This window comes from Lactuca sativa, chromosome 7, assembly GCF_002870075.4.
Source record: "Lactuca sativa cultivar Salinas chromosome 7, Lsat_Salinas_v11, whole genome shotgun sequence".
Taxonomy (NCBI): domain Eukaryota; kingdom Viridiplantae; phylum Streptophyta; class Magnoliopsida; order Asterales; family Asteraceae; genus Lactuca; species Lactuca sativa.
In genome coordinates this window covers 153,188,960-153,261,048 of record NC_056629.2, presented here as the reverse complement: position 1 = coordinate 153,261,048, position 72,089 = coordinate 153,188,960, and the positions used below count along the sequence as shown (strand labels likewise).

The following is a 72,089-nucleotide window of genomic DNA, read 5'->3' as shown; positions in this document are numbered from 1 at the left end:
TAATAGGCATGTCATATCTATGGACAATATGATGCGTCATTATTTGACTCCTCTTTCAAATTCATTCACACTTTATCTTCCATTTCTTTTTCTTTCATTAAAATCAACAAAAATATCTCTTCTACTTTAATCCTAAGAGATTTACAAATAGGAAGGGGCCGACCCCGAGATTTTGGAGGCCCTGTGCAATTTAATAAAAATAAGCCTTAAAACTTATAAATTTCAAAATATAAAAAAAAATCATTTAACCTCTAAATATATTTCAAAACCAAATTTTCATTCAAAAAAAGTACATAATGTATATTTGCTCCTTAAAAATATCATCCCTCTAGTATTCTTTGAGACAAACTTTTCAATGAAGTATTTATAAGGAATATACTTACTTCTCTTGATCAACTAAGGCAAAATTTAATAAATCAAAATCAGAATAAGAAAGAAAAAAAAATCTAAAAATCCAAAATTAATGAAATGTAAATCAAAATCTGAAATGTATAAATGACAAATATAAAAATCTAAAAGTTATATTACATTTATAGACTTGGAATAAAAGCAAAGTTTAAGCTTTACATTATATACAAGTAGCTAACCATCTAACTTTTACAATCTTACAACTAATAAATGTAAAAGACAAATGTACCCTTAATGTAGAATTGAAGAATATAACCCTTCAGGTTCAACTTTTTAATTTTTTATTTATTTATCTACCTTTTAAAAATCTCTTGAGCAACAACCTAAAAGAATCTGACGGAATCTCTTGAGTAGCATTGAACTCTCGAGCATCACTGTACTAAGAGTAACACTAGAACCCAAACGTAAAATATAAAATCTCTAATATTGAGCAACAAAATCACGATGAAAAAAAAGAGTAAAAGTAGAAGATAACCTTGGAAAGTTGAAGAATAAATCCGAGTTGATGTTGTCGCTTGAGAAAAATCAAGAAAACTGAAGCTCAAACAGTAGAACACATCTGTTTTTTTGCTGAGATTTCATTAATTGCTTTAACTTGAGTAACTCTGGAGTTGAGGATTTAAGTCGGAAGATTATATGAGGGCCGGAATCGAGAAATCATAATTGTTGCCAATAGAAACCAAACGTCTTCACTCTTTACGATAGAATTCAACTCAAATTCCCGTTCAATATGTTGCCGCTCTATTATTTGTTGCATACACTAGATTAAGATGGAAGGAGTTAATAACCTAAATATTTGGGTCTTAAACAAGGAACATAAAATAGTGAACAAAAATTTAGGCCCTAATTTGAGAGTGGGCCTGTTCAATGAGACTTGTTGAACTCCCATAAGGCGAACCAAACTTTCATTTGCAAGTCAAGAATACAATTAGGACATTTTTTTTTAACAAATTGTCCCCTCAAAATGTTTTGTAATCACTATGGAGTAGACACTCATCAATTGGTTATGACTTATGCTTATGCGTATGGTTAATGAGCATGAGAAAGCGATTTCAGGAAGAGACAAATCAAAATTAAAAGAATATTTACGTTTTTTACACGCCTCATGAGATAACTATGTACTGTTTCATAATATTTATATTTGTATTTTGATATTTTTTTTGGTTACAGTGTATATGTAATGGATTGCGTAGGATAACAAAAATTAAACACATTGTACAAGACTATATTATCCAAAAGAATAGGAAGAATGTCGGCAAACAATGTTTGTGTGCATTTAGTTTTCATTGTTTGTGTGCATTATACTTTTCATTTTATTACTCTTCCGCTTATAGAATGAGGAAAAAAAAGGATAATAATATGGCATAAAATGGGGCATTCCGAGAATCGAACTCGGGACCTCTCGCACCCGAAGCGAGAATCATACCACTAGACCAAATGCCCAATTTTGCTTTAACATCGAAAACATAATTTAATATTAACACTGTAAGTGACTTTTTTAATAAAAATACTTCTACAACTTTTTGATCGAGTTGTACAAAATTGATTGCAACATTTAAAAAGATATTGCTTCTCTTTAATCAAAGGTAGTTAGTCTTTGGGTTTTTTGCCATGAAAATTACTCTGCATGATTTATTATGTAGTTTAATTATATACATTTTTTATAATGATTATTCATTATTATTTTTTTACTACAAAGATTTATATGTCCTCTCATAACTTAATATACATCCTTTTGTGTTTAGTTACTTTTTGAGCTCAAACATAAGTACTATGTTAACCTCTTTTTAGATGTGAATTTTCTTAAACATAGAAACCTCAGATTATTGTATTACTGGTTTGTTCTTATCCATACAACAAGGAGGCAAGAAATAAAGTTGGGAATAAACCACCAAAACCTTGAAAGATGGGGTGGGTATTTTTAAATTTTTTTTATATATAAGAAAATTTGATTAATACTACGATAAAGTCGAATACATATGTTAATGTATGTAAAAAAATTTACACTAATTTGTTATTGATATGTAATTAACAGTTACTAATCTGCCAAAGATCCGTCGTAATACTGATATATGTAAAAAGAAAATATTTGGCCCTAGATTATACGGTTTTTATACTATATGTTATTATAAATTTCTTAATTATACAATACACGGCTTTAAAATATACTAACTAATTATAATTAAGTTTTATAATATTTGTTATTATAATTTTCTCAATTCCACAATATGTTTTCATTTATTAATAATTTGTATGAAATAATCATTAGAATGAGTTCATTTATATTATATTGTCCTAGTTTAAAAGAAAAGAAACATATAGGACGATGCATAACTATTTTTAGTTGGTCACAACAAATAAGTTGCGGTAGTTAAAACTAGTTCTTAATTTTTTTTACCATAATATATTTGCCACAAAAGTTTAATCATTAAAATGAGTTCATTTATATTATATTGTCCTAGTTTAAAAGAAAAAAAAAAACATATAGCACGATGCATAACTATTTTTAGTTGGTCACGACAAATAAGTTTTTTTTAACATAAAATATTTGCCAAAAAAGTATATGAAAAACGGGGCATTCCGAGAATCGAACTCGGGACCTCTCGCACCCAAAGCGAGAATCATACCACTAGACCAAATGCCCGTATATATTTATTCTCAAAAAGCGTAATTTATATATCTTATTACATATGAAAAATATTATATTTGAATGTTTAAAATTTAGCTAGTGATTTCATATATAGTTATGAAAATTTCCCTTTTGCTGTGATGTGGACACTATTTCATTTCCCAACTTATCAAAATCATTATCGGATTATTAGGTTAACATATAACTTACAACAAGAGATCTCAGATTAACCAAGTATATTCTTATTAGAAACGAATTACATGCATAAGTTTTGCACTTACTACTTAACGCAGATGAATGATTAGTTTGTTAAGGTTATTGACCATAGTGACATTTCTTGCCAAAGTTGAATGTTTATGTTTTAATGTGTAAAAATAGGATAAAGGGATTTTGTCCATGGGTATTAACAGGTGAACCCTTTTAGCCAATGGACCAAACCCTAGCCCATGAAAGAGGACAAATGGATTTAAATAGATGAAAGAGGTTGGATCGATTTTCTTGAAGCTTTCTTGCATTATCGTATCTCTCTAACCAACAATCGCCGAAAGCCACCGCCGACCGCTAGATTTTCGCGTCGGAACAAAGAAAGAACAACAGTGGGGCTTTTTGTTGTTTGTAGGAGCTTGTGGATACACCATTTCTTCTCCTTTGAAGTTTTTTTTTTCTCAATTTTCTTCCTTAACCACGATGTACCACCTGATGGAGATTAGTGCCCATAGCCATAACAAGTCCGGTAATAAGACTATAAATAACAATGTCATTATGGGTTACACACAAAAACAAAGTAAAACATAACCAAAAAGATATTTATATGAATGACTTGTTTTGTTAATTAATTAATAGTTTAATTAAATAGTTAGAAAATAATGGAATATGGAATATTACAAAATGATTTGAATTCCATAGATAATTATTATTATAATTGGTAATTATCCTTAAGGTTTCAAATCACTTCCCCTATATAAAGAGGGCTCTAAATCCAGTTTTAACACTTTTGAAAAATACCTTTCAGCTATCAAAGTTTGGTACCCTCAAAACATGTAACACCCATTCCATGTATGAGTCAATTTTTAAATATTAACTTTTATTTTTTGGGGTGGCCATGGAGTGGTGGAGCTTCACCACGACGTGGCGACATTGTTTTGGATCGCGGGTTTAAATTTCCTACCATGGTGTGACATGTGTTTTTAGAAAGAAATCCAAATCTTTGGTCTTTGGGCCCTATTTAAAGAACATTAAGACTAGGGTTTCGTGATCATTCAACCTTCATCACCCTCTCAAGCTCAAAAACCGTAACCTTAGCCTCCATTGCAATTGTGAACTCATTTTGGTCTTTTTGGTGATCTTTAAAGGATAAGGAAGCCTTTGGTGTGGTGTTTTACCTTGCAAGCATCATCTACATCAGTTAGCACATCTTATGGGCCTTGGTGAGTGTCAAAGACCCAACCTTTTTCCTTGCTAGGTTGCTAGATCTTAGATTTTGTCCATTTTCTTCATGTCTTGATGGGTTTGAGTGGTGAGATCATATAAAGTTTGAAAATTTATGAATCTCTTGGCCATTTGGAGTATTAGGTGTTTTGGATCTGGATTAGAAATGAGTTTTTGGTGTCATGCATGGATTTTTTGTCATTAACCCTCAATTTGACGTAATAGAATTTCAAGACATGCATTGGACATGCTTGTATGAAAAACATGGATTTTTATGTTAGTAATGGTGCTAGAAACCTTTCTGGAAATGTTGGATAAGAGGTCTTCAAGATTAAATGCTTATTGATTACGCCGAGTTATGTTTTTGCCATTTTGGACCTAGGAGTTGAGATCTTTATCAACTGGAGAGTCTAAAGGATAAAGTTATCCAACTTTATCCATCTAGACCATAGAATGGACTAGATATGAGCTTTGGATCCCTTAGAAATGAAGAAAGCAACTTAACCCATTAAGCTGTTAAGAACCTAGTGCCGACGACAGGGCCTTAGGCCGCCACGGCGTGGTGACTGTTGGTATGGGCTTGTCCTTATACTGTGACTTTTCAACAAACAAACAAGTAATAGAGGAAAGGAAATGACACGGATTAGGAAAAGGTTTTTCAATGTTATTCACTTCAACAAGGGATATCAATAACGTATACATTTCCTAGAATTTAAAGAAAATATAATTGCAGAAAAATAGGAACTACCAGCTACTTGCTAAAGACCAGGGGCATATCTGTCACATGGCCTTGAATTATTCTTCCTACTCAATTTTAAACATGAAACAAATTAAATAAAACTTATGAATTATTTTTAACACTTTCCCCCTTAATTCAGAAGTTGGTAATTGCCTTCACTCCAATCAGATCTCTCATTTCTTCATGCTTCACTCTTGCTATTGTCTTTGTGAGATTGTCTGAATTCTGCTTGGTTCCACACACATGACTTACCAATATCTCCCCATTTTCAACACATTCCCTAATAAAGTGATACCTTATGTCAATGTGTTTGCTACGTCCATGAAACGCCGGGTTCTTCATCAATTCAAGAGCTGAGCGATTATCAACAAACAGAGCTACAGGTGGCACCGTTTGCCCATTTATTTCAGTGAGAAGTCTCTGAAGCCAAATGCCTTGGTAGGCTGCCATGGTTGCTGCCATAAACTCTGCTTCATAAGATGACAAAGCCACACTTTGCTGCTTTTATGAGGCCCATGTCACTAGATTGCCATTCATGTATAATGTTGTCCCACCTGTGCTCTTTCCATCATTTATATCTTTTCCAAAATCATTGTCAGAGTACCCTGTAAGAGTAACTTTGTTTTCTCCTTTGGTATAAGTCAAACCATAATTGATAGGGCCCTTTATGTATCTAAGTATCCCTTTTATTGCTTGTAGATGTTTGACAGTTGGTTTCTCTATAAACCGGCTAACTACCACTACTGTGAATGAGAGGTCAGGGCATGTGTGTATGAGATACCTGAGTGCACCAACAATGCTTCTATACTTAGTGGGATCAACCAATTCTCCTTCTTCATCCTTAGTCAGCTTTAGCTTATGTTCCATTAGGCATCTTGTGGCATTGCAATCCATCATTCGAGTTTTGTTTAGGATGTTCTTAGCACAGGCTTCTTGTTTGAGTGTTATTCCAGCATCATGTTGATTGACTTCAATTCCAAGATAGTATGTTAACAAACCAAGATCACTCATTTCGAATTTGACTCTCATCTCCTGCTTGAATTCTTTCACATCATCAGGGCAGCTACCAGTGACCAACAAATCATCAACATAAACACCTATTATCAAGATCCTCTCTTGTTTCTTTCTTGTGTATACCGAGTACTCTAGAGAACATCTCATAAATCCCAGTCTCTTTAAGTATTGGTCTAGACATGCATTCCAGGCTCTGGGTGCTTGTCTTAGTCCATATAGAGCCTTTGAGATTTTGTAGACTTTGCCTTCTTCATTTCTTCTTTCAAAGCCTTCAGGTTGCATTACATACACTTCATCTTTTAGACTTCCATTTATGAAGGCCGGTTTCACATCCAAATGATGTACCCTCCATCCACTCGATCCTATAAGGGCTAAGATTACTCGAATCATCTCAATTCTTGCCACTGGAGAAAAAACTTCATCATAATCGACCCCCTGTTTCTGCACATAACCTTTTGCCACAATTCTCGCCTTATACTTCAAAATTTTCCTATTTGGGTCTTTTTTCACCTTGTAGATCCATTTTAACCCAATTGCTTTTCGTCCTTTTGGAAGGTTAACTAGCTTCCAAGTGTTATTCTTTTCGATTGAGGTCAACTCTTCTGTCATTGCATTGACCCATTCAGTCTTCTCTTTTGCTTCTCGGTATGAGCTAGGTTCTTCTTCATCTTGGAGCATCAACAGTTCTTTAGGGCCTTTGAGAATTTGTAGAATTTTCCTTCTTCATTTCTTCTTTCAGAGCCTTCAGGTTGCATTACATACACTTCATCTTTTAGACTTCCATTTATGAAAGCCGATTTCACATCCAAATGATGTACCCTCCATCCACTCGATCCTACAAGGGCTAAGATTACTCGAATCGTCTCAATTCTTGCCATTGGAGCAAAAAATTCATCATAATCGACCCCTTGTTTCTGCACATAACCTTTTGCCACAATTCTCGCCTTATACTTCAAAATTTTCCCATTTGGGTCTTTTTTCACCTTGTACACCCACTTTAACCCAATTGCTTTTCGTCCTTTTGGAAGGTTAACTAGCTTCCAAGTGTTATTCTTTTCGATTGAGGTCAACTCTTCTGTCATTGCATTGACCCATTCAGTCTTCTCTTTTGCTTCTCGGTATGAGCTAGGTTCTTCTTCATCTTGGAGCATCAACAGTTCTTTAGGGAGTTCAATTTCTTCAATTTGATCATACAGGTATGTGAGAAGTCAGTATCTTTTTGGGGCTCCTCCGCCTGTGGAGCTTGATGTCATGCTTGGTGTTCCGACTTGCGCACTCGGTGTAACAGGTGACTCGGGTGAGACGGGTAAATTGGGCGTACCCGACTGATTTATGGGTGTGCTATGTGGGCTACCGTGGGAGTCCAATGGAGGACTGTTGGGCTCACCTCCTACGACCCAATCATTATCACCATATGACGAGTCAGACTCAAATCGTGGAGACCCGATTTCATGTTGGGGAGTATGTGACTCTGAGTCAAGATCATCGCCTTGAAATTTTTCCAAATTAAAACCTTTGACTGTAAAGCTCATACCTGGTATCGGCTTAATCTTGGTTGACTTCTCCCATGCCCACGTTTTATCTTCTTCAAACACTACATCTCTGCTCACATATATCATTCATGTGTCAGGATCTAAAAGACGATGAACTTTTGATCCTTTTTTAGTTCCAAGATACACAACTTGCTTGCTTCTATCATCCAGTTTCTTCAAATGACGCTTGGCTATTTTCATGTGCGCAGTACACCCAAACACCCTTATGTGACCCACATGCGGCTTTCGACCGGTCCACATCTCATAAGGCGTGGTGTCCTTTAGAGCTTTTGTGCTTATTCTGTTTAAGATGTAGACCGCATGATTCACAGCTTCTCCCCACAACACATCTGGGACACTCATCGTCTTCAAGGAGCTTCTAACCATTTCAAGCATTGTTCTGTTTCGTCTCTCCACAACACCATTCTGTTGTGGAGAGTAAGGTGAAGTAAAGTGTCGATCTATTCTAGTTTCTTTACAGTACATGGTGAATTGGTTGGAGAGGAACTCCCATCCTCGGTTTGTTCTAAGCACCTTCATCTTCTCCCCTATTTCTATTTCAGCTTTTGTTCTAAAATTCTTGAACATTTGAAATGCATCTTCTTTTAATTTCAGCAGGTACACCCACATGAACCTGCTGAAGTCATCTACGAGAAGCATAAATTACTTATTGCCTGCAGGTGCTAGTGGTGAAACTGGTCCACACAGATCGCCATGGATAAGCTCTAACCTTCTCTTTGCCCTGAAGCTTGTACTTGCTGGGAATGAATGTCGGGTTTGCTTTCCTATGAGACACCCTTCACATGGATTAGATGGAACCACCATTTTTGGAATTCCTTCTATTAGAGCCTTTTCCGACATCGCTTTTAGTGAGGTAAAGTTCACATGATCTAACCTTGTATGCCACAACCATTTTGGGTCACTGATTTCGACTGCCAAGCACTTTGAGTTGACTTCTTTGAGCTCTATTTTGTAAAGGCGGTTTGGAGACCTCTGGACTTTCATCAATAATCTTCCAGCCTTGTCATTTATCCATAAAAATGGATCTTTTTTTTATTATTATTTCATCTCCACTCTCCGATAGTTGGCCAAGACTTATAATGTTGCTACATAAGTCGGGTATGTAATACACTTCTTGGAGTTTGCGTTGCTTTCCATTTTTGCACTGGAAGATTATTGATCCCTTTCCTTCTATCCTGACTTTGGCATCATTTCCAAATCATACGTATCCCTACACTTCCCTGTTCAGATCACACAATTTCTCTTTATCACCGGTCATGTGATTACTTGCTCCGGTATTAAGGTACCATACTTTTGATCAACTTGTTTCATTGCCTCCTATTTTCAACTTTGGAATTACATTTTCTTCATTCAGAAATGATTCACCCCTTTCTTCTTTGTGATCAAAAGATGACAACAGAAGTGCAGGCTCATTGTCTTCTTTTATCAAATTATTTTCAAGGTTTCTCTCACGTCTTCGATTCGGGCATTCTGCTGCATAGTGACCATTCTCCTGACAATTATAGCATTGGACCTTGCTCTTGTATTGGTTACTAGTCGATCCACGACCTCCATCTTTATGGTAGTGTGATCATCCTCTCCCACGAGTGCCACGACCACCATTACCTCTGCCTCTTCCTCTACATCGTGCTTGTGAGGTTCCAAATCCTCCTCTACTCGACTTAGATTTGGAATCTCCCTCAGTCTTCTTTTTGTTCCTTTTTGACCACTCTTGGTGAGTCAAGAGCAGCTCCTTTTCATCATTCTCCCCATGTCCCTTCATTCTTTCTTCATGGGCCTTTAGTCTCCCAATTACTTCCTCTATTGTCATTGTCTCTAAGTCCCCAAACTTTTCAATTGTAGAAGCAATCTGGAGAAGCTTAAATGGCACAACCCTCAATATCTTCTTCATAATGTAGGATTCTTCTACTGTGTCCCCCATGGTATGCATAGTGCTTACATTATTGATTACCTTTGTAGCAAACTCATCAACACCCTCTATATCTTTCATATCCAGTGCCTTGAATTCTGTTTTCAAGGTCTGAATTCTTGCAGTCTTTACTCTATCTGCTCCCATGAACATTGTTTTTAAAGCCTCCCAGGCCTCTTTGGCTATTTTCTTCTCAGCCAGGGACAATAACAGGTCTTCCGGTATCCCTTGATAGATGGCTGCTAGTGCCATCTTATCCTTCTTCACCTCGACAATTGTGTTTGATGTTCTGGCTTTCACTGCATCCCAAACTCCCTGGGATTGCATGAAGACTCTCATCTTGATGACCCATGCAGAATAATTGCTTCTTGACAACATAGGGTAATGGAGGGTGATCATACTCTCTTTTTCGCCATTTCCATTGTTTCTTGTCATCTCTTCACGAGGTTGATACTTTGGCATGCACCAGGTTGTGCTCTGATACCACAATGTTGGTATTGACGGGTCCTTCTACTATGACTTTTCAACAAACAAACAAGCAACAGAGGAAAGGAAATGACAGGGATTAGGCAAAGGAATATCAATGTTATTCACTTCAACAGGGTATATCAATAACGTACACATTGCCTAGAATTTAAAGAAAAGAAAATTTCAGAAAAATAGGAACTACCAGCTACTTGATAAAGACCAGGGACATATCTGTCACGTTGCCTTGAATTATTCTTCCTACTTAATTTTAAACATGCAACAAATTAAATAAAACTTCTGAATTATTTTTAATGGCGACTAGCTAGGGTTCGTTTGTTTTTTTTGTTTCGATGCCATGGTGTGGCCAAGGATGGCCACGACGTGGCGATTAGTTGATGGTTTGATGGGTTTTAGGCATGACAAAACAAACTTAAAACTCTTAAGTGTGCATGCAACCTAAAACAATATCTATGATTTCACTATTAAACCTGTAACTATGAACATCAAAATAAGAACCCTAGAAACCCTAAGTAATTTTTGAAATTACTAAAGAGAGGGATTAGAGTTACACACCTTTTAGTTTTTATAGAAAACAATTAGAAATCCTCTTGTTGATATTTTGGAAGCAACCACAACAAGTGTAATGCCTCTAATGGTTCACACCCAACACATGCAAGAAGGAGATTAAGGAGAGTGGAGGGAAAAATTTCGGCCTAGCTCTCTAAAGGTATGAGTGGCCAAAATTGCTAGGGGTTAGGTTCATTATATAATGCAACTTGGAAACCATAGATAAGCACAAAATCAATATAATAATATTATCTTGAATTGGTAATTATCTAGCTTCCCAATTATCCTCCAAGGTGTTAGGTCTATTATGTGTTGTGTCAAAATGTATGCTTTATTATTTTGTTTATTCCGAAATGGGCCTGTCCAGGTTCAGAATTGTCTAGTATCGTAGTCTATAAATATAGCATTCATGTAACATTTTAGGGGGACACCTTTTAACTGTAAACGCCGTTTTTGTACGCTCTCACAGAGAAGTTGCATCTTTAAGAACTCTTCTAAAGTTGTTGGAATCTAATCATTCGGCATACTTTTGATCATTGTTTCTTGTCATTAATATAGAATCTATCGATCTCATTATTTTTTACAATTGGTATCAGAGCAGGAGATAGTGTAATCAGTTCGCTATTCTTCTGTCCAATTTTTATTGGGGTTTACGATTTTCTTGCATCTGTTCTTATTGTCTCAATCGTCTCAATCGATTGTAGATTCCAGATCTAAATCTCTAGTTTTTCCTTTGAACTCGATTCACATTTTACACATCTGTTTCTATATTTGTTTTAGTGAATTCTTGACAATATGCCTAACAAAGACCCCCACTCTCTTTCATTCAATCTCTCAAAAAGTATTGGATCCACGACAAGGATTCCAATCCTCTTTCTAGAGGATTATGAAGTCTGGGCACTGCACGTTAAATATTATGTTCTTGGTATCGATGAACATGGTTCCACGATATGGCATGCAATGACGCATGAGACGTACACGCATATGGCTACCATAAAAGAGATCAAGATGCAGGCGGATTACAACGCAATTATTCTTGAACATACCGACATCCCACAGGATGAGAAGAATAAGCTTATAAGCAATATAAAAACAATTATAATTATACAGTTTGCTCTTTCTCCAAAAACTTTTCATCTTGTTAATGCATGTGATACTGCAAAACGTATTTGGGATAGGCTGAAGGAGCTGTATCCAGGAGATGCTGATCTAGAACACTCTTTGCAAATGACTCTCTCATCTGAGTTTGGTTCTTTTGTACAAAAACATGATGAGATGTTAGATCAGACGTTCAATCGCTTCAACCACTTGTTAAGCAAAATGCTCAAATATAATCTTGAGCAATGCGTAATTGAACAAAAAGTCACATTCATGAATGGACTCAGATTCAAATGGAAGGCTATTGTGTCCACTATGAAGGCACATGAACAACTCAAAAGCTACACGTTGTCAAACTTGTGGGAATTATGAGATCTCACAAAGAGGAAGTTACAAAGGAAGTGAAGCTTGTTTCTAGTATTAGATCCTTAGCGTTGGTTGCAAAGGGAAAGAAGTCAACAGAAAGTGATTCCAAATCTGCAAAGCTCTTATGGTATCCAATCCTAAGAAGTTCTTTAAGAAGAATTTCACTCGATTCAAGAACAAATACAGGCAAGGTAATTCCAGTTCGGAAAAACCAAAAGAAGAAAGTTTCAAGAACACTGTAAGGTGTTTGTTTTTTTAGAGGCAAAATGTTTGTAGTCTGCGGACCACATCTGCAGACATCTGTAGTAGAAGAGGTGGACCAAACATCTGCAATCTATAAAAAGAAGACTGTTTTTTTTAATGTCTGCGGACTATATAAAAAATTAATTTTTATAAAACATAAAAGTCTGTTTCATTAATTATAGTTTTACAATACTTAAATTAATACAACCGAACTCTATACTATCGTAACATTGTACCACAAAAAAATTTCTTATTAAAACATTATTGCTATTTTTGGGTTGTATGCATTATGTATTAAAATAAACTAAGGATGTGTACAATAAAACTATTCATCTAACAGGAACTTTTTATGTCGATCCACATACACAAGTATAGAAAGAATAACATCACTTATGGTATATATTTTTATCAAATGAATAATACAACAAAAAACTGAACCAGTTGAAAAGGACTACAATACTTTTTTATGAAGAACATGATGGACAATCACATAAGACCCAAACCTGCAATGATAAAATTAGCATCAAAACCACAAGAATTCTACAAGCTACACAAAGCATTATAATTACTAGCATTCATTTGTTCCAGTTCAAAGAGATGATAATCTGCCATTTCACAATCTCAATATTTACATAAACTATAACCAATTGCAACATACCATTTTCATGCATATAGAATCAAATCAGTAAAAATTACATCCCATTTATACAAACTAGCATTTACATAAACTAGAACCAATTTCCAATATCTTCAATTTCATTGATGTGTGTGGAAACAAAATCAATTGGATCCCAACCATACAGATTTTTTAAACAACAAGATTGAATTTGTTCTTCATTTGTTACCACCATGCATCCACCATACTACCAACATCGACATCAACAATTCCTACATCATTAACAATAGTTTAGCCATCTTTAGAACTCATCAACAAAAAAATCCCTAATTGTCTATGTTAATGACTACAATTTTAAGGGCCAACAACACAAAATCAGAATACTACAATTTAAAGGCAATATAATTAGTAGTTCACAAACGAAACCCATATTTTCAGCAAGCATAATTGATTTTAACACAAAATCAGAATGTGAAGAGAAACTTACTAGCGCACTGACGGAGCTGTCCGGATGTGGGATTCGTTGGTGGAGATTACAGAAGTGCAAACATGTTTTCATTTTAGGGGAAAATCTTGTAGTGATTTCAGCAAACGTGAACAACACTTTTTAATTCAACAATTAAATATGATTTTAACAAATATAGACATATTATTTTAGGTTACAGAAGTGATTTCAAAAAATATAGACATATGATTTCAAGTTACAGAAGGGACTTCAACAAATATAGACATATGATTTCATATTTCATCTTAACAAATAAAACCTAGAAGAGAAAATAGATTTTCAGGGAAATAGATTCAGATGATTTTCAGAAAAAGATATACCGGTAGTAGCAGAGGTCGGCGACGTTGGTGATTGTGTGGTGAGTGACGACGACGGCGAGCAGAACTCCGACGATGGCGAGCGGATATTGATGTCAGCGTCGGCGAACTGTGGTCAGAGTTGAGGACATGAGTCGAAGGATTTACCATGCGATGGTGTGCAGGCTTTGACTAGCGTCGAAGTTGAAGGCTATAGCCGGTGTCATAAGCAGGAAAGGTCGTCTCCGATGTAGAGTTCTCCGATGATCGATAAAGGGTTTTTGGGTGAAGAGGGAAGACGTGAATGTGTTGAGAAGAATCAACATTTTTTTATGTTTACATGACTTTGTGAAGACCCTAGAAGACATTGGTCCATGTCTGTCCAACGAAGACCTCGCACAAATGTTTTTAGGCCTGCACATTTCCAAAAAACAAACGGTATGCGATGGCATATATCTGCGTGACGCGGACAAAAGTGACCGCGCAGATCTGCAGACAAAAAACAAACACCACCTAAATGATGAAAAGAAAATGTAAAAGAAGCTACTGGGTGATTTAGGTTATGACTATAATTATTGTCATGACAAGAATCAGTTTGCGAAGGAATGCTTGTTGAGGAGGCAGGATGAGAAGAAAGAAAAAGAAAAGGATGAAGCTTATTATGTTTAGAAGATAGATGAGCTCAGGAAGAAGAACATATCAAATGTGAAACCAACGTTGATTGTACAGGAGGAAAGTGATGATGGGCGAGTCGAGGTGTGGTCTAAAGACTCAGAGGATGATGAGTTTAGGAAACCTGCCCATGACGGATGCTTTGTGGTGAATTTAGAGAAACATGGATATGAAGGCAAGTGCTTGATGGTTCAGAATGGTGTTTTGGAACCAAGGGGATACACAACTGATGGTGGAAAGGCTTCGAAGAGATGTTTTGCTGCAAATACAGTCTCGGAGAAGGTGAAAGAGTGCGAGAAGGTGGTCGATAAGTTACATTCTATTTTGAAATCTCTAAACATTCCTATTACCCGTTATGATTATGAATTAGATGATTTAAGATATACTATTTCTAATTTTAGTGAAAGTTTAAAAAGAACTCATCTTAGTAATTCTGATATGAATGATCAAATCAACAAGGTAATATTTAAAAGTGAAGAGATAAAATTAAGAATAGAGGCATTAGAAGTAGAGCTCACTAGATCACAAGTTGCCATTATTTATCTTAAAAGAGATAGTATTGCACTTTTAAAACAAAGGAATATTTTTTGTTTTCTAAACACTTATATTTCAATATTACTCAGTTGCATTTAGATTGTGAAATAGGGAAAGGTTTGCATTTAATGATTTTACCCTTTCTTGAATTGAAAGAGGATGAAATCGATGCCGATTGTTATAAATGAGAATTGATTGTTTCTTCAGATGAAGTTTCTGATTCATACAACGTCGGACTTGAGAAAATTAAGGAATACATTCAGTCCAAAGAACACAAAAATATGCTAAAAGAATTGTTAAATGATGAGGATAAAGAAGAAATCAAATTAACTTCTATGCAAAAGTATGACTTATTATGCAAGAAGTTGAATTCGGGAAATTCTCTTGATCCTGAGAATATTTCTGAATTCGATGAAAGCGAGAAAACTTGATTTCAGAAAACTCAATTGAATTTGTTTGAATTGTAGAGAATAAAGGTTCAAATGTTTTAAAAGAAAAAAACAACAGTTTTTTCAAAAGTTCGAACAGTTCCGAATCAAGTTTTTGTAAAAACAGGACCAAACAAAAGGGACACATCAGAATTAACATCCCTGGTTTATGATGATAATGTGAACAGATGTGATGAATTCTTCTGGTCCAAGCCAATAGACAATGCGGATGAAAAAAAAGGTCTTTCAGAAATGACCTCTTGGAAAACAAAAGGGAAATATGTTACGGAACCGTTGAATCGTGTGGACCTTTGTTACGATAAGGCAGGACCATGTGGCACAAAAGATGTCTCAAGTGAAACCTCTTCGGAACAAAATGAAAAGCTAGTCAGAAAGGAGAAACCTAAATCTAACATTCACAAATTTGCCGAAGAATTGATTGCCAAGAAAAGACAGTTGAATGCTAGATATAGGAAAATTTTAAAAGAAAGAAAGCGTTTTTGGAAGAAAATGAATTTCTATCCAAATTTTGTCAACTCAGAACAATCTTCTAATCAAAATACGAATTCATCTCCAGTTCCGAAACCAAAATCAAAGTCGTTTTCAAAACCACAGTTTTCAAAACCAATTGTCAAATCCCAAAATTTTAAAGGCAAGAGCAAAATTGCGTTGGAACCAGAAATTACTCTCAGAGAGTATGAAGCAAAATTGAAAAAGGAGGAAAAAGCATTTTCAAAAAGAATGGGTCCAAAATTCAAAGAAAACATTTAATGAAAAGATAAATTTGTTGAAATTAATCTCTGTGACAAAAACATTGAAGTTTTCAAAATGGAAAAGTGGATTAATTGTACTTTGGAAAGAAAATCCTTTTGGGTGGACAAAACAAAAATCTTTCATGTTCAAAAGAAATCTTCACAAGGACCCAAGAAGGTTTGGGTTCCTAAAACTCTCTAAATTTCGCAGGTTATACGTGACGAACAATATGATTCCAAATGGTACATCGATAGCGGCTGTTCTCGTCACATGGCTGGGAGGAAAGAAGAACTGAGAGAGTTTCGGTCTTTGAAAGATGGTGGAAGAGTGAAGTTTGGAAACAATGCCACTGGAGAGATAAAAGGCTACAAAATGATAATAAATAGAGAATTCTCTATTCGGAAGGTAGCATATGTAGAGGGATTACAACACAATCTGATAAGTGTTTCACAATTGGTTGTAAGTACTGGTCTAAAGGTGTCGTTTGATGAAGAAGGTTCAGAAATAATCAAAAAGAAATCTAAAGCAATACTTCTGAAGTCGAAAAGGAAGGGAGAAATGTATCCTCTGAATCTGAATCTAATCAAAGGGAAACCATCTTTTTCTTTCTTACGAAAGCATCTTCGGATGATATTTGGCTATGGAATAAAAGGCTTTCCCATTTGAATTTCAAGGATGTTAACAAACTCGTCATTGTTGATCTTGTTCGCGGTCTACCTCTTATGAATTTCCAAAAAGAAAACTTATGTGTTATATGTGAGCTCGGAAAACAAAGCTGGAAGAGTCACTCAACTATCATAAATACCAAAATCATTGAGCCACTAGAATTATTGCATATTGATCTTTATGGTCCATCACCAATCGAAAGTATTGGTAATAACAAATATATTTTGGTTATTGTTGATGATTTTTCTAGATTTACCTGGGTGTTCATTCTTAGATAGAAATCCGATGCCACTCAGAAACTGATAGATTTCATCAAGCAGGTTGAGCTTCAATTACGAAAGCATGTTTGGAAAATTCGTAGTGACAACGGTTCAGAATTCAAAAATCATGCATTTGAAGAATTCTTAACTAGCAAAGGGATTTCTCACAACTTCTCTTCGCCTTACACTCCACAGCAAAACGGTGTAGTTGAAAGACGAAATCGATCTCTATGTGAAGCTGCAAGGACAATGCTATCATTTTCGAATCTTCTGTTATACTTCTGGGCTAATGCCATTGCCACCGCTTATTTTACTCAGAACTGTTCCTACATCAACAAAAGATTTCTGATCACTCCTTATGAAATTCTTATCAATCGGAAACCTAATGTTAAATTCTTTCATGTGTTTGGTTCCATGTACTTTATATGTAATTCCAAAGAGCATTGGAACAAATTCCACTTGAATGCTGACACATGAATTTTTCTAGGGTTTTCCTTGACATCAAAGGCCTATAGGGTTCTGAATAAGAAGTCAAAGAGGATTGAGGAAACCTACTACGTCACGTTTGATGACGTTGATGACAATTATATGAAGAAATACCAAAAAGAATATTGTTAATTGGAGGAGATTTTTCCGTCAACAAACTCAAAGACTATTCCTCTTGTGAATTTATATGAGGAGTTTCTTAATTTTTTTTGATGAACCTGATAAATCTATTTCATCAGTATCAAATGCAAAAGACAATTAAGAAGATGAACTGATCAAGATTGTCGAAGAAGCTGCCAAAAATGCAGAGATTCCTCCTAAGCAATCAATTCTGAATGACCCTCAACCAAAAGCTTCTACATTCCAGGGGGAGAGTTCCACTCAGAACATCAGTTCTAATGATCCACTCCAGGGGGAGAATCCAATTCTGAACGACGAGTCACATGCAAATTTCCAAGGGGGGGGGGGGAGGATGAAAATAATGACTCGGATGTAAAATCGGAATTTGAAGAAGTTTATGCTGAAATTGATCCTTCCTATGATCAAAACTATCCTCCAATGTCTAAATGGACCAAAAATCATCCAAGATCTCAAGTGATCGGAAGTGCTTCATCAGGCGTTCTTACACGGGCTCAACAAAAAACGAAACAAACTGCATTATTTTCTAAATTGGATTTTTCCATGTTTAACTCTTTTATTTCTAAAATTGAGCCTAAAACTGTGAAAATTGCTCTTGATCATGCAGATTGGGTTCAAGCTATGCAGGGAATTCAAGCAAAATAAAGTATGGAGGTTGGTCCCCACTCCAAAGGATGCATCTGTGGTCGGAATGAAACGGGTGTTCCGAAATAAGATGGATAAAGAAGGAAATATGATTCGCAACAAGGCATGTATGGTGGTTAAAGGATATTGCCAAAAAGAAGGAATAGACTACGAAGAGACGTTTGCACTGGTTGCTAGATTGGAATCCATTCGGATTTTTCTTGCCTATGTCGCTCATAAAAATTTTGAAGTTTATCAGATAGTTGTGAAGTGTGCGTTTCTGAATGGAAAACTCAAGGAGAATGTCTATGTGGATCAACCACCAGGTTTTGTAAATGAAAAATATCTGAATCATTGATATGTTTCAGATAAGGCAGTGTATGGTCTGAAACAAGCACCTAGTGCATGGTATGAAACTCTGACTCGTTTCCTTACATTGTCTAAATTTAAACAAGTTTAGGTTGGCCCAACCGTCTTTCACAGGAAAGATGGTGACCATTTTGATGATCGTTCAAATTTAAGTTGATGACATTATTTTCAGATCCCTAATACTAAATTAACAGCTGAATTCTGAAAATTAATGGAAACTAAATTTGAAATGAGTTCAATGGGTCCAGTTAACTTTTTCTTTGGTTTAAGCATTAGACAGAGTTCAGAGGGATATTCATCAACCAAGAAGCCTACACAAAAACTTTGCTCTCTAAATTCGGAATGGTGGGTGACTCAAAGGTTAAGGTTCCAATGACATTCGGAACGAAACTTGCTCCATCCTTGGACAAACCAGTAGCTGATATTACATTATATCGCTAGATGATCGGATCTCTAATGTATCGAACATCAAGTCATCCTGATATTATGTTTGTTGTATATTATTGTGCTAGGTTTCAGGAGAATCCCCGTGCACCACATATGGTAGATGTAAAGAATATATTCCAATACCTCAAAAGAACAACATTTCTCGGAATATGGTATCCATCCTGTAACGACCAAAATTTTCAAATAAATTCTTCATTTTTTATTAACCAAAACATTCTCATAAAATATGAAATCTCAATGACAATAATTTTCAAAATCCATAGCATCAACATTTTATTTCATATATCAGAGTGTCCCATCAAAAAAATTGTCGAAGAGTGCATGCCGCACTATCAAGCTCTGCCCTTGCTCTTAGGCTCAGATGTACCTGAAAACAAATCCACAAACTGTAAGTTAATGCTTAGTGAGTTCCCCAAAGCATACCCCACATAGTCCACATAATCACATATACCATATCGTCTATTAAAGCTACATAAACCACATAAGTCATGCATACAACATATAAGGATGCCATGGAAACCCTCCAAAGTCTTACACCTAGTGCCAGTGGAACCCCTACATGGTCTTAACTACCTGCCATTGGAACCCCCACATGGTCTTCCTGTCGTGGGAACCCCCACACGGTCTTTACTACCAAGAAATAAATACAAGCCACACAAGCAAATATACTAGGATGCCACAGAAACCCTCCAAGGTCTTACACATAAGTGCCTCGGGAACCCCCCCGAGGTCTTTCATACGAGTAAGATAAATAACTAGCATACCACATATCCCATAACCAAATAGTCATATCTCATAAAAATAATGGGCCAACCTTGGTTCCTTATGTTGGGATTTACACAAATAAACATCCTATGTGCTGATGCAAACCCTAATGCTTGGAACTAGACTTCTCTATTGTACATGAAATGAATCCAAGACTCTCAAACCCTAGATCTAATAGTATGAACTCGAAATTTAACATAAGAAATCAGATCTGGATGATTAGATTTGTTGATTGATTGATTCCTTCTTGATTCTTCTTATCTTGGAGCTTAGAGTCACAAGTGTAACTCCTCTAATGGCTTACAAACACCAACTAGCAAGAAGGAAATTATGAGAGAGAGGAGGGAATACCTAAATCGGCCTAGGGTTTCTCTTGAGATTAAGTGTAGCCAATTTTCATAGCCCAAGGGTCATCTTTATACTGTAGGCTGGTAGGGTTTCTGACAAAACCTTAATAGACAACTTAATCACCAAGCAACCCATGGAACCTTATGGAATGGGGCCTTGGACGAAAATATGAAGATCCTTCATCATAATTTTGTTCCCCCTTAGTCCATTAGGTTTCCCAGCCCAAAACTTAACTATCAAACATTTGACAGTTTATGTCCCTTTATTTAATTAATCTCTTTTAGTCACCAAATTAATTCCTAATTAATTTATGACCAATATTAATTAAATAATATGATTTCTCTTTTAATATATTATTCTTATAATATATTAATAAATCATAATTTCTTCTCTCCCTCTCTCTCTCTCTCTCTCTCTCTCCATAAATTACCCTGTCAAGTTGCTATGGTGAAGGCAACCCAAAAGGACCAAGCACAACCGGGTCAAATACTTACCAAATATAGTTACGGGCTTAGACACTAATCCAACAGTCTCCCACTTGGATAAGTCTAGTAACTATAATGTAAGCATATACCGATTAGCAATCGTAGCTCTCAAAGACGTTGTTGAACTCTGATCTTATCAGTAACTTGTCCTTTAGATAAGGGATCGTATAGTCCTTTATTCTAGATATCGTGCGGACAATTACATGGAACATAGTCATACATATTGTCCAACAGTTTGTTTCTCGATCTCAAATTCATTTGACATAGAACTTAATTTAACACATCAATTAAGTCCTGACTGGGCCCGACACATAAGTCAAATTAAATCATCGAGGGACCTGATATCGCTTTTACCCTCTTAGGATAAAAGGAACAGATAAACTTCGACTTATATGCATTTATTATTCACTAATCAAATCATACACAACAATGCGTTTTATGACTTCAAGTTACTGATGCATTTTAGCATTATCAATGTATAACCAACCAGCAAACAATAAACCATATATCTTGGTTTTAAGACCATATGATATTATCGTCTTGCAATCACTCGTGATAAATTCCATGAAGTGATTTCTGCAAGCGTGAGTTTATTCCAATTCTCAAAACTTGTTCATAAGCACTCATGAACGTTGTAGTAAACCTTTCCAATGTCTAATACCTTTTAGACAATTTACACACCTATTCATGACAGTCTTCATTCATATCTACTTCCAACATATGAACGACTGCGGAACATTCGAATAATTCGATTATTATAAATAACTCAATTATTCAGGAAGTCAAAACATGAAAAGTGAAACAATAGTTAAACAATCAACATAAGACAGTAACTTTACTTATAAATAATACTCCTTTATTTAATCATCAAATGTCAATTACATTTATCTATTACATGTTTCTAAACTATCTAATCTAAACTAATATCATCCTTCAGCCCAATGCTCCTAGCGTGCTGCAAGTGCTTAACCCTACTCAGTCCCTTCGTAAGCGGATCTGCTAGGTTATCTTCTGACGATACCCTCTTCACTATGAGGAGTCCTTCTACCCGATGTCGAATAAGGTGCTATTTTCTGTCGATATGTCGAGATCTACCATGATCCCTCGGTTCCTTGGTCAAGGCAACCGCTCCTTCATTATCACAAAAAATTTCCATGGGCTCCTTTATGGTAGGCACAACTCCAAGGTCTCCAATGAAGTTCTTCAACCATATCGCCTCCTTCAATGTTTCGCTCGCTGCAATGTACTCTGATTCGCACGTTGAATCAGCTACGGTTTCTTGCTTGGAAATTTTCCAAGTCACTGCTCCTCCATTAAGGGTAAAGACCCAGCCCGACTGTGAACGGTAGTTGTCTCTGTCGGTCTGAAAGTTGACATCACTATACCCTCGCACCTTTAAGTCATCACTCCCACCGAGGACTAGAAATCATTCCTTGGTCCTCCCAAGGTACTTAAGAATGTTCTTGACTACGGTCCAATGCGCTCTACCAGGGTTCCCTTGATATCTACTGACCATGCTCAAAGCGAAGGCCACATCAGGGTGAGTACAAGTCATAGCATACATAATCGAGCCAATTGCGGAAGTGTATGGTACTCGGCTCATTTATGCTATCTCGACTTCGGTACTCGGTCATTGAGTCTTACTCAACTTGGCATTACTTTGGATTGGTAATTCTCCCTTCTTTGAGTTCTCCATACTAAAATGTTTTAGTAATTTGTCCAAGTAAGTATTTTGACAAAGTCCTATTAGTCTCGTACTTCGGTCTCTCACTATTCTTATTCCCAAAATATAGGAAGCCTCTCCGAGGTCCTTCATAGTGAAGCACTTCCCGAGCCAGGACTTAACTTCCTGCAGTGTCGGGATGTCGTTTCCTATGAGTAGTATGTCATCGACATACAATACGAGGAAGCTAACTATACTCCCACTGGCTTTGACATATACACATGATTCATCTTCTCTTCGTATAAACCCAAACTCTTTGACTTTCTCATCGAAGAAAAAATTCCATCTGCGAGACGCATCCTTAAATCCATAAATGAACTTCTCAAGATTACACACTCTATTGGGATGATTTGCATTGACAAAACCCTTTGGCTGAGCCATTTAAACATCCTCAACCAACTTTCCATTAAGGAAAGCGGTTTTGACATCCATTTGCCATATTTCATAATCATGAAATTCAGCAATGGCCAGCATCACCCTAATAGACTTTATCTTAGCAACTGGTGAGAAAGTTTTGTCATAGTCAACTCTGGGAGTTTGAGTGAAACCCTTCGCAACCAATCGCGCCTTATATGTGTGCACATTCCCATCCATGTCGGTCTTCTTCTTGAAGATCCACTTGCACCCGACCGTCTTACGTCCGGGCACATGGTCAACCAAATTCCAAACTTGGTTGTCATACATGGACTGAATCTCACTGTTTATAGCCTCTTTCCATTTTGCAGACTCCGGGCCTGCCATGGCTTCTTTATAGCTGTTAGGTTCGTCCAAATTCATTAGTGTACTATCGCTAATAAACGTATACCCTTCCATAGTAATATGAAAACCATAAAACTGGGGTTGAACCCTAACTCTATCGGAACGTCTAAGAGGTAAGGACTTGTCAATCGGTTCAACATGAGTTTCCTCCTCGAGTTGAGTGCCAGCATTAGAGGTTGCTTCATCGCTCGGCTCTTGAATCTCTTCAAGATCGATTTGCCTCCTACTATCTCCTTAGCTTATGAGTTCTTGCTCTCAGAAAAATCCTCTCCTTGCAATGAAAACAACATTGTCATTTGGTCTATAGAAGAGATATCCAAAGGATTTCTGCGGGTAGCTGATGAAAATACATCTCTCACTATGAAGTTCGAGCTTGTCGTGAGTCTCTCGTCTTACGAAAGCCTCACAACCCCAAACCTTGATATGTGCCAACGAGGGAGCTTTCCCTGTTCACATCTCGTGAGGTGTTTTGACAACCTTCTTCGTAGGGACTAAGTTAAGGATATGGATCTAAAGGGCCCACATACACCGTTGTGTATGTGATCCAATAGACCCTCACCCCTTTCACAAGTGCCAGTAAAGGGTGACTTGGTCATATTTCCAATTAAACAAGACTCTCACACGTCATCGTCCCTAAGGTCGAATGACTCCAACACTCCATCCTTTTGGAGTTGGGCTATGCGTTTCTTGTTGACATTTCCAAGACGACAATGCCACAAGCATGCTTTATCCATACTATTGGAAGAATCCACACACAATACATCATTTCCTAGGTTATCTACAACCATAACTATTTCATACATTCCATTACAAGGCAATGCTTCAAAATAAAAAAAACACCATTTAGATAATCATAAATATAACCTTTCTCATTATTAAACGAATATCTAAATCCTTGTCTAAACAAACCATGAAATGAAATGATGTTTCTTGCCATATCTGGCGAATAGCAAAAATTATTTAAATCTAAACCTAATCCATTACTAAGCGCTATAGAATACATTCCAATCTTGGTGACAGGCGACGATCTTTGGTTCCCCATGATTCAATTTATTCTTCCACGCTCCACATCCTTATCTCTTCTTAGTCCCTGCAAATCAGAACATATGTGAAAACCACATCCTATATCAAGAACCTAAGAAATAGAATGTGATGAATCATTAGACTTAATTATGTAGATACCTGCAAAAGATGGCTTGATCTTCCCATCCTTGATGGCTTGCAGATATTCCGGGCAACTTCTCTTCCAATGCCTTACTTTGTGGCAGTGGTGGCACTCTGCCTCCTTTGGGTTAGAGTTGGGCTTAGCAGAACCAACTTTGGTTCCACTAGAAGAGGTACCATATTGGGATTTTCCCTTGTGGTGGCTTGTTGAAGGAGCCTTCCTCTTCTTGCCTCTCCCTTGCCCAATGGCCAAAATAGGAGCAACGGTTGGAGTGGGAGTTGATGCAACAGACTTGTCCTTGAGATTGCTCTCAACAGTCCTAAGCAATCCTTGAAGTTTGCTCAAGGTGACCTCTTCCTTATTCATGTGATAGGTCATGGGGAACTGGTTGGAGCAAGGAGGCAAAGAGTGAAGGATAATGTCAATTGCCAGCTCTTCATCAAAGTTAACATTCAACTTCAGCAGCCGGTCAACATATCTCTGCATTTTTTGCAGATGAGCGGTAATGGACTCTCCACTGCCTATTTTGGCAGTGATCATCGAAGTGATGATCTCATACCTCTCTTGCCTCGTGCTTTGGTGGTAACGGTCCACCAAGTCTTGATGCATCTCATTGGGATAGTAGTCCTTGTAGGACTTCTGAAGTTCAACAGTCATTGTCGCTAGCATGATGCAATGGACTTTCGTAGCATCACGCTCATGGGCCTCAAATGCAGCGATCTCTTCGGGAGTAGCAGTGTTGATGTTCACCTCCTTCGGCTCCTTTTCGAGTACATACTCTTTGTCCTCGTAACGATTGACCATTCGAATGTTACGGATCCAATCATTGAAATTGGACCCGTCAAAGATCACTCTCCCACACAAATTCATGAGTGAGAACGAGCCGGAGGAGTTCGAGCCGGAAGCATTGTTGTTGTTTGAGTTCGACATCTAAAATAGAAAAGAACAAAGTTGATTAGAAATGAATCCCTAATTAAGCACCCAAAATGAGAAATTAGGGCTGGGATCCAACAACATTATTTACACATTAGAAAAGGGATGTCGTAATCTAACATGCAAATAATTTAAAGGTAAGTAAATGACGATTCACTAATTCTCCGCCATGAAAAACATAAAAGTCTTAAGTTTTAAATGTATTGAAAAATTCATAGATTCCTTTGAGATTCATTGGACTTTTCAATGGCATGTTTAAATCTCGATATGCCCCTCTAGTTTGTGACTGGGATGCCGAGGATCACAAAGCGGGTGTGAATAACCATGTATATGTACATGGTGCCCTCATTGTTATAGTCACCTATTTGATGTGCCAGTTAACCACACACGCTCCAGCAAACTATGAAAAACAATGAGTCACCCTTTGCCACATTTTCTTAGAACCAATTAGTGTGCCGGTTAACCACATACGCTCCACTAACTCCTTAGCAAAGGTACAAAGTGTAATTTCATGGGATTGCATCAATTCAGTTTGCCTAAAGTAACTAAGATTGGGAATTTTGTAAAAACTTTTAGTTACTTTATATAGATTCATTGTACTTATTAATGAGAAATGATTGCCCTATTCTACCCGTTCGGCTAACGACCCTCCACCAATCAAGGAAGCGGTGGGTGAGAGTGGACACCCATTAAATGGCCATTTTATAGGTCATATATAACACCCATAAAATTTACGCCAAATTTAAACTTTTAATACTAACAAAAGAGTCAAATAGTAATTGTTTTTACAAAACATTACGAATTCATTTATCATCAAAGTGTCCCAAAATAAATCATGGGTATGAGGAGCGGTGCGGTCACGCCTTCGCCTTCCCTCGCTCTCCTGAAGTACCTAAAACAATAAACTGAAAACTGTAAGCCCGAGGGCTTAGTGAGCTACCCCCAAAATACCAATACCACAATGGCAGAACCATAGCCATAACGATCAATCAAACAACATACATACTGGGCCATCGGCCGGACTGGTCCGCCCTACTGGGCCTACAATCTATCTGAATCTATCCTGAGCCTTCGGCATGACTGGTCCGCCGCGTGGGCCTATAGTCTCCCCGGACCGCTCAGAGGGTGTGTTGGCCTTTAGCACAAAGCAGGACCGCCTCAACCCAACCAACAAGCAACTAACCATGTACGCATACTATCATATACTGGCATGTACACATAGCAAACATATTTATCTCTTTTACCATCAATCATAGAGTTTCAGTCATAGCTAGAGTATCGACCTAACAGGTCACTAACATACCAATCCTCACGGATCATAAAAGCATAACATACTATCTATCCTGATTCCGACCCTATAGATCAAAATCTTATGCAGCATACCATAACTACCGATCTCTAGTATAACAACCATCCTAAACAGGATAAATTCTAGCAAAGCAATAACATAACACCCATCCTATACCATGATGAAGTCTATCATGGCAATAACAAAGCAACCATCCTAACCCAGGATGTAAATCAAAAAGGGTCGGCCTTGGTGCCCTAGACCCTATCGATATAATGAGGATAACTCACCTCGCAGATGTCGATAGAAATGCAAACTCCAACTATCGGATCACTTAACACCGGCTCCACCACCTATAACCATAGCACAATATACTCATAAGTTCTTACCCTTATGAGACACCCCATAACCTCTTGGAAATTCCTGATCAAGGTCAGAGTCCTCAGTCAAGGTCAACAGTCATTGTTGACCTCTACTCGTCGAGTGCACTCGGCCACTCGCCGAGTTCATGGAGCACATTCCAACTCGCCGAGTCACCGGAGTGACTCGTCGAGTTCCTTCGAATCCTGATCAATCCTTAAGGGCCACCCGTCGAGTTTCCCCCTGCAACTCGACGGGTACACACACAAGTCTATCCAAGGGAAAAGTCATTTGACTCGCCGAGTCGTTCTTCAACTCGTCGAGTTTTATGGCGATCTTCATCGGACTCGCCGAGTTGTTCATCCAACTCGCCGAGCTCAATGACCATCTTCATGGGACTCGCCGAGTCACCCTTGTGACTCGCCGAGTCAATTCAATCCTCTTTCCATCCAAATTTGTTTTGAGCCATGCAGCGGCTCCAAGTCACAGATCCAAGCTTCTAGAGCATACTTATCACGTAAAGTTGCAAACTTTACGTACATGCATGGCTATATGGGCTCCAAAAGTCTATTTTAAGTTCTTAATGGAGCTTTTAGTCCAAGAGGGACTTCATCTACAACCAATACAGCAACTTTATGACTCTAGCACCCAAGGAGGGTCCATATCTGAAGTTACAACTTCAGATCTAGCCTATAGCTCAACATCCCAACTTGAAAATCCATAAAAAGCCCTAGAACTCAACAAGAGGAAAGAAAAGCAAGTAAGAATGGCACTTTGATACCTTCAAAAGATGCTAGCTGAGGCAAAACCTGTTTCCCCCTCCTATCTTGCTTCAATTTCCTTTGCACTCTTAAATCCCTTCTTCTAAAATCCTCTCTTCCAAGCTTCAAAACCACTCTAAGGCACACACACACAAATTAGGGTTAATAAGGGATCTCAAAGACTGCAAGGAAGCCCAAAGGAGGTTAAGGCTCCTTTAAATAGGGCGCAAACCTTGAGATTTAGGGTTTCATCTGCCAGCTCCTACTCGCCGAGTCCCAATAGTGGACTCGCCGAGTAGGTCACTAAACACGCGTTCTCACCCCGTTGCTACTTGACGAGTAGGTCGAACAACTCGTCGAGTAGAGCTTTATCCAGAAATTCATAATAAAGAAATACCTGAGGATCGGGGCGTTACATCATAACCTTATACCCCCCTTATAGATCGGCTTCGTGAATGAGGCCTACTAACGGTAAAACTAGCATTTAAGTTATACGTACATATATATATATATATATATATATATATATATATATATATATATATATATATATATATATATATATATGTGATAACGTCTATTTTATGCATATATTTATGATGTTTTCTTATTATTTTATACTATGTTTTTATGTTATTTAGAACTAAAAGATACTTAATATGCTTTGAAATATTCAATTACGGTAAAAATGGTAGCCGGAATGCAAAAGGAAGAGAATGGAGCTGAAAAGATGCAAAAAGGATATTGCTGGCAGATTGACCCCTCTTCGGTGTTTCAGGTATATCTGATGACTCATAAGTCCAATTGACAAGATTCAATATGTTCTGAAAACTAGATGAAATTTCCTACGCCTTATGTGAGAGGGACTTTTGGCAAATTCTACACTTATCTTATCCAAAATCGGCCTTGAATATGAAGCATAAAAGCTGGATGGAAATTCCCTCCAAGTTACTTATTCCCCAAGCACCACTTCTCTTATTTTTATTTGCTTAATCCCTAAGCCACCATTAGTTTCCTTATTCCAATCCAACTCTAATATTTCATATAAATTCCATATCCATCAACTATAAATACCCCATATCATTCCACCATTTTCATAATCTATGATATTCCACTTCGACTTGTGCAACAAGACAACTTCATAGTTGCCGTTTTGAGGGTCTAAAAGGCGGCCGGAAGGCCGTTAAGCTGATAGGAACGAAGATCTAAGGGATTGGAGAGCGGATTCATGTCGGTAATCAAGTGGTTTGTTATCGTGACCATGTTTGCATTCCATTGTGATGCTATTATGTGTTTACTTTCTGATTTAGGTGTAAAAACCTTTTACTTAGTGTTTATGATTGAATGAAACCTTGATTATTGGATTAATTGCTATATTGGGTTGTTTGTTTATGTTTAATTTATCTTGCCAAGCTTGTTAAAAGATCCTTACGTGTTAATGATAATTATTTGATGTTAATTGCCAAGCAAATTGAGTTGTATGAACATCTGCTTGATTGCTTGTCTCTTAGGATTTTGATGACCATCAAGATTATATGTCTAGGAATAACGAATGTGAAACTAGGATTAACTCGGAAATAAGTAAGTTAACATGTGAGCCTTGTGTGATAAACCATCAACAAGAGGTTAATTGAATTAGTAATTTGATTAACTATTATTACAAGTCTTGCTTGATACGAACTGAACACTAGGAAGCATGTTAGTTTAATCAATTGATCATTGTTTGAATTAACTTGTTTGCTAAAGGATTAGTAATAGTGAACGTGAATCTAATCATTTTAGGAATCGGTGAACATGAACAAATGAATTTGTGTATGCAATTGTCTATGCTTTTAAGGTGTAATTTATCTAAACCAAAGTACCTGAAGAGATTTGTTTCACTGTTAGTTTATCGAGATTTGTTAATTAGTTGTTCGTTTGAGATTTAATAAACCATTTCTATACTGCTTTTATGTGTCCCGTGTGACCTATAATCAAATATTTTAAATTAATTTACTACCGTTCCCCTTGTGTTCGACACCCTTGCTTATCAAAGCTATATTATACTCGATCGGGTTCACTGCCTGTAAGGTGTGGTTTAGATGCGATAAATTAGGAATTATAAATAAAAAACTAGTGCATTAAAAATTCACATCAATATATATATATATATATATATATATATATATATATATATATTAATCTTGTAATAATATAATTGTATAGGATGAATTTTAAACTTCTAAAATTCTAGGGTTTGAAATTTAAATAATTTAAATTAAACTTTTAGGGCAAAAATTTTAATTTCAAAACTTGAGGACAAGTTTTGAACTTTTCAAAACATAAGGATCAAAAACCAAATAATTTTAAATTAAACAATTAATTTAATGATTATCTAGATTTGACCTAATCAAGATTAAGATAATTCACCAAATAAATTCAAATAATCAAATATTATCAAATAAGGAATTTATCATTCAATTAATTGGCAATTATCTTTTGTTTTGTTAAGGATATTGACAAAAAGGTAATAAAATTCAGAATTTATTGAACCAAAACAATTTAGGTTGGTATCCTTAAGCAAGACAGCAAGAAATCCCGAAAATCTTTCTGTGTCGAGTCCACTTTGGAACTCGTAGAGTTCATCCAACTCGTTGAGTTCCTCATGGAACTCTTCGAGTTCATCAGGAAGAAGGCATAAAAATCGATTTTAAAGCTTGAAAAAATAAACAAGGCATCAATACAATAGAAGCCAATCAAGGCTTTGATACCACTGTTGGGATTTACACAAATAAACATCCTATGTGCTCTTGCAAACCCTAATGCTTGGATCTAGGCTTCTCTATTGTACATGCAATGAATCCAAGACTCGCAAACCCTAGATCTAATATTATGAACTCGAAATTTTGTTGGATTAATGTCTAAGTCCATAACTATAATTGGTAAGACTTGAACCGACCCGACATGGTCCATTTGGGTTGCATGGCATCATGCATTTGGATAGACTATAATGAAAGAAATAACACTTAAGGTTGGTTAATATATTATAAGTTCTAATATATTAATAATGTTATTTAATTAGTATTGATCAAAGAATTAATTTGGAATTAATTAAGTGATCAAAAGGAGACTAATTAAATATATGGGTTGATTGTGCAAATCATTCATTCTTATATATGTGGGCTTGTGATCCAAGATTACTTATGTTGGACTAAGTCCTTGGGGTGACCCATGGATACTCCATGGAGGTTAAAATCCATGGAGCATAAGGAATGGGTAAAGTTATGTGTTACATGGTGTAACCCTAATAACCACCATATAAAAGAATCAAATGGCTCAAGAAATCGGCCACTATGAGTGAGAATGAAGGGCTAGCCGATTTCATGAAGTGTGTATGTTCTCTCAAGTCATTCCATGTCCATTTGGTGTTGTGTGAACCATTTGAGGTGTCACACGTGGGGCATTAGGCACTCAAGCTTCATGAAGACAATCTACATCAAAGAGGTATGTAATTCTAACTTGATATGTTCATTTGAATCAATGTTATTATGCTAGTTAGGATGAATACCTTGGAAAGTTCATATTTGCGTGTATAATAAAGAAAACATAGATCCAAGGTATTTAGGGTTGCATGTATACTTAGGTGTGTTAGAATGCTCAAAACCCAACAAATTTAACATAAGAAATCAGATCTAGATGATTACCTTTGTTGATTGCTTGATTCCTTCTTGATTCTTCCTGTCTTGGAGCTTAGAGTCACAAGTGTAACTCCTCTAATGGCTTACAAACACCAACTAGCAAGAAGGCAATTATGAGAGAGAGAGGAGGGAATGCTAAAATCGGCCTAGGGTTTCTCTTGATATTAAGTGTAGCTGATTTTCATAGCCCAAGGGTCATATTTATACTGTAGGCTGCTAGGGTTTCTGCCAAAACCCTAATGGACAACTTAATCACCAAGCAGCCCATGGAACCTTCTAAAATGGGGCCTTGGACGAAAATATGAAGATCCTTCATCATAATTTCGTTCCCCCTTAGTCCATTATGTTTCCCAGCCCAAAACTTAACTATCACACATTTGACAATCTATGTCCCTTTATTTAATTAATCTATTTTAGCCACCAAATTAATTCCTAATTAATTTATGACCAATATTAGTTAAATAATATGATTTCTCTTTTAATATATTATTCTTATAATATATTAATAAATCATAATTTCTTCTCTCTCTCTCTCTCTCTCTCCATAAATTACCCTGTCAAGTTGCTATGGTGAAGGCAACCCAAAAGGACCATGCACAACCGGGTCAAATACTTACCAAATATAGTTATGGGCTTAGACACTAATCCAACACCTTAGACCCATTGGTATGGTGAGGAGACTCACCTTCTCAAAATGTTGAACTGATAAGATAAGATCCGATAAGACCTAACGCACAACTCCAACTCAACTGCCTATAACCATCATGTGATTAACTTGTCAAAATCCCGAAATACCATAAAAATACCCTCTAGGTCAAACTTGGTCAACCCTAGTCAAAATCCAAGTCAACAGTCATTGTCAACAATCTATGTTGACCCTAACTCGTCGAGTGCATCTAGCAACTCATCAAGTTCCTTCAGAGTCCAGAAAACCGGGACAAACCCTAGCCAAGTCGTCGAGTTGTCTCATCAACTCAATGAGTTCACTCAATATCCAAAAGGCTGGGAAACCCGATCCAACTCATCGAGTCGCCAGGGTAACTCGACGAGTTTTCCCTTGCCTCAACATAATTAGTCCTTCTAGTTGATTCCAAACCTCCAAACTACGGATCCAGTACCTTAAGACCGAAATACCACGTAAAGTTGCAAACTTTACATGAATGCATGGCCTCAAATGGCTAAAACACCAAAACTAGGGTTCATACAATATTTAGAGCATGGAAAGGGGACTAGACTAGGTAAAGGGAGCAACTTTATGTTTATGAGGACCTAGAGGTTTCCAGATCTGTAACCATATCCTCATGACAAGTCCAAATCCGAGTATGACATCCTTTGCACCAAAAGTGACCATATTCTTCCATAAGATGAGATCTAAGCAAATAGAGATCAAAGTAGCAACTTTTTACCTCCAAATGGATGCTAACACCAGGTAGATGCCGGATTCCAAAAAGCACAAGATTCACTCTCCAAAGCTCACACACACTCAATAAGGCACTAAAGCGCGACTAGGGTTTCTCCCTGAATAGATAGGATGATGAGGGAGGCCAAAAATGACTCATAAGTTCCTTAAATAGGGTACAAACCCCTGCAAATGAGGGTTCTCCTTTACATTGTCTACTCGTCGAGTTGGGGCCTTCCAACTCGTCAAGTAGACCCTAAGTCCTGCGTACAAAATCGATAGCTACTCGTCGAGTTAGGCTCCCCAACTCGTCGAGTCCCAGTACAAAACCCTAATACTTAAAAATAAAATGATAACTGGAGCAGGCATTACAAATCTCCGCCACTTGACCTAGATTTCTTCCTCGAAGTCTGCTGGCAGAAACAAATCTGGGTAGTGATCTCGCATCTCCTCTTCCGGCTCCCATGTCCATTCGGAGCCTCTTCGGTGCTGCCATTGCACCTTCACTAACTTCACCTCCTTGTTCCTAAGAACCTTAATCTTCCTATCCAGAATCGCAATGGGCCTCTCAATGTAGTTCAGGCTCTCATTTACCTGAATGTCGTCCATGGAAACAACTGCGACCTAGTCTATGACACACTTCCGAAGCTAGGACACATGGAAGGTGTTATGTATCTGGCCAAGCTCGTCCGGTAGATCCAAACGGTAAGCCACCTTGCCTACCCGGGCCGAAATCCTGAATGGGCCAATATATAAGGGCCCTAACTTGCCTCTCTTCCAGAACCTGATGACTCCCTTCCATGGCGACACTTTCAGTAAAATAAAGTCCCCCACTTGGAACTCAAGGTCCAATCGATGCAGGTCAACATAGCTCTTCTTACGGCTCTGTGTGACTCGTAGCCGGTCGCGCACCTGCTGAATCAACTCAATAGTCTTGACCACCACCTCGATGTTACCCATGACTCGGTGCCCTACCTCACCCCAACAAATAGGGGTCCTACACCTCCGACCATACAACATCTCAAATAGTGGTCATTCGATACTAGCATGATAAGTATTGTCGTATAAAAACTCTGCTAGTGGGAGGTATGTATCCCAACTCCCTCCAAAATCCAATATGCATGCCCGAAGCATATCCTCGAGTGTTTGGATCGTCCTCTCACTCTAGCCATCTGTCTGGGGGTGGTAAGCCATGCTGAAAAGTAACTAAGTGCCCAGTTCCTCGTGCAATTTCCTCTAGAATCTAGATGTAAATCAGACATCCCAGTCAGAGACTACTATCACTGGCACCCCATGCCTAGAAACCACCTCTCGCACGTAAATATCTGCTAATTTCTCAACGGATATGCTCTCAGAGATCGGAATGAAGTGGGAACTCTTCGTCAGTCTGTCCACAATAACCCATATGGCATCCATACCCCTTGGTCATTCATTTATAGTAGAGGTACAATATCTTCTTTGGAACCAATCTATACAATTTCTCCATCAATTTTGTATTCATAAACGTAACCCTTGAGACTCTCAGATATTACCACTGAGGTTTATGGTTACACAACATCTGTGTTCATGATCTTAAAATTGTTATCACCACGATTTTGAGTGAAACCCAAAATCTGAAACCTACTTTTGAATTGACGGTGAACAACTAAATGTTCTAGATATTTTCAGCAAGTAATTGACGCATAAAACCTTTTTGGTTGTACTGTTCTTAATTTGAAATCTCAATTTTCTTTTTGAGTGATCTTAATGAAATACTCTCGACCTAAGACATTTCTTCCCAATAAGATCCATTTTTTTGAGATTTTCTTCATATCCAGTCACTTAAAGAATATCCACGGCTTACTTGTTCTTATGGATACACTGGTCAAATAAGTACTTCTTTCAGGTCTGTGGACTTATGTCAAGTTTTGGAATCTGGTTGAAGCTTAAGCCACCCTTAAAGCCTATTAAAAGAAGCCTTTCATAGTTTCTTAATAAACTGGTGATTGTAATTCAATGGGATACCTCTACAAGCACTTCAGAGTCTCTCTTGACTCAGAAGGAAAGATCGGTCCGGGATCCATCTGATTTTCATGTCAATCTTGTTGACATTACAGAATCCCTAAAATTAATTTTTCTTTATTTCTTTATCTTTGGCATACTCTTGCACAAAAATCCTTGTGATTTTTCAAAGTCTAGTTCTAATTCCGAATGGTTACTTTAATTCTGAGAATAGGTCTTGGTCTCAAAGCTGGTGAACTGTATGATGATTCTGAATGTGTCAATACCGAAACAACGGTTTCTTGGAGACGAAAAATCAAATCAGGCGCGACTTTTGAATTCTCTGACAACACGTGTGTCTGTTACAGCGGCATATGACACTTATTGATGAGCTGGCACGATTTTACATGCTAAATTTACTGGTTACGGGAATGTGGAATGGCGGTTTTCACTCTTCACTCATCACATATCATATAAAAGGGTTTTTGATGGTTCACTTTCTCTCATCGTAAACACACTTCTCAAACCCTCAAAGCAAAAACCCCTAAAAGCATGACCAATCAGCCTTTGTCATCCACTCATCACATATCATTTGAGCACATATCATTTGCTGGCCAATCAACCTTTGTCATCATGCTCGTTGTAAAGCACGACCAAAACATGATCATCGATCTTGATTCCTTACGCTACAATGAAGTTCTCCGACTGATAATCGAGTGTCTCAAGTTCTCGCCACTGGCTCAGGTGTTAACAATGGCATACTTTGTTCCATTGATTCAATAATCCAAGGCTCACTCCTCTGCAATCTACAGAAAAGCAGAAGATTTTATTCACCTTGAGGTTGCTTCACAAAAGACCTCGATCACCAAGCCTCACTTTAGCAAACTTCTAGGGCTCACTTTCCCTAGAGTTCATGTGGATTCAGAATCGATTCTAAGCAATGCCCTAATTGAGATGTTTTATCATATGGGTTACACTAGGGATATCTCCTTATTATCCAAGTTCAGGAAACCCTTCCTTCCCTCAATGTGGAATGGATTGTTCACTCTCCTATTCAAGAGTGTCTCAGAGAGGGTTGCAGGTTTAGACAATGCAAGTAAACTATTCTATACCCTTATTTACGAGCTATACCACGGTGTTAATCTCGATTATGGATCAATTTTATGGGCTCAAATCATTTAGAGAACGGTCTCCGCTACTCGCCACACAAAGATTTCATGTGCCATATTTTGGTCAATAGTTGTCAACCGTGCCCTAGGCCACTTCAAGGTCCCATTGATGACTAATTTAGTTATGGTAGCAATTCCGACACTCCAAACATATATGTTTTTGATGTCAGATCTCGGGAACTTCACCTTTATTGGTACAATACTGGAAGAGATGTTGGTCAAGGTTCCTTCTGATAATGTTATTGTGAACGCATATCGGAGTTTGCCATCGTCTGGTGTTCGTCCAATGTCAGATGAATTACGAAAGCTGATAGACTAGGGCAACAAAACAAAGAGGGGAGGGGGGCAAAAGAAAGGCAAAAGCAGCTCTTTCTAAAGTTGTTAAAGCTATAAAGAAGTCAATGAAGCTCGCTAAGAAACCAAGATCTCCATCTCCGGTTCTTCAAGATGAGTCAGATGAGAGACTTTAGCAGAGCCTCAAGATGTTGACCACTTCGGAATGAGTAGGAAGATACTGCAATCGCTTCTGAACCAACTCCTACAAAACCTATTCCGAAGGTATCATCTCCAACTTCTTCATCTGTTCCTCCTTCAGACGATTTTCATACAAAGACTCCACCATCCTCACCAATTACAACCACAATTACGATTTCCTCCATCCCCCCACTAAATCAAAAGACTTATGTTGGAATTTCTCTTCCTCATATCTCGATCCATTTAACCTCCACAATCTTTACCGATTCCAATCGTCCAACCACATCATCTATTTCTACTCCTTCGAAAGATCCAATTGTCAACTCCATTACGGAGGCGACTAGGGCTTCAGACATTCCTGTCAATGCATCTGATGCGAGGGAAAATGTCAACATCAGTGTAACTTTGGATCAAGTCACTACTCCCACTTCTCCTTTCAACGAGGAAGAATATATTTTATTTGGAGATGATCAGGAGCCTATTTCGGATTTCTTGTTCAGTCCATTTACCATCAACCTCAATAGCAATGATGATGATGCCCCAATGACAAAAGGTCAGTTCAAGAAACTAAATGAAAAACTGGATTCTCTTTTAGAGTCTTCCACATCTCCATCTTCTTCTAAGTTTGAATATATGTTGACAACTCATAAAGCTACTATGAAGTTGATTACATCAACAAACGCCAAAGTCCTTGAAGAAGCAACCAAGGAAGTTTGAACTTCTGAAAAGACCATTTCGGAAACGACCGCAAAAGTTGAAAAACTATCTCAGGAGGTGACTAATTTTATGGTTGAATTCAGAAGCTCCTCTGACAAAAATACCGAAGCCATAAACAAGGCGATCACATGATTTTGTACTTCTTTACAAGCTGAGAAGGAGACACTCTCACTTGTTCATTCTGAAATCAAAGTCGATAATGCGGAACTTAACGCTTCTGTTCTCAAAAAGATTGAAAAGCCGCACAAGACTTGGCAGCTAAAAACAAAATCATGGATCAGTTGGCTGAGAAAACTCAGAAAGCAAAGGTCCTTTCTGAGAAACTGAAAAATGCTACCAAGCATGTTGTTGATCTTGAAAACGAGAGAACAATAGTTAAAAGCTATGTTTCCGAGATCAATCAGTATCTGATGAGGCTTATTGAGACTCGTGACTCCTTGTTCACAGTCTTGATTCAACAGTAATTATTGGACAAAAGCTACAACCGGTCTTTGCTATGTTGAATCGAATCGAACGTGTTTCAGGAAGCGGGGCTCTTACAAAACAAGGGGGAGACAAGGATCAACAACCCAAGACCGAAACCGAAGAGAAGGATAAGGTATCTTATGGTTCTGGAAAAGATCAAGATAAAGGTAAAGTTGTTATGGAAGATGAAACTGGAGAAAATCCGAAGATGACTGAATCCGAAAGGATTGCTATGGAGAAGAGTGATAAAGAGCTAGATAATCTCGAAGCTCTTGGGAAGAAATTGGAAACACAGGAAGCTGAGACTAAAAATGTGAAGCTCATGCTTGAAACTCAAAAGTCGTTATTTCCTCGTTCAGTAGAGCGAATTTAGAAAGTGGCAATTGACGATCCAAACATCTATTGGCTGGAGCCCTCGATCTTGATTGATTTGACCAGTGATGTGGAATCTCAATTTGATTTTCCCATCACACCAAGGGAAATTCTCTTACGTTGTTTTTAGAACGTAGAGAAGTCTTGGAGCCTATCGTAGAAGTATGCCAAGCCACAATACAACTCTTGGAGCTTGAAGAGGATAAGTGCAGTAAGGGTTAAATTGCCTTTTCGGACCAAGGACTTTTTGAACATACAATTCAAGAGATTCAAAGGAACTAATCACGTTGTGGATGAGTTCACCTTGGCAGACCTGCCTTGTATGAACCCATGTGATTGGATCTAATTGTTCTACATTATTATGAAAGACAAAACGAAATACGAGCCTATCGTAGCGCATTTGAAAAGGATACGCATTTGTTACATCCTTGAAATTGTGAAGATGGATGTTGAGATTAAATCCGTTCTGAAAAAGAGGTTGATCTTGATGCCAGAAGAGCAACCGAAGGATGTTCAGAAGCTGAAAGTTGGAATTATCATAAAAGAGCATTGGAGCATTGTTTACAATAGAAAGGAAGGAGAAGTAGGTTAGAAGAGTATGTTCTTTCTGCGAGACAAACATTTGTATTCTACATCCACTCTGAAGACCATTCTTCTATGCCTTAAGCATGCAAAGCAAACACTTTTGCTGATCTCAAATGCTTCTCGGATATGATCAGATGGTACTTGTGTGTCCGGAATACACTTCTGAACTTAATGGCTAAACTGTTCGACGCTCAGCGAAGACAATGAATACACTCCTTCTGAATTTGACACAAAGGGGAGATTTTTAGGTTTATTATGTTGTGTCAAATGTATGCTTTATTATTTTGTTTATTCCAAAATGGGCCTGTCCAGGTTCGGAATTGTCTAGTATCGTAGTCTATAAATATAGCATGCATGTAACATTTTAGGTGGACGTCTTTTAACTCTAAACGCCATTTTTTTATGCTCTCACAGAGAAGTTCCATCTTTGACAACTCTTCTAGAGTTGTTTGAATCTAATCATTCGACTTACTTTTGATCATTGTTTCTTGTCTTTAATTCATGTCATTAATATAGAATCTATCGATCTCATTATTGTTTTTACACAAGGATAATTCTAGAACCCTAAAGGCATCCTAAAAACCGTCCTAGCCTCTAGGAATATTCTAGAGTGCCTCTTATTCAACTATTGAACAATTACACTTTAACCCCTGCACTTTTAATTAATTCTATTAATCCCAAAATTAATTTCTGATTAGTTATTAATTAAATATTACTATTTCTAATTAATATATTATTCTCATAATATATTGGTAAATTATTTATTTTAGTTTATTAATCAAATAATAAATCAATCTCTCTCTCCAAAAATCATCATGCCCAATTGCTAGGTTTGAGGGCAACCCAAAAGGACTGTGCTAGTATCAACTCAAGTTTTTATCAATTATAGTTATGGGCTTAGACACCTAATACAACATGGTTGACTTTTGACTTTTGACAATTGATTGTTGACTTCGACCAAGTTTGGATTTAGGTCATTTAGGGTATTTTGAGTAGTGGATTGAGGCTTGGTCTTTGGTTGTGGTATAGATGATCTGTAGAGTCAGTGTTGGAGCGGTGATCAATTGAACTATCTTTGAGATTGTGAGGTGAGTTTTCCTCATTATACTCATGGGTCGAATGCACCAAAGTCGGCCCACTAGATTGTGTTATGTATCCTAGTATATAGGATGTTCTATGCTATAGTAACCTGTTAGATTGGCAAAGTTATATGATTACTTGTAATTGTTGATTATAGTATATCTGTTGGGTGGTTGGGTTGAGTTGGGAGGCCAACAAACCCTAGATGGGTGGTTGAGGTGTACTTGCTTTTACAATAGACCAACAAACCAGGATGGTTGAGTTGAGGCTGTAAGCCAACAAACTCTGGACGGTCGGGTTGAGGCCGTGGGACAACAAACCCTATTGAATGTATAGTTCTTGTTAGTATTGTATGGGGTATTTTGGGGGAGCTCACTAAGCCCTCGCTTACAATTTAACTTTATGGTTTCAGGTACTTCAGAGGACATGGCAAGGAGAAGGATTGATTGTGCACATCATCATGGATTCTTACTTGACTTATGATTTTGGGATACTCTAATTCATGATTTTTGTTTTTGGAAAACTATATTATTGTGTAATTTATGGATTTGGAATGGAATTAATAATGAAATTTTTTTCATGATTTTTGGGATGTTTCAAGTTGGCATCAGAGCCCTGGTTTGAGAGAATTGGATGAACACATGTGTGATTCCAGAATCAAACTAAGGATCTATAAATATTTTCCAAATTTAACCAAAAAAGAAAGTATGTGATATGTACAATCAATCGGAGCCAAGGAAAGTGATTCCCTGTGATACCCACATTTGTTTTGAGTATTCATAGAATTACATGCTAGTATGTAAGCTAAGGATATTTGAGAATTGCATGTTGTATGACGCCTGATACCCTAGGATAGTTTCTTGTTATGCTAGATGGAACTAACATTATTATTGTGGTTGCTTACTATGTGCATCATAATTATACATAACTAAGATTTTATAGTGTGAGAATGTTTGATTTAGACTTATTTCCTATTCCTTGTCTAGTTGTGGGCTTAGGGTAGAACCAAGTATTTGACTATCTATCGAATCCAGTGTTATGTATGATTAACATGCACGAGCGGCTGCAAGGTTAGTGAAAGTTTCATGAGTGAGATGGATTGTAGCAGGAGAGTGCAAGGAAGGATTAGCTACTCTTGAGAGAATATGTATAGGATGTATGAATATCCAATATGTTGGGCCTTATGGATGGGTGGTCCATGGAAACCCCTTGAGACAAATACGTCTAGATTTGGAAGGTAGTATGGGCCCATACTACTGGAAGCACATGACTCGTACGCGTAGCAAGGAAGTCACAAACCTTAAGGGTTTAGTAATTACTTAATTATGTAATAGTATGAATTGTGGATTTTTTGATGTATTCCAGCTTGTTTTTAGTATGTCGATCGATAGAGTTTCTGGATCAGGAGCTGGCGGCTCAGAGAGGCCAATATTGATAGATGAGGAGATCCGTGAGATGATCACCACTCAGGTTATCATGGCTATTATGGAGGTGATCATCGAGGTTTTTTGGTCTTTTAAGACCGCTATGATCGAGATGTTTGACGAGCGTTATGCTACCGTCATCGAGGCTGTTGTTTCCGCAACCACAACAGTCGTTGCTGCTTTATAACTCTAGAGGAGTGGGTATTTTAGTACAGGGACTTCAGTAAAATGAAGCCCCCAGAGTTTGATTGGGTCAAGGACCCGATTGTGGCTATCAGGTGGTTATCCGATGTGGAGGTATGTTTCTTCACGTGTTCATGTTCGGAGAACCAGAAGGTTAGGTGTGCCATGAATGTTCTTTGCTTGGGGGTGCAGGACTGGTGGAAGTTGGTGACCAATGCTTATTGTCACACATTACTCGCAAATATAAAAGATTTTTGTTAGTGAAATCTTTGCCTTAGTTGGCAATACACATTTTGTAAAGTCGTGAGGCTTAACCCAAAACACACAATATCTTATCTAATTGGGTTAGGGTTGCATCAAAATTTCATTGAAAACATACTTCAATCTTATTGCTTTAGGGAAGTAGTTGTTTATAGAAAATTTGAAATCCAAAAATAAATTATGAGTGAAACTGAAGCCATAAGTTACGAGGAGACTCGAGACCTTTGATAGTTGACGCTTCTTGAAAAACAAAGCATTGAACAATTAGACTTCAACATGAACCTTTTGATTTCTGAATTTCACACAAAAAAAAAACATTCAACATTTAAGACAAAAATATGTATCAATAGCGTAAAGCTTTCGATGCTATGGTGATGACTATTTTTGGTGCATTTGGAATTTTATAAATTCCACCATTTTTGAGAAAGCTATTCCTAGGAAATCTTTTATTTTTTATGAGGTTGTTGATCGTTCTTATTTTTAGATTAAAAAGCTAAAATTTGTTGGGTTTCTTGGTTACAAAACCCCGCTTTAGCTTCTAATTTATTGAAATAGTTCATTTTTAGCTACTTGCTGATTTTAAAATAAAATTTCGCCGTTCAATATATATATATATATATATATATATATATATATATATATATATATATATATATATATATATATATATAATGAATATGAAAATAAAAGATATTAAATAAAAAATATTATAAGTTTATAGTTTCCATTCGTCACAATTTGCTTGTTAATATAATCATCTAACATAATAAATAAAAATCATTTTTCTCAAATATAATGTTCTCATTGAACTTGATACATGCTATTTTCTAAGACTTTTTTTTAACTTTTTTTTCATTTGTCATCTTGTGTTTTTCATTTTCTTAAATTTAAAATCCACATTTTACTAAGGGCTTTTATATATATATATATATATTTGAAATAAGGAAAGAAGTGGTACGTAGAACATTTATTCTGAAATTTAATAAAAATTTTTACCTTATATATATATATATATATATATATATATATATATATATATATATATATATATATATATATATATAAATATAAGGTAAATTTTTTTATTAAATTTCAGAATAAATGTTCTACGTACCACTTCTTTCCTTATTTCAAATCTCTTAGAATTAAAATTTAAATCATTAATATCACACATCCAACTAATTATGTCATTCAAGTTTTACATTAAACTTTTATTTTTAATAAACTAGGTGTAAGACCCATGTATTACATGAGTTTATTTTAAAGAAAAAAATATGAAATTTTAAACATTGGAGAAGTTTGAATTTATAAGAAAAAAATAGAAAAATATTGAATTATTATAATTAAATTGTTTGTTTTTCTTTTAAATTAAACAAATAATTTAGATAAATAAACAAAGAAAACTAATGAAACTTTAATTTAGAAAATTTGAAATGAAAAGGAACTCAATTAATTAAATTGATATGCATTTATTATTAAATTTATTACAATTATTACATTTAAATACTATGTGGAAATTAATAAAATAAAAAAACCACAAAATGTTATGTAAAAAAAAAAAATTTAAAAATAATCACAAAATGACATGTGGTCAAATCAATAAGAGTGTGACATATGACAAAAAGTTATTTATTTATTAAGAATGATTTGTATAGTATAGATGTCTTATATCTAATTACTAATATATTAAACTATTTTGCCACGGCAACATAGACATATAATATCATATTAGACAAAAAAAAATATGTTTATTCAACACAAAGGAAGCAACAGCCACTAAAAATAACAAAAACTGTACAAAAATGTTTGTTCATTTAGCTTTTCAAAACTTTTCTGTTTCAAAAATAACATATAACTGAAAGTCAACAGCAACCGATAAAAAAATCAAATTAAAAAAATAATAATAAATAAAGATCCCTATAATTAGAAAATGATTTCTACTAAAAATGGGACTGGTCAACTTTATTGTATAACGGTGTACATGTGATCAAAAGTGAACATGTTACATGTGAAAGCCAAATGAAAGAGAAAAAGATGGATTTTTGTCCTTTGTCCAAATCATTTTGAATATAAGAAAATGAGTTTTTATAAAAATACTGAGGAAATGTTGTTTTTATGCCATATGTGTGAATTATAAGATATGGTTGAAAAAGATAACGACACTTAAAAATATTTATTAAAAAATATCACTAAAGAAATACATCATTCGATATATATTATTATAAGAAATTAACTTTTGTATTACTTTCCATATATTTTATATCTTTTGTATAAAAATAACCTTATGCAATGTTCTTTTTTTCTTCTAAAATTTGGACTTCAGTTTACATTTTGGTTTCTATACAAATACGAATGCTAAACAAATGCTTATTTCATCATAATCACCCTAATTTATTCTACACCACAATAAAACTATTATCTATAAAATTATGTTTCTCTAAACCCCAAATTACAAATAAAAGCATTTAAATAATAATTAATTACTTATTCAAATATATTTTTTTAATAAAATAAATCATAATCAAACAGCTATGCAGAAGCCAACAAAGCAGAACAATCTGTTCCCAGGTGTACTAAACAGCTCAGGCTTGTACTTTAAACAATTTTTTATTATTTTAAATTACCTAATTATTAACTGCCATATTTGTTTTTGGCCTGTCCCATTACAAGAAAATCTTAAATACCGAATATTCTCCTATTCCAATACTCACACATAGCTTTTGTCACATGTAATTATATATAATAAATTCTCAGTTCTTTTTCTAATCTTCTTCTTCTTCTTTTTAAATGAGAGAATATTAAATAAGAGTTGTTTAGAGTTTATTAGTATTTATAGTTAGTATTACCATCGAAATATATGATTTTGTTTTGCACTAGTAATTTATTACGTGGTTATTTTACTTTTGTATTTTATATATTTTAATTTCTTTAACTCATTAATATTCCATTTTATTTTAGTAATTAATTTAAGTTTTACATACTTATTATTTATTTCATTAAATCTTCAATAATATTGTATTTATGAAATATTAAAGTTCGTAACCATTATATGATATTATATATGTTTTTCTATAAGACCATATACATGATAAGTTTATCATATTGTTTTTTAATGCTAATTTGTTTATTTAAATATTAACATTTAGTCATTTATTTATATATCAATAAACACCCATGTATTAATGGGTTTATTTAAAAGAAAAAACTAAATATAAAATTCTAAACATTTGAAAAGTTTGAATTTGTAAAAAAACTGAAAAAATATTGAATTATAAAAATTAAAATGTTTTTTTTTTCTTTTTTAAATTTAAACAAATAATTTAGATAAATAAATAAAGAAAATTAATGAATCTGTAATTTAGTAATTTTGAAATTAGAAGGAAAGTTCATTAATGAAAAATACTATATGGAATTTAATAAAATGATATGTGGAATTAAAATTTAAAATAACCACAAAATTACATGTGACAAAATAAATAAAAATATGATATTTAGCAAAAAAAATATCTATTTATTAGGGAAGATGTTTAGAAACAACAAATAAAATGGTTAGACTTTATAAAACAATTTAGATCGATGAAATTGAATTGTTTAATTTTTAAAAACTTTTGAAACAAATTGACCATTAAATAATATTTTTAACAACTACTTAGCGTTAATGATAAACTTATTTAACAAAAATAAAAAGTCATAATATCAGGTCGTCTATTATCGATGCCTTACCTCCTAAGTAAATATTACACCACATTTATCATCTTTTTACAATACATTCCCTTATCCCATTTGTTACTAGATTTGAATATTATTAATGTTATTGATTATATATATATATATATATATATATATATATATATATATATATATATATATATATATATATATATATATATATATATATATATATATATATATATTAATTACTAAAATTGGTTTGTGAGGAGTATCACTGTTCATTTGGTTTTGACTATTTCCAAAGCACAAATAACTATATTCAGATTAAGTTATTATATAGAAATAATATGGTACAAGTTCTAAAATAAATCTTTTTTTGAAAATAAAGATTTTGTTTCTAACAATAGCAAATCTTTATATTTACCTTTCTTTTCCTGGAGTAATTTGAATTGAACACTTTTAATCCTTGGTAATTATAAAATAAAACTATTAGTATTTAATAAGTTACTACTTTCGTTCCTTATTATATTTATATTTTTATTAATTATATTATATATATATATATATATATATATATATATATATATATATATATATATTAATTATCAAAATTGGTTTGTGAGGAGATTTACTATTGTCATCCTAAACAAAAATAAAGTAAGTCTTCTTACTTTCAATTATTTTTTCATTTTTCTTCCTTTACTTTGATTTGTTTTTTATATTTTGTATCTCTAAATTAATTTTGATGTAACAATTTCTATCCTTATAATTTTAAATTTTATATATATTTATATTTTTTCCCTTAATTAATTTTTATTTAATAATTTTCAACCTTTATAAATTTAAAGTTAAATTATTAGTATTTTATACATTACAATTTGGTCCCTTATTATATTTTAAAATTATATTTTGGTCCCTTATATAATTTTTTAATAATTCTTTTTTTATTAATTTCTTAAAGATACACTTTGAAGTCAATTGTTTGTATCCATATTTTATTTTGATATTTTTGTGCTCTAGTTTATATGATTTAATCGTCTCTATGATATATACGGTGTCAAACTACATTTTTTAAAATACTGGAGTTTCCGCAGCAACGCGCGGACGGTCCAAACCCTAGTTGTTATTAATAATCATTATTATACAAGATCTCGATAGTATAGTTTTCATATAAACGGATTAAATTCAGACAAAATATTATCAAATAACAAGTCATTATTCAAGAATAAAACAATAACAAACAATATACACGATCTTGATAATATAGTTTTCATATAAACCGATGAAATCTCTCACAATTTACAACCCTAAAAACCACCAAGAGAAAAAAGTCATAACAAGAAGCAAGAACATAAGAATGAAGCTACATTCTTGAATCTTTCACCAAATCCAAAGTTATTACCAAAATTAAAACAAATATCCAAATCCCAGAATAAAGTTTTCATAACTTGAACTCATATGTACTAATTCAAGCCTTCTTTTAAAAACACGCCTCCAGCAAGAAACAGCAACACAGAGCAGCCAAACTGCATAAAATCATTCATACAAAATCAGATAAAATTATTCCCAAAAAAACACCAAAATGTTAATAAGAAACTGAAGATCAAAAAGAAAATGAAGTTTATACTTTATACACCCATTTTGTACTTTTGATCAAAACAAAAGAAAGCAGATTTCTTTTCTGTTCTTTTGTCACAATATTTTTTATCATATGCTCTGTTTTTTTCTTTCTAGTCAAATCTCAAATATCGGCCTGAAGCACAAGATCGTAACAAGTCTATACTCGACTAGAGATGAAAAAGTCAAAATTAACAACTGGGTTGACTAAAAATTTGAAATTTGAAATCTAGAAACCTAGATCTGATCTAAACTCTATCAAAATCGAATCAACGATCTTAGAGGGTATCAGAGTAATTATTACTTACCAGCCTTCTAGACAACCGCTGCTTTGTTTCTGCTGCTGCTGAGGAGGAGGTTGAGCGTACTGCGGGGCGTATTGGGGAGGATACTGTTGTTGCGGATACCCTTGCTGCGGATACCCCTGTTGTGGATACCCCTGTGGCGGATACCCCGGCGGAGGATAGGCGTCTTTCGCGTATCCTTCTTGTGGTGGGTAACCTGTAATGATCAATTATCGAGCATGAGAAAATCGTTGACTCATAAACTCATCGGTGAATTACAGTGAAACCAGATCTTGAATGATAAGCTAAATTCGATCGAATACAAGAACGGAAGTAATGAAATTGGAGAACTCCGATCAAACCTTGAGGAGGAGGAGCACCGACTGGAGGCTGGCCTTGATTGTAATAACTCATGGTGATGAAGATCGGATTTGAATTGCAAGTTGTTGGTGTCACCGAAGAGAAATTGAGGTTTAGGGGTTGTTTGTTGGGATTTTATAAGGGATGTTGAGTGGTCTTTTCTTGTTTTTGAGTGCGAGGTTTTTCTTGTTGATATCGGAAAACAAGAGCGAATTAGAAACTTCACCGCGTACAAGACGTGTAATATTTATGTTTGTTTTATTTTTTTCAAAAAATATTAATGAAATTGTGAAATTTAACATAAAAATCAAATTTACACTTGAATATATGTCCTGATATTTTTTTAATTAAAATAAATGCAGTTAATTTCATAAATGAATTTTTCACAAAATTAACTATTTCAAAAAAGTACTATAATAAGTCAGTCAACTAGAATCTCATCATTTGTATGATTTTCATCACATGTTAACATGTGGCTACCAAGTTAGACGTAGTCTGTTAAAGAAAAATGAAGGTGTCTTTCGGAAGAAAATGAGTCTGCTATGCATCAAACTCATAACCTTGCGGGTCACCACCTCTTCCACTAGGCCAAGACTAGTTTAATGTTTGGGATAATGACTGAAAGGGTAACAAACTTTCGATTTTTTTCACATTTAATCACTAAATTTTTTTTCGTTATCTATTTGCCACTGAACTATTGAAAATGTTACCGGTCATAAAGGTAAAATGTGAACAGTTTCAATAGCTCAGTGACAAATAGATAATGGAAAAAAGTTTAGTAACTAAATGTGAACAAAATCGAAAGTTCGTTTCCCTCTAAAAAAGTTCAATGACTAAATGTGAACAAACTTCCTATTGTATTATGTTTTAGCAAATTATTTATTTTTGTTAAACTCTAGCAACATTTGTTGATGTAGAAATCTATGAAATAAAAAAAAAACCCGAAAATATATTAAAAAAACGAAAAACTGAAACCAAAATAAAAAACCAGTGGTTTGGTATTTTTCAAAAATTAAAAAGTTTTAAATTGGCTCGAATTTTATGAATGTTACAAGTTGGAATCAGAGCCTTGGTTTGAGTGAAATGGAGGAACATTCGTGTGAATCCAGTCTCAAACTAAGGAAAACGTTTTCAAAATAATTTTTTTAAATAGTTTTCAAAATAAGAAAGGAGGATGCGAAGTGTACGATTAGCCGGAGCCAGTAAGTAGACCCCAAAATACCATACAGTTATCTGATTATGTGATATGTTAGAACAACATGCTAATACTAGGCTAGGGATCTTCAGGAATTGCATGATAAAATTGTCTGATTACATGATGCCTGCTAGCCTAGGTTTTCCTTTATATGAGATTGACATCATTATTGTAGTTATTTAGTGTATGCATCACAGTTATACATAATTAAGATCTTATAGCTTGAGAATGTTTGATTTGGCCTTATGTTCTGTTCTTGTCTGATTGGGGGCTTAGGGTAGGATTGGATATTCGAAAGTCTATGGGGTCCAGCGTTATGTATGGCTAGCATCCTCTAGTGCTACAGGGTTGGTGGAAGTTTCATGAGTTGTATGGGACCGGTAGTCCAGTTATGAGATATTTAGCATTCCTCTAGGATTGAGGATGGAGAGCTCGCTATGTTTATGTATTTTGTTAGGGTGTTGTGATGATACTTGAGACAAATATGGGTAGGTGTGGAAGGTAGTATGGGCCCGTACTACTGAAAGCACAGGACCCATACACGTAGCAAGGAAGTCACAACCCTTAGGGTGTGGTTGGGGTTAGATTCCCCGTTGTTTGTTCGAGTTGTCTGATATCTTCTGTATATTTTCAGTATGGTGGTTACACGGACCTTCGTGATTGCATTCGGGTCGGGATTGGGACAGGGTGGTCAGGACGCCCCAGCGGCACCTGAGGTTGTCGATCAGGAGGGTATAGTGTTGACAAAGGATCGAGTTAGGTAGATCATCCGCGAGGAGGTGGTTAAGATTGTCCAGAGTCAGATTCCGAACCTGTTTGGGTCTATCAACACCGTTGTGATGGAGTATTTGATGACAGATACGCAACCCTAGCTGAGATGGCTGCCGCGGCAGCTACAGCGGCAGGGGGAGGAGCCGGTCCGGGCTTCCAGTATCGGGACTTCAACAATACGAAGCCCCAGACTTTTGATGGGATTCAAGACCCTATTATAGCCATGAGGTGGCTGTCGGATATCGAGGCGTGCTTTTTCACATGTTCCTGCCCGACCGACCAGAAGGTCAGGTGTACCCTGAACATGTTGAGGTCCGGGGCGAAAGACTGGTGGAGGTTGATGACGGGGTCTTATTTGAATGAGTAGAGATATGTAGTCTCTTGGGATCGGTTTAGGAGATGTTTTGCTCCCGCTACATTCCACGAGTCGAGCGTGAGCAGTTAGCTCAGGAGCTCTTGGAGTTGAGACAGGGTACGAATTCGGTAACTGATATCACCCGCATGTTCATTGAGAGGGCGATTTTCTGCCCGGAGTTTGCTTCCGAGCAGGCTCAGATGACGCATTATCTGAGCATGCTCAAGACTGACATTAGCCAATTTGTTACTACCCAACGATGTGATACGTTGCTGGACTTACAGGAGGCCGCTAGGCGGTGTGAGCTGGAGATTGAGTTACAGTTGCGAGAGCAGAGGCAAGCCCCGGTGCAGTCGCAGCCGACGCCGAAGCGGTCCAAGACCGCTGATTCTATAGGGTTAGGGGTCAGGGCGGTCGCACTTGTGAGAAGTGCGGGAAGGGTCATACAGGAGTTTGTAAGTCTGGTGGTGCGTGTCGCATGTACGAAAAGGAGGGGCATTATGCGAGGGATTACCGCCATTTGGCCCCGGTTCAGGACATTAGGATTTGTTATCACTGCCATCAGGTTGGTCACGTGAAGGACAATTGTCTACAGCTTGTCGCAAGACTGGTGCAGGCTCCAGCACCGGCTACATTGAGGATTATTGGCGGGGTCAGGGTGGAGCAGAGCCTCCGAGGGCTCAAGGACGTGATTTCCATCTTACAGCAGAGGAGGTCAGGACAACACCAGATAAGGCTGCTGGTATGTCTCTATCTTTTATCTTACTGTTTATGTTTATATTGTGAAATATTTCCTCCTCATTCGGCATGTATCATTAGAATATAGGAAGGTCAGGGGATTTTAGTATCGAGGGGTTGTAGATGGTTAGTCTCCAAAGGCATTGGGAATGGGGAGTTAGGGTAGAGGATCAACTAGGAAACGAAGAGGTAGAAGGTTTCAGCTGAGATATGGTTTCTTTGAAGTTCGGTTGATCCATGTCGGTAAGGTTGTTCTGTGGAAGTTGCTCATTCTAGGGGTAAATCGTTACATAGTTAAGGGTGATGATACCTAGTAGGAACGGTTGATTTGTGTTATGGTTTCGCCGCCAATAGGTAGTAGTTAGTGTCCCAAGTGGGGGAGAGTTGGAAATTCTCAGATGGAGCATCATCCATTGAGGGTTCTGTTAGCTGCCAGTGTTTGACAGTGCATTCAGCGGGTATGCGGGTTATTTAGCGTAAGTGGTAGGCACGCGGATCAGGGAATAGACCATAGATTTTCGAAAGGATGGACGATCGGCATGAGGTCTGGGATTAGGCTAGGGTTAGAGTCCACGGAATGAATCAGGAGTTCAGAACCCCAAATGGGTGAGAACAGTCTGCATGGGAAGGATCACCAAAAGGGGTGGTCCAGTGAGATGCTCAACAGTTCAGAGCGGTCCAGATAGACTGAAGGCTGAAGGGGCGTACCGGTCAGGCCGAAGGCTCGGAGAACAGTCCAGATAGGCTGAAGGCCCAAAGAGGCGGTCCAGACATGCTGAAGGTTTTGAGAGTGGTCCAGATGGAATGAAGGCCTGGTGAGGCAGTCCCGTCATGTCGAAGACTCTGTATGCGTTGTAGATCTATGTGTGGGTATTGAGCATGCTGCTATTCTATATCAATCGATAGGTCGGTCCCCTAGTTTTGAACATGCTAATGGAATATGCTGAAGACATTGTGTGGGATTAGATAGTTATATGATCAGGTTCCGAGTATATATATGATATGGTGTAGCAACTTGTTATACAAGTGGATATTGTGGAGTGAGGTTTCAGTATTGTGATGCTTGTTTGTGTTGGGAAGGACTTTGATTAGGCCCTTTTGGGAAGTAGAGGATGTATGAATCTCCAGGGTGGAGCGTTGGGATAATTGAGGTGACGACAGCAGTGTCGATAAGTTATCGGGAGCATTCCAATCATGAGCTGAGGGCCGGAGTGGGCATACCAGACTCGTGATGTGGGCTCAGAGGCAATCCAGACCTATGCGGAGGACCATGTAAGGGTATTACAGTCATAGGTCGTGGGCATAGAGATTTTGTTTATTTTGTCATGTGTAGGGGCGCGTTTGGGTTAGATCTTTCTCTTGATCGTTTATGACGACACATTATATGTGGATAGGGTTGAGGTGGTCCTACTCAATGCAGTAGGCCAAGATACCTGGTGCGGACCGACTGAAAGTTGTAGGCACGGAGGCTTAAGAGGAGCGGTAGGGTTGAGGCGGTAGGCCAACAAACCCTGAGAGTTTCAACTCGATGATTGAATCAATTCGACATGTTTGTATTCCATCCCGAGGATGACCGGACCCTATGATCATTTGGACTCGGCATTGGTATTCCCACCCGCAGGATGGTATGGGATAGATATGAGTGTCGTACTGGTGGGATGGTAGTTCTAGGTATGTTGTTGGTGGTAACCGCTTGTGGGATTGTTTTCTATGGAGGTGGTGGATGGCATGGATTGGCATGGTAAGTTATCGTAAGTATTAAGTGGACATCTTTCTCTGATGGTCTATTAGATGGAATGTTGTGCTTGATCGGGCTGAGGCGGTCCTGCTCTATGCAGTAGGCCAAGATACCCGGTGCGGGCCGACGGTGAGTCGTAGGGAATTCAGGTTCTTAGGGCGGAATAGTCTGCTAGCAGTTATGGAAAGAGAGCTAGCGATGGATAGTTCGAATGGTTGGCTAGGGGGTCAGACCGAATCTAGGTTTCCAGATTATAGGTTTTATGTGGTAAAGGATTGTGTGCCGCATGGGATCGTAGAATCGTCTTCTTTAGAATGAAAAGATCCCATTTGGGTTTAGTCTCCTTTGAAAGTCGTCGGAGGTTATGGTTGCGGAGGTTCCCTTCAGGGTGTCGGGTTCCAGGGATGGTAAGGAATGATTTCGAGGATGAAATCAAATTTAAGTGGGGGAGAGTTGTAACATCCCAAGTTTTGTCATTTTAAGTCCATGGGGATGGAAGGGTAAAGCCATGAAGAGCCCAAGGGCTAAATTGTAATTTTTGGACCAGGAGGAGTACATTGCGCGTACATAAGGGTACATTGAGCGTACTAGGGCGCGCCCCAGTACGCTGGGCGTACTCATAAAGGATGAAAACCCTAATATCTCGGGTTGGGGGCTATATAAACATCCTTATGGCTCATTTTCTCTCCTCCTTCTCAGCCCCCATCTTCCAGAAATGTTCCCAAACCCTAGTTCTTGTGTGTAAGAGTGATTTGGTAGGTATTTTGAGCTCTGGAAGGTGAAGCCATTGCAACAAATAGTTGAAGAAGGAGATTGGCTTGTGGATCTGAGGTTGTGTTGTGCCCTAGAAGCACCAACATGTAAAAAGCTTCAAACTTTATGCTTGTAGTCATGGATCTAGCCTTTCTAACATTATGGAACCATTTCTTGTCCTAAAAACCCAAATATGGTGCATGATGCATTTTGGACGAGATAAGTTGTCCTTTCTGGACCTTGAAGAGGTCTCAAGTGATAAAAATGAGGTCCCAATGGCTTAAGATGTCCCATGCATGATGTAGAAGGGTCTTAATGGATTAAGTGTAGCACCCGATTCCTGGTACGTAGGACCTATCTAAGTAATTTACATTTTTAGCCTTGGACTCGGTGAGTTGTAGGCCCGACTCGCCGAGTAGAGCCAGGATATTAAGCACGCTTAAGTTGGCGACTCGGCGAGTCCCCGCTGTCTGGATGAAACCCTAATTTCAAGGGTTTGCACCCTATTTAAAGCAACCTCATGCGCCCCAAGCCCGACTCCTTCACCCTCAGAGCTCCTTATATCGACCTAACCCCTCTTCTTGTGAGATTGAAGTGTTTTGGTGTGATTTCTTGAAGATTTTGAGAGAAGAAGGAGAGTAGATTAAGAGGAGAAGAAGGAGGCCCGATATCTTGGTGATATTTCAGAGATTCATTGAGGTATAACTCAGTTTCCTTCTGTTTTTATGCTTAAAGTCCCTTAGGGCACCATTAAAGTCCTTATTGAACCATTTCCAAGCTTGATTAAGGATTGGGAGTTATAATGAGTTGATTAACCTCTAGATCTAGGCATGTTTGAGCTCCAGAAGCTCAGATCCATGGCCTTTATGGAAGTAAATGCTTGAATGACCTAGATCTACCATTTTAGCCTTTATTAAGCCTTAAATCCCTATCCTATGCATGTGTACACGTAAAGTTGGAAACTTTACGTGTAAAACCTACCCTAAGAGCCCAGATCTATGTATGGCATGAGCTGGATTCAAGAAAAACTGAGTTTATAGTAATTGCATGTGAACGACTCGACGAGTCGTTCATCGGACTCGGCAAGTTGAGCCGCGAGTCTCCGAGTTTTCCCTTTTTTTTTTAGTGTTTTCTGGGTGGAGTTGTGAGTCATGGGTGGACTCAGTGATTTGGAAGTCCAAGGCAATCTTCCTACCTCAAGAATAGACTCGGCGAGTTGTTCATACAACTCGGCGAGTCGAAGCATAGAGTGTTCGTCGGATGAAGATGAACTCGACGAGTTGTTCATACAACTCGGCGAGTAGGATGAAGGACTTTTGATATCAGTTAGAAGGAGAACTCGTCGATTCAATGCCTAAATCGACGAGTAGAGACGGGATTAAGGACAATCGAATGGGTAGGGACTCGACGAGTTGGCAAGCCAACTCGGCGAGTCGGGTCAACTGGAAGTTGACTTTGACCTGGTCAAGGGTAAAATGGTAATTTTACCCTAAGTATGGCTAGCAGTGTTTGATTGAACGTTTTGTGGGAATTATAGCCGGAGGACCCCCGGAACAGCAGCAACAGTAGACAGTCAGTTCCCGCTCAAATCAGCAACTACTTCGAGGTGAGTTACCTTCCAGTAGCAGTGGGTCTACGGCCACAATGCCAGCCCACCAGTAGGAGTTGTATGTTAGATGATTGTCTCTATGATATTCATCTAGGGTTGCTACTACCTGTGTTATGTTTATATGCTAGTGACAGTATGGGAGATAGTCCCCAGATTACCGGTCGATAGGGCCAAAGGGGCGGTCATGCCCAACCATGCTAGATAGATTATGTGATATGTGTTATGTGGTAGTAGTAGGGGGTGAAATAGTCCCCAGCATCCGGTCGAGAGGACCGAAGAGGGAGACCAGCACTCATATATGTTAGTCAGTATCCGGTCGAGAGGACCGAAGGGGAGGCCAACACCCAGATATGCTAGTCAGTATCCGGTTGAGAGGACCGAAGGGGTAGGTCGGGCACCCAGATATGTCTGACAATATAAGTATGTTATGTGGTTATATGGTATGTGGTACAGTGGGGGAACTCACTAAGCTTTGTGCTTACAGTTTTGGTTTCAGGTACCTCTTCGTCGAAAGGGAAGGAGCTAGCGCGGTAGCGGCACATCATACACACACACACACTGTTTTTCCGCATTCATGGGATTGTTCTTGGATTCGTACTCTGACATTTTGATTGATCACATGTTTTGGTTTTCAAACATAGTATATGTTATGAAATGGTTTGATCAGACAATGTTTATTTGCAAATGATTTTACCAATTATTAATTGAAAAATGAAATTTTTGGACGTGAAAAATGGGTCGTTACATTAAGACCTTGGATTAAGAGCTTTCTGGACGTCCAAAGTGATAAAGTTCGAGACTTTATGAGTCCTAGGCACATTTTGTCAATGGATCTGGAGTTTGGGCTTAAGTGCTTAAGCCATTAAGCACTTATTAAGGTTTTGGTGAAACCCTGCATATGCCCAACATAAGGTTTTGTACGCCCATCGTACTAAGTCAATGGCTCGTTTTCCAGTCAATGCGAGACTGGCGTACGCCCCACGTAGCATTGGGGTATGCCCAACGTATGTCTTCTGTGGACTTTTGGTGATTTGGGCTACTTTTTGGGCTAGTAAGGTTTGAGCCTTGCTGGACTTTCTGAGTTGATTGTATTGGGGCAGTTTTAGTGATAGTGGATCATGGGGTTAAGCCTAATAAGGAAGTTGGGCCCAATTTAGTAAATTGGGCCAATAATGGGCCTTACATAAAGACTATTGTTGGGGAGTTGTGTCATTGGGCCTAATGCTTTAGTCTATATTGTATACCTGGTTTGGGCCTATCCAACCATGGATTATTATTATAGTTAGCTTATATATAGTGCATGCATGTATAGCCTTAATAGAGGAACGCTTCTTATTAATTACTGCATTGTAACCCTTGACACCTCTACAATCGAAGTTCTTAATCGAGCTCTTCTGAGGTGTTGAATATTAATCATTCGACATCGTTTGATCCATTCTTGTGTTCCTTGCTTCATTATTATTAATTATCTGTTTAGATCCTATCGATCTTATTAGCATATTATTCTCATCAATTGGTATCAGAGCAAGAGACTGTGTAATTATTACGCATCTCTTCTATTTGACGAATCCTTTAGGGTTTCCGCTTTTATCGAATATATAGAAGTTGTCTTCTTCTGGACGACGATGTCTCTTGTGTTTGATAAAACCCTAAGTTCATCTTTACAAGTCTGATTCTAGCAGATATTAGAAGAAGCTCATCATGTCTCACGACGACTCTCAATCCAATCATATCAACATCTCCAACAACATTGGATCCACTACTAGGATTCCCATTCTCTATACTCAAGATTATGAAGTGTGGACGTACCACTTCAAAGACTACATCATTAGATCTGAAGATAATGGCTATCTTATCTGGGAGGCGATAACATTGGGTCCGTTTGTTCACTCTGGAACGAATAGAACTGTCAAGACTCAAAAGGAGTACAATCAACTCTTGATAGACGTAGAAAAGATCCCTCAAGATGAGAAAGACAAGGTGCTATGTAACGTTAAAGCCATGAGAATGATCAGATTCGCTTTGCAAGCTTACACCTTTTGTCTAGTAAGCCCTTGCACCACTACAAAAGAAATCTGGGATAGGCTAAAAGAATTATATTCCACTAATGAGGATCTAGAGCACTCAATTCAAACTCTATTACTCTATGAGTTCGGTGCTTTCGAACAAAAACCTGAGGAGAAACTCATTCAAGCATTCGATCGATTCAACCACTTGCTTAGCAAGATGATCAAGCATGGAATTGGAAGGGAAGTGATCGAAAAAAATGTTACATTCATGAATGGGTTAAGAGTTGAATAGATGACTGTGGTCTCAACTGTGAAGGCACACAAGCAATTTAAAAACTATTCACTGGCGAAGCTGGTTGGAATCCTCAAATCACATGAAAGCATGGTGTCAAAGGAAGCGAAGGTAGTTTTGGGTGTGGGATCCTTGGCTCTTTTCTCTAAGGGCAAGAGCGTAACAGAAGAAGAAGAGGAATCGGATATGTCAGAATGCGATCTGACTAGTGATTAATATGCAATGATGGTTACAAACCCAAAGAAGTTTGCTCGTAAAAAGTTCCCTGTCAACAAGAACCGAAACTAGCAAGGAAGCTACAGCTCAGAGAAATCGAAAGAGGAAACCTGGAACACTTTTCAAAAGGATGACGAAAAGAAGGAGAGGAAGCTATTGGATTAGTGTCTAAGGCTATAACTATATTTGGTAAGTACTTGACCTAATTGTGCATGGTCCTTTTGGGTTGCCTTCACCATAGCAACTTGACAGGGTGATTTATAAAGAGAGAAGAGATATTATTATATTAATATATTATGAGAATAATATATTAAAGGGATAATAATATAATTTGATTAATTTAAGTCATAAATTAATTGAAAATTAATTTGGTGACTTAAAGAGGTTAATTGAATAAAGGGGCATGAACTGTCAAATGTGTGATAGTTGTGTTTTGGGCTATGTATCCTTATGGATATTAGGGTGGACGGATTTTAGGGTTAGGATACCTTAAAATCGTCCAAGCCTCATATCTAGGAGGATCTTTGGATTGCTTAGGGCCTAAGTTATTCAATTAGGGTTAAGGGTGTAACCCTAGTATCTCATAGTATAAGTAGACCCCTTGGGTGAGGGAAATCGGCCATACTCTTGCAAGGAAGAACCTTAGAGCCGATTTCTCACCTCCTCTCTCTCTCAAGATCATCCTCTTGCTAGTTGGTGTTTGTAAGCCATTAGAGGAGTGACAATTGTGACTCTAAGCTCCAAGAACAAGAAGTTTCAAGCAAGCAACTCAAGGTATTCTTTTAGATCTGATTTCATATTATATGATTCAATTGTTTACACTAGATCTAGAATTTTAAGCCTTGGATACATTGCATGTTCAATTAGAGAAACCTAGATCCAAGCATTAGGGTTTTCATGTGCACATAGGAAAGTTCTTATGGCTCAAACCCATTAGTGGTATCAGAGATTTGATTGATTTCTATTGAATTGATGCTTTGGTTAATTGCTTGTTGCTTGAAAATTTTGATTTTTATGCTTCTGTCTTGTGAACACGGTGAGTTCCGATGTGGAGTCGGCGAGTAGCTCCAACTTGGGGAGTTCACAGAGGAACTCGGCGAGTTCTAGCGCCAGAAAGAGTCAATATCGGGATTTCTTGTTGTTTTGCTTGAGGATACTTGCCTTAATTGTTTTGGGTCGTTAAAATCCGAATTTTATGATATATTGGAGTATATTCTTGACCAAACAAAAGATAATTACCATTTGATTGAATAATAATTTCCTTATATGATAATAATTGATTATTTGAATTAAATTGGTGGATTGTCTTGCAAGTAATATTGATTAGATCAAATTTAAAAAATCTAATTCGTTGATTTGTATTATTTGCTATTTGATCCTTATGTTTTGAAAAGTTTAAAACTTGTCCTCAAGTTTTGAAATTTAAATTTTGTGATTAAAAGTTTAATTTGAATAATTTAAATTTCAAACCGTAGAATTTTACAAGTTTAAAATTCAACCCTATACTATTATATTATTACAAGCTTAATATATATATATATATATATATATATATATATATATATATATATATATATATATATATGTATATGTATGATTTAAAATGCTAGTTTTACCGTTAGTAGGCCTCATTCACGAAGCCGGTCTATAAGGTGGGTATAAGGTTGCTGCCTATAAAATGACGCTTAATGGGTGTACACTCACACCCACCGCTCGCTTGACCGGTGGAGGGTCGTTAGCCGAACGGGTAGGATAGGGCAATCCTCTTCTCATTAATAAGTATAATGAATCTATATAAAGTAACTAAACATTTTTCATAAAATTCCCAATCTTAGTTACTTTAGGAAAAGTGAATTGATGCAATCCCATGAAGTTACACTTTGCACCCTTGCTAAGATGTTAGTGGAGCGTGTGTGGTTAACCGACACACTAATTGGTTCTAAGCAAAGGTGGCAAAGGGTGATTCATTCTCAATACATTTAAAAATTAAGCTTATGTTTTTCATGGTAATGAATTAGTGAATCGTCATTCACTTACCTCCAAATCATTTGCATGTTGGATTAAACATCCCTTTTCTAATGTGTAAATAATGTTGTTGGGTCCTAGCCCTAATTTTTCATTTGGATGTTTAATTAGGGACTTAATTCTAATCAAACTTTGATCCTTTCTATTTGTAGATGTCTAACGCGAACAATGCTGCTGCAAGCTCATTCACGCTAACGAGCCTTTGTCAAAAAGTGACTTTTGACAGATCGAACTTTAGCGAATGGATAAGATACATTCGCAAGATTGCGTGCTACGAGGACAAAGAGTATGTCCTCGATGGGAAGCTCGAAAAGATCAATCCAGAAATCGCTACTCCCAAAGAAATGGCTGTCTTTGAGACCCACGAGCATGATGCAACAAAAGTCCATTGCATCATGCTAGCCACAATGAACCCCGAAGTCCAAAAGTCCTATGAGGACATGTATCCATATGAAATGCATCAAGACTTAATGGAGAGATACCACCAAAGCGCGAGGCAAGAATGCTATGAGATCAACACGAACATGATCACTGTTAAGATGGGAAGTGGAGAGTCTCTAACCGTGCACTTGCAAAAGATGCAAAGATATGTTGATCGTCTTCACAAGTTAAATGTTAAATTTGGGGAAGATTTGGCCATCGACATCGTTCTTCACTCCTTGCCCTCGTGCTACAACCAATTTAGGATGACCTACCACATGAACAAGGAAGAGGTCACCCTAATCAAACTCCAAGGGCTCCTAAGGACTGCTGAGAGCAACCTCAAGGACAAGTCTGTTGCACTAACTCCCAATCCACCCACTGCTCCTGTTTTGGCTATTGGACAGGGAAGAGGCAAGAAGAGGAAGGCTTCTTCAAAGAACCACCGCAAGGGAAAGTCTCAAGATGGTTCCTCTTCTAGTGGGACCAAGGTTGATCCTGCTAAGCCCAACCCAAACCCAAAGGAGGCAGAGTGCCACCATTGCCTCAAAATAGGGCATTGGAAGAGAAGCTGCCCGGGATATCTTGAAGCCATCAAGGATGGGAAGATCAAGCCATCTTTCGCAGGTATTTACACAATTAAATCTAATGATTCATCTCATGCTATTTCTTGGGTTCTTGATATAGGATGTGGTTATCACATTTGTTCTGATTTGCAGGGGCTAAGAAGAAATAGGGATGTGGAGCGTGGAAGAATAAATCTAATCATGGGGAACAAAAGATCGTCGTCTGTGACCAAGATTGGAGTGTATTCTCTAGTGCTTAGTAATGGATTGAATTTAGATTTAAATAATTGTTGCTACTCGCCAGATATGGCAAGAAACATCATTTCTTTTCATGGTTTATTTAGACAAGGATTTAGATATTCATTTAATAATGAGAATGGTTCGATTTATGCTTATCTAAATGGTGTTTTATATTTTGAAGCAATGCCTTGTAATGGAATTTATGAAACTGTTATGGTTGTAGATAACCTAGGAAATGATGTGTTGTGTATGGATTCTTCCAATAGTATGGATAAAGCATCCTTGTGGCATTGTCATCTTGGACATGCCAACAAGAAGCGCATAGCCTAACTCCAAAAGGATGGAGTGTTGGAGTCATTCGACCTTAGGGAAGACGACACGTGCGAATCTTGTTTACTTGGAAAGATGACCATGTCACCCTTCACTGGTACTTGTGAGAGGGGTGAGGGTTTATTGGATCTCATACACACCGACGTGTGATCCACCACAAAGGATGGGAACCGCTTCTACGTGACTTTCACCGACGGTTATAGTAGATATGGGTATATTTACTTAATCAAGCACAAGTCAGAAACGTTTGAAAAGTTCAAAGAGTTCAAACATGAAGTGGAGAATCAATTGGGCAGGAAAATAAAGATGCTTCGATCCGATCGAGGAGGAGAGTACCTAAGTCTTTAATTTCACGACTATCTCAAGGAATGCGGAATAGTTTCGCAATTGACGCCACCTAGGACACCGCAGTTGAATGGTGTGGCGTAAAGGCGTAATCGAACCCTGTTAGACATGGTTTGTTCTATGATGAGTCGTGCTTCACTACCTATCTCATTCTGGGGGTATGCCTTAGAGACTGCCACCCATATCCTTAATCGAGTTCCTATAAAGAAGGTTTCCAAAACACCTCACGAGATGTGGACAGGGAAAGCTCCCTCGTTGGCACATATCAAGGTTTGGGGCTGTGAGGTTTTCGTAAGACGAGAAACTCACGACAAGCTAGAACCTCGTAGTGAGCGGTGTATTTTCACCGGCTACCCACAGAAATCCTTTGGATGTCTCTTCTATAGACCGAGTGACAATGTTGTCTTCATTGCAAGGAGAGGGGTTTTCCGAGAGCGAGAACTCATAAGCCAAGGGGACAGTGGGAGGCAAATCGATCTTGAAGAGATTCAAGAGTCGAGCGATGAAGGAACCTCTAACGTTGGCGCTTAACCCGAGGAGGAAACTCCGGTTGAACCAATTGATGAGTCCTTACCTCTTAGACGCTCCGAAAGAGTTAGAGTTCAACCCTAGTTTTATGGCTTTCATATTACTACCGAAGGGGACACGTATATTAGTGATGGTACACTAATAAATCTAGATAAACCTAATAGCTATAAGGAAGCCATGGCAGGCCCGGAGTCTGCAAAATGGAAAGAGGCTATGGACAGCGAGATTCAGTTCATGTATGACAACCAAGTTTGGAATTTGGTTGACAATGTGCCCGGACGTAAGACGGTTGGGTGCAAATGGATCTTCAAGAAGAAGACCGACGTGGATGGGAATGTGCACACGTATAAGGCACGATTGGTGGCGAAGGGCTTTACTCAAACTCCCGGAGTTGACTATGATGAGACCTTCTCGCCTGTTGCTAAGATAAAGTCTATTGGGGTGATGCTAGCCATTGCTGCATTTCATGATTATGAGATATGGCAGATGGATGTCAAGACTGCTTTCCTTAATGGGAAGTTGGCTAAGGATGTTTAGATGGCTCAGCCAGAGGGTTTTATCGATCCGAAGCATCCCAATAGAGTGTGCAAGCTTGAAAAGTCCATTTATTTAAGCAAGCATCTCGCATATGGAATCTTTTCTGCGATGAGAAAGTCAAAGAGTTTGGATTTGTAGGAAGTGAAAATGAATCATGTTTATATGTCAAGGCCAGTGGAAGTATAGTTAGCTTCCTCGTTTTGTATGTCGATGACATACTGCTCATAGGAAACAACATCCCGACTCTGCAGGAGGTTAAGTCCTGGCTCGGGAAGTGCTTTGCTATGGAGGACCTCGAAGAGGCTTCCTATATTTTGGGAATAAGGATAGTGAGAGAACGAAGTAAGAGACTAATAGGACTTAGTCAGAATACTTACTTGGATAAGGTACTAAAACGTTTTAGTATGGAAAACTCGAAGAAGGGAGAACCACCGATACAGAGTAATGTCAAATTGAGTAAGACTCAAAGTCCGAGTACAGAAGCCGAGATAGCTGAGATGAGCCGAGTACCCTATGCTTCCGCAGTTGGCTCAATCATGTATTCTAAGACTTGTACTCGCCCTGATGTGGCCTTTGCTTTGAGCATGGTCAGTAGATATCAAGGGAACCTTGGCAGAGCTCATTGGATTGCGGTCAAGAATATACTTAAGTACCTTCGGAGGACCAAGGAATGGTTTTTAGTCCTCGGAGGGAGTGATGAATTAAAGGTGCGAGGGTATAGTGACGCAAGCTTCCAGACCGACAGGGACAACTACCGTTCGCAGTCGGGTTGGGTCTTTACCCTTAATGGAGGAGCAGTGACTTGGAAAAGTTCCAAGCAAGAGACCATAGCTGATTCAACGTGCGAATCAGAGTACATTGCAGCAAGCGAAGCGTCAAAGGAGGTGATGTGGTTGAAGAACTTCATTGGTGACCTTGGAGTTGTGCCTGCCATAAAGGAGCCTATGGAAATTTTCTGTGATAATGAAGGAGCGGTTGCCTTGACCAAGGAACCGAGGGATCATGGTAGATCTCGGCATATCGACAGAAAATATCACTTTATTAGAAATCGAGTAGAAGAAGGACACCTCGTGGTAAAGAGGGTATCGTCAGAGGATAACCTAGTAGATCCGCTTATGAAGGGACTGAGTAGGGTTAAGCATTTGTAGCACGCTAAGAGCATTAGGCTGAAAGATGATATTAGTTTAGATTATATAGTTTGGAAACATGTAATAGATCAATGTAATTGACATTTGATGATTAAATAAAGGAGTATTATTTATAAGTAAAGCTAATGTCTTATGTTAATTGTTTAACTATTGTTTCACTTTGCATATTTTGACTTTCTGAATAATTGAGTTATTAAGAATAATCGAATTATTCGAATGGTCCACAATCGTTCATATGTCGGAAGTAGGTATGAATGAAGATTGTCATGAATTGGTGTGTAGATTGTCTAAAAGGTATTAGACATAGCAAAGGTTGCTGCAACGTTCATGAGTGCTTATGAACAAGTTTTGAGCATTGGAATAAACCCGCACTTGCTGGAATCACTTTATGGAACGTAACGCAAGTGATCGCAAGAAGATAATATCATATGGTCTTCAAACCAAGATATATGGTTTATTGTTTATTAATTGGTTGTGCATTGACAATACGAAACTGCATCAGTAAATTGATGTCATAAAACACATTGTTGTGTATAGTTGATTAGTAAATAGTAAATGCATATAAATCGAAGTTTATCTGTTACTTTTATCCTAAGAGGGTAAAAGCGATATCAGGGACCCTCGATGATTAGATTTGACTTATGTGCCGGGCCTGGTCAGGATTGGATTAGTGTCTAAGGCTATAACTATATTTGGTAAGTACTTGACCCGGTTGTGCATGGTCCTTTTGGGTTGCCTTCACCATAGCAACTTGACAGGGTGATTTATAAAGAGAGAAGAGATATTATTATATTAATATATTATGAGAATAATATGTTAAAGGGATAATAATATTATTTGATTAATATAAGTCATAAATTAATTGAGAATTAATTTGGTGACTTAAAGAGGTTAATTGAATAAAGGGGCATAAACTGTCAAATGTGTGATAGTTGTGTTTTGGGCTATGTATCCTTATGGATATTAGGGTGGACGGATTTTAGGGTTAGGATACCTTAAAATCGTCTAAGCCTCATATCTAGGAGGATCTTTGGATTGCTTAGGGCCTAAGTTATTCAATTAGGGTTAAGGGTGTAACCCTAGTATCTCATAGTATAAATAGACCCCTTGGGTGAGGGAAATCAGCCATACTCTTGCAAGGAAGAACCCTAGAGCCGATTTCTCACCTCCTCTCTCTCTCTCTCTCAAGATCATCCTCTTGCTAGTTGGTGTTTGTAAGCCATTAGAGGAGTGACAATTGTGCCTCTAAGCTCCAAGAACAAGAAGTTTCAAGCAAGCAACTCAAGGCATTCTTTTAGATCTGATTTCATACGATATGATTCAATTGTTTACACTAGATCTAGAATTGTAAGCCTTGGATACATTGCATGTTCAATTAGAGAAACCTAGATCCAAGCATTAGGGTTTGCATGTGCACATAGGAAAGTTCTTATGGCTCAAACCCATCACAAGTTTGCAGGAGACTCTGGGTACGATTGCAACTACTGTCACGGCAAGAACCACTTTGCCAAGGATTGCATGCTAAGAAAAAATGGCTGAGAAAAAGGATGGTGAAGATGAAGAAGATTACTACATGCGTAAGCTGGAGGTAATAAAGAAGAAGAAAGTATATAACAGTCCTATGAATGCTTTGATTGTGCAGGAGAACGTTGGTGATGATGAGTTCGGTGGAGTAGAGGTCTGGTCTACAGACTCTGAAGATGAAGAAGTACGTAGACCTACGCATGGAAGAGTATTTGTGGTGAAAGAAGACCTTACTGAGTCAGCTGGAAGATGCTTGATGGTGATAACTGGAGTGTCAAGGATGAGGGGATATACAACCGAAGGTGAGCATGATGATGTGAGGCTGATGGAAGACAAATGCTTCGCTGCCAAGCCTGTGAGTGAAAGGATCAATGAGTGTGATCAGTTGATGAAGAAGATACAATCCATCCTTGAGTCACGTAAAATACTAGTTACAAACTATTAAAAAGAATTAAACGAATTAAAATTCAAGTTTACTAACTTAAGTGGAAGTCTAATGCAAACACGCCTAGCGAATACTAACCTAACTGATCAACTCAACAGGGTGACTTCCAAGAGTGAGGAGAGAAGGATGTGGATAGAGTTGAAGGAAACAAAGATAGTTAGGGATAGGGATAGGGATGAACTTATTTATTTGCAACGTGACAATTTGAAGTTTTTGAAACAAAGGAATGCTTTTTGTTTAATAGCTAAACGTCTATACACAAACATCTCTCTGTTTCATTTAGATAGTGAGATTGGTAGGAAAATTCATAAAATGATTTTCCCTTCCTTGAATTTAAGGAAGATGAAGTCATTGCTGAATGTGAATCCATTGTGTCTTCAGATGAGGTTTCAGAAACTTACAGATATGGACTAGAAAAAATTGAGACCTTTATTGAATCCAAAGAACATAAATGCATGCTTAGGAATTTACTGGACGAAAATGACAAATTAAAAATCAAGACCGAGACAATACAAAAGTTTGACTCATCAAATGCCAAATTAAGTTCAGAACAAAAAATGAATATAGAGACCACTTTTGAATTTGATGATGACAGTGAGATGAGCGAAATCTCAGAAGAAGACGAGGTTGACTATTCAAAATTTCTTAAGAGCGACACTGAGTCAGAGAAACCACTCATTTCTAAAAATTTCGTTGAGTTCGCTGGCATATCCAAGGACAAGTCCAAGGTCCTCAAAGAAATGGCGGCTGTTTATCAAAAGGTGAAAACAGTTTCGAACCAAGTGTATGAAGTTGAAGGAGTAACTAAGAAAAAAAATGGTAGAATTGGTATCTATGGTTGATAAAGATAATGCTGAAGGTTGTGAAAAATTCTTCTGGTCTGCTCCCATTGACAATGTAGACGAAATGGTTGTTCTATCAGAGCGAACCTCATGGAGGGTCAAAGGAAGATACGTGGTTGAACCCATTAATAATCCTTCAAGTTTCGATGAACCAAGCTCAAGTGGTACGAAAGAGATACCAAACGAACCAATGAAAGCATCCAGTGTATCTTCAACTACAACTGAAGCTTACGAAGAGAGACCGAAACCTAGAGCGAATATTCACAAGTCTCAAGAGCAACTCGCTGAACAGAAAAGGCAGAGGAACAAGAGATATAAGAAGAATCTCAATGAGAGAAAATAGTTTTGGCAGTCCCAAAACCCTAATTATCTTCACTCTAAAAAGGAGACCAATCTCAAGGTAAACGAGAAATCAAGAGCCAAATCTCCTTCTTGCAACCATTGGCAGTCAGAAGGATCAAAACCTAAAAGGTAGATTCGGTCCTAACTATACCAGTGCTCAGAACCAAAAGTCCAGTTTCGGTCCTAAATCCCATCCTCCTCATTTCCCATCAAAACTGAACACGGTGAAGGATATCAAAGGAAAGGGAAAGCTCAACTCGAATAATGAAGCTCACATTAAGAAAACGTCAACTAACCCAAGAACTCACAGGACAACTTCCACTAAAATTCCAACAAAAAGTAAATCATCAGAATCACCACAACCAAAACGAGATGAAAATAAAATCAAAGTCTATACCCTCAAAAGAAAAAATGAAACCACTTTAATAAAAAGAACATATATGATTGATCTTTCGATTGCAATTCCCTATTCTGTAAAAGACTCACGAGGACCCAATAAACTTTAGGTTCCTAAGTTTGCTTAATTTTTAAAGGTTATCAATGACGAGCAGTTTGATGAAGAATGGTATATCGACAGTGGCTGCTCTCGTCACATGACAGGAAGGAGGGAAGAGCTAAGGGAGTTTCGGTCCCTTAAGGATGGTGGACGTGTTAAATATGAGAATAACTCATATGGCACGATCAAAGGGTATGGGATGATCACCAACAGTGAATTCTCAATACGAAAAGTAGCCTACGTGAAGGGATTGCAACATAATATCATAAGTGTCTCTAAACTAGTTGTGGGAACTGGCTTGAAGGTTTTGTTCGATGATGAGGGTTCTGAGATAATTGAGAAACAAACAAAGAAAGTTTTGTTGAAATCCAAGTGCAAAGGCGAGATGTTTCCTCTAAATATCAATCCAATACGAGGAAAGCCAGCTATATGCCTACTGATGAAGGAAAATTCAAATGAAAGTTGGTTGTGGCATCGAAGGCTCTCGCACCTGAACTTCTAAGATATTAAAAAGTTGGTGCTTGGCGATCATGTGTGAGGACTTCCCCTTTTCAAGTTTGATAAGGAACACTTGTGTGCAACATGCGAAATGGTAAAGAAAAGTCGAAAGTGTCATCCTACTCGTATTAATACAAAGATCATCGAACCTCTTGAACTTCTACATATTGAATTATGTGGCCCTTCGGCTATTGAAAGCATCGGTAGCAGTACGTTTATACTTGTTATTGTAGATGATTTTTCACGCTTCACCTGGGTTTTCTTTCTTAAACAGAAATCAGAAGCAACTCTCAAGCTGAAAGTTTTTATCAAATAAATAGAGCTGCAATTGCAAAAGGTGGTAAGAAACATAAGAAGCGATAATGGGCTCGAGTTTAAAAAGAAAGATTTTGAAGACTTTCCTGTTGAAAAGGGAGTAACTCACAATTTCTCTGCTCCCTATACTCCACAACAGAACAGGATCGTTGAAAGGAGAAACCGTTCATTATGTAAAGCAGCCTGAACCATGCTGAGCTTCGATTCTCTTCCACTGTACTTCTGGGCTAATGCAATCACTACTGCTTGTTACACTCAGATGCAATCCTTCCTCAACATGGGATTCTCCATCACGCCATACGAGATTTTAAATAATCGCAAGCCTAATGTGAAGTTTTTCCACGTGTTCGGTTCAAGATGTTGCATTTTCAACTCCAAAGAGAACCGAAACCAGTTCGATGTAAAGGCCGACAAAGGGATATTTCTTGGTTACTTGCTTACTTCAAAGGCATATAGGGTTCTGAATAAATGCTCAAAGATGATTGAAGAAACATACTATGTTACTTTTGACGATAATTACTTGAAGAAGATTCGAACAAGCGAAAGTCCAATGGAGGAAATCTTTCAAGAATCAGGTCAAGTCTCGGTTCCTATTTCCAATCTATTTGAGGAGTACATGCTACTCTTTGATGAACCAGAGAAGGGAGTTTACTCGGAAGCGAAAGTAGTAGATAATAAAATCGACAACTTGAAGAAGATTATCGACGAAGCTGCAAAAGACATGGAAAGCGAACCTCAAGTCAAGAAGCAGACTCGAAGCGTACCTATCGAATCAAGCAAAAGTCCAGCTTCAACTGACCCTCCAACATAAAGCTCTATATTCCAGGGGGAGGGTTCGTCTGCACCAAATCAACCGAATTGCCTTTCTAGGGGAGAGAATCCATCACAAACCTCAACCCATGAGAGTCCAACCGAGGGGGAGCATTCTGAACAAGACATGGGATACGCTTCGCCATTTGAGGGGGACAATGAAAATACAAATGACGAAGGCGATCAATCAGAACTTGAAGAAGAAATTAATGCTGAATTGGATCCTGCCTACGATCCAAATTACCATCCTCTCACAAAATGGACAAAAGATCATCCTAAAACTCAAATAATTGGTGAATCATCTGAGGGAGTTCTCACTCGCTCTCAATTAAAAGTGAAGCAAACTGCTTTATTCTCTCAAGTAGAATTTTGCATGTTTAATCCGTTCGTCTCCAAGATTGAACCAAAGATGGTAAATGGTGTTCTTGATCACTCGGATTGGGTGGAAGCTATGCAAGACGAACTCCATGAGTTTGAACGAAATCGTGTATGGAGGCTGATTCCCACACCAAAGGATGCATCTGTAGTCTGTTTAAAATGGGTTTTCAGGAATAAGTTAGATAAAGAGGGTAATGTTATTCGCAACAAACAAGGCTACTGGTAAAAGGATATTGTCAGGAAGAGGGAATAGATTATGAAAAAACCTTCGCTCTTGTAGCAATGTTTGAATCAGTAAGAATCTTTCTGGTATATGTTGCACATAAAAACTTCGAAGTTTTCCAAATGGATGTAAAATGTGCTTTCTTGAATGGAGAACTAGAAGAAACGGTATACGTAGAGCAACCACCTGGATTTGTGAACAAAAAGTATCGTGATCATTGCTACATTCTGGATAAAGCAGTCTATGGTTTGAAGCAAGCCCTGAGCGTTTGGTATGAAACTCTAGCACGCTTTCTCAAAATGTTGAAATTCAAACATGGTTCGGTTGACCCAACCTTCTTTCGCAAGAAAGAAGGCGAACACTTAATGATAGTTCAAATTTACATCGATGACATCATCTTCGGCTCTACGAATCCTAGCTTGACAGCTGAATTGAGGAAGTTGACAGAGACGAAGTTTGAAATGAGCGCAATGGGTCCAATTAACTTTTTCCTTGGACCGAATATTAGATAGGGACCAGAAGACATCTTTATTAATCATGAGGCTTACACGAGTACTGTGTTGGCGAAGTCCGGCATGACGGGAGATGCCAAAGTGAAGGTTCCAATGGCTTTTGGCACAAAGTTAAAACCGTCTCTGGATAAACCGGCTGTTGATGTGACACTCTATCGTAAAATGATAGGGTCTCTTATGTATCTAACGGCTAGTAGACCAAACATAATGTTTTCTATCTGTTATTGTGCAAGGTTTCAAGCGAATCCAAGAGAACCTCATATGGTTGGATTGAAAAATATCTTTCGGTACTTGAAGAGAACCTCGTCTCTCGGTCTATGGTATCCTGCTAAATCCGGATTCTTTGTTCAAGCCTTCTCTGATGCTGATCTTGGTGGATGTGGTCTAGACCGAAAGAGCACAACTAGCAGGTGCCAATTCCTTTATGGCAAACTCGTCAGCTGGTAGTCAAAGAAACTAACTTGTGTATCTCTTTCCACAGCTGAAGCTGAGTACATTCCTGTAGTATACATCACAAGTCATATGGATACAAAGCCAACTTAGAGATTATGGCTTAAGCATGAAGAAGATTCCCCTCTATTGTGATTCTAAAAGTGCGATTCGAATTTGTCACAATCCAGTGCAACACTCCAAGACTAAACATATTGCACTGAGATATCATTTCATTAAGGACCATGTTGAAGATGGTAATGTTGAAGTTCAATTTATTCGCTCCTCATATCAACTGGCTGACATCTTCACTAAGGCCTTACCAGAAGCGAGCTTTAATAAAATTGGAAAAGCGAAACAAAGCGAACGCTCGGTCTATTTCGGTTCTGGAATTTTCGGGGACCAAAATGAACCGAACGCTCGGTCCATTTCGCTTCATCTATTCGAACGTTCGGGTTCGGTTGTATATTTTTGTATATCTTCTCACTTGTTGTTCTTTCGTTTTTGTATTAATTTTAAAACTCCAAAAATATTTTATTTTCTGTTTTTATTATTTTTCAGAAATTTCCAAATTCCAAAAATATTTTATTTTCTGTTTTTATTCTTTTTCAGAATAATCCAAAACGTCAAAAATATTTTCTTTTTGTGTTTCGTTTCGTTTTTGTTTCTTTTCTTCCTTAGGTTTGAAGATCACAACTGTTACTTCATTTGGAGCTAGGGAAGGTAATATTTTTTATCTATGTACTAGTTAAGTGTCCCTAGAAGCATGCTGCTGTATGTCGACCGAAGCCTCCAAGACTTTAAGTGAAGCCTTAATGATTCGATCGACACCCATCGTTTCTTCCCAATTAGGCTACTACATTCACTCTAGTCATGAGCTACCTTACTCTTCTCACATTGAGTTAAGAGTTTTCTGCTTTGTCATTCTTAAATAGAAGAGGTACTTTCAGTTCCTTAACCACGTTATCACACTTCTCAATCTACTTTCGTTCCACAATCGTAACCCTTGAGACTCTCAGCAATTACCACTGAGGTTTATGGTTACACAACATCTGTGTTGATGATCTTAGATACGTTCACCACGGGCTATGTAAGACCCAAAATCCAACACCTTATATGAATTGACGGTGAACGCTTAAAAGTTCAAGCTATTACTTGTTACCTCGATGAAATCTCCTTTTATTTTTGCGTGATCTTTATGAGATTGTCTAACACCAAGACGTTTTTTCCTATAAGATCCAGTTTCGTTTTTGTTTTTGAGATTTCTCATAATCACCTAGTCACTACATATTTTATCAAACCTACTTGTTCAACAGACCACATCAGTCTCACAAGTACTTCGTCCTACTCTCGGTCTTATCTTAAGTATTGAAGTTCGGATGAAGATTAACCACCCGTTAAAGCCTATATTTTTAAAAAAACTTTCAATGTTTCTTAACAAACATTTGATCGTATTTTACCGGAAAACCACACAGACACTTCTAAGTCTCTCTTGACTTTGAAGGACGAGATTTGTGCCCGGGATCCTTTGTTTCATGTCTTCATTGACATCACTTATATCTCAAACACATCTAGCTTTATTTTTTTCTTTGGCACACTCTTGCACAAAGATCTTTATGATTTTCCAAACTCTTGTTTGTGGTCCTAATAGCACTTTTTCAGATTTGTGCTTTCGGTTCTAAAAGAAATGGTGGTTCACTTTATTATGGAGCGAAGGTTGCTGCACATGACAAGCACGAATGAGTCTCATTTATAGCTGCCTGTAAGGGAATTTGAAACATTTTCAGAATTGAGGAGACGGTAACTGGATAAGGATTCAACATGACTCACAGGATAAGACTTTGAATAGGCACGTGAATTTGAAACGGTTCCTAAACCCACGCGTAGTGATGTATATCTAGGAAAACCCAACTGTCAAATCATGCTTTTTCAGGCGCC

General features: G+C 37.4%; 2 protein-coding genes and 2 non-coding genes across 4 annotated transcripts; all 4 read right to left on the bottom strand.

Moving 5' to 3' along the window:
* Positions 1–1,779: 1,779 nt before the first annotated feature.
* Positions 1,780–1,851, bottom strand: TRNAP-CGG (transfer RNA proline (anticodon CGG)). Its single transcript has one exon. It is a non-coding gene; the product is annotated as a tRNA-Pro (tRNA).
* A 1,129-nt stretch (positions 1,852–2,980) lies between these two features.
* Positions 2,981–3,052, bottom strand: TRNAP-UGG (transfer RNA proline (anticodon UGG)). The gene has a single exon. It is a non-coding gene; the product is annotated as a tRNA-Pro (tRNA).
* A 6,289-nt stretch (positions 3,053–9,341) lies between these two features.
* Positions 9,342–10,115, bottom strand: LOC111904268 (uncharacterized). Its single transcript, XM_023900046.1, has one exon. It carries the CDS (start codon positions 10,113–10,115, stop codon positions 9,342–9,344), a length of 774 nt encoding a protein of 257 aa, XP_023755814.1.
* Positions 10,116–46,516: 36,401 nt separating this feature from the next.
* LOC111904230 (cysteine-rich and transmembrane domain-containing protein WIH2) lies at positions 46,517–47,745 on the bottom strand. The gene is made up of 3 exons (XM_023900012.2): positions 47,525–47,745; positions 47,187–47,379; positions 46,517–46,787 (listed from the first exon to the last, which is right to left on the bottom strand). The coding sequence occupies exons 1-3, from the start codon at positions 47,574–47,576 to the stop codon at positions 46,742–46,744; spliced, it is 291 nt and encodes a 96-aa protein (XP_023755780.1). The 5' UTR covers positions 47,577–47,745; the 3' UTR covers positions 46,517–46,741.
* Positions 47,746–72,089: the final 24,344 nt, after the last annotated feature.

Excerpts from the sequence above, each read along its gene's own strand:
- LOC111904268 (XM_023900046.1), bottom strand. The coding sequence starts at position 10,115 with ATGACAAGAAACAATGGAAATGGCGAAAAAGAGAGTATGATCACCCTC.
- LOC111904230 (XM_023900012.2), bottom strand. The coding sequence starts at position 47,576 with ATGAGTTATTACAATCAAGGCCAGCCTCCAGTCGGTGCTCCTCCTCCT. Across the intron at positions 47,380-47,524 it reads CGGTGCTCCTCCTCCTCAAG|GTTACCCACCACAAGAAGGA; the intron begins GTTTGATCGGAG and ends TGATCATTACAG. Across the intron at positions 46,788-47,186 it reads AGCGGTTGTCTAGAAGGCTG|TTTGGCTGCTCTGTGTTGCT; the intron begins GTAAGTAATAAT and ends GATTTTATGCAG.